Source organism: Heterodontus francisci, unplaced genomic scaffold, assembly GCF_036365525.1.
Source record: "Heterodontus francisci isolate sHetFra1 unplaced genomic scaffold, sHetFra1.hap1 HAP1_SCAFFOLD_570, whole genome shotgun sequence".
Taxonomy (NCBI): Eukaryota; Metazoa; Chordata; class Chondrichthyes; order Heterodontiformes; family Heterodontidae; genus Heterodontus; species Heterodontus francisci.
Window position 1 is genome coordinate 559,863 of NW_027141150.1, and position 72,089 is coordinate 631,951.

Below are 72,089 nucleotides of genomic sequence, written 5' to 3' on the forward strand. Positions count from 1 at the left end.
CTGATACACTCCTCCTCCCGTCACTGTCACACTCCCCTCTTCCCCCACACACTGATACAATCCTCCTCCCGACACTGTCACAATCCCCTCTTCCCGCACACACTGATAAAGTCCTCCTCCCTGACATTGTCACATTCCCCTCTTCAGCCACAGACTGATACACTCCTCCTCCCGACACTGTCACACTCCCCTCTTCACCCACGTACTGATGCACTCCTCCTCCCCGACACTGTCACACTCCCCTCTTCACCCACACACTGATACACACCTCCTCCCTGACACTGTCACACTCCCCTCTTCCCCCACACTGATACACTCCTCCACCCTGACGATGTCACACTCCCCTCTTCCCCCACACTGAAACACTCCTCCACCCCGACACTGTCACACTCCCCTCTTCCCCCACAAACTGATACACTCCTACTCCCCGACACTGTCACACTCCCCTCTTCCCCCACACACTGATACATTCCTCCTCCCTGACACTGTCACACTCCCCTCTTCCCCCACACTGATACACTCCTCCACCCTGACACTGTCACACTCCCCTCTTCCCCCATACACTGATACACTCCTCCTCCCAGACACTGTCACACTCCCCTCTTCCCCCACACTGATACACTCCTCCACCCTGACACTGTCACACTCCCCTCTTCCCCCACACACTGATAGACTCCTCCTCCCTGACACTGTCACAATCCCCTCTTCCCCCACACATTGATACACTCCTCCTCCCTGACACTGTCACACTCCCCTCTTCCCCCACACTGATACACTCCTCCACCCTGACACTGTCACACTCCCCTCTTCCCCCACACATTGATACACTCCTCCACCCTGACACTGTCACACTCCCCTCTTCCCCCACACATTGATACACTACTCCACCCTGACACTGTCACACTCCCCTCTTCCCCCACACACTGATACACTCCTCCCACCTGACACTGTCACACTCCCCTCTCCAACACACACTGATACAATCCTCCTCCCTGACACTGTCACACTCCCCTCTTCCCCCACAAACTGATACACTCCTCCTCCCGACACTTTCACACTCCCCTCTTCTCCACCACACACTGATACACTCCTCCTCACGACACTGTCATACTCCCCTCTTCTCCACCACACTCTGATACACTCCTCCTCACTGACACTGTCACACTCCCCTCTTCTCCACCACACAATGATACACTCCTCCTCCCTGACACTGTCACACTCCCCTCTTCCACCACACACTGATACACTCCTCCTCCCTAACACTGTCACACTCCCCTCTTCCCCCACACACAGATAAACTCCTCCTCCCGACACTGTCACACTCCCCTCTTCTCCACCACACACTGATACACTCCTCCTCCCTGACACTGTCACACTCCCCCCTTCCCCCACACACTAATACACTCCTCCTCCCGACACTGTCGCAGTCCCCTCTTCTCCACCACACACTGATACACTCCTCCTCCCGACAATGTCACACTCCCCTCTTCTCCACCACACACTGATAAAGTCCTCCTCCCAGACACTTTCACACTCCCCTCTTCCCCCCCAAAACATGCTGATACACTCCTCCTCCTAGACACTTTCACAATCCCGTCTTCCCCCCCACACATGCTGATACACGCCTCCTCCCTGACACTGTCACACTCCCCTCTTCTCCACCACACACTGATACACTCCTCCTCGCTGACACTGTCAAACTCCCCTCTTCTCCACCACACACTGATACACTCCTCCTCCCTGACACTGTCACACTCCCCTCTTCCCCCACACACTGATACACTCCTCCTCCCTGACAATGACACACTCCCCTCTTCCCCCACACACTGATACAATCCTCCTCCCGACACTGTCACACTCCCCTCTTCTCCACCACACACTGATACACTCCTCCTCCCTGACAATGTCACACTCCCCTCTTCCCCCACACACTGATGCACTCCTCCTCCCTGAAACTGTCAAACTCCCCTCTTCCCCCAGACTGATACACTGCTCATCCCTGACACTGTCACACTCCCCTCTTCCCACACACTGATCCACTCCTCCTCCCTGACACTGTCACACTCCCCTCTTCTCCCACACTGATACACTGCTCATCCCTGACACTGTCACACTCCCCTCTTCCCACACACTGATACACTCCTCCACCCTGACACTGTCAAACTCCCCTCTTCCCCCACACACTGATACACTCCTCCTCCCTGACACTGTCACACTCCCCTTTTGAGCCACAGACTGATACACTCCTCGTCCCGTCACTGTCACACTCCCCTCTTCCCCCACACACTGATACAATCCTCCTCCCGACACTGTCACAATCCCCTCTTCCCGCACACACTGAGAAACTCCTCCTCCCTGACATTGTCACATTCCCCTCTTCAGCCACAGACTGATACACTCCACCTCCAGACACTGTCACACTCCCCTCTTCCCCCACTCTCTGATACACTCCTCCTCCTTAACACTGTCACTCTCCCCTCTTCCCACACACTGATAGACTCCTCATCCCTGACACTGTCACACTCCCCTTTTCCCCCACACTGATACACTCCTCCTGCCTGACACTGTCACAATCCCCTCTTTAGCCACAGACTGAAACACACCTCCTCCCAGACACTGTCACACTCCCCTCTTCCCCCACACTGATACACACCTCCACACCGACACTGTCACACTCCCCTCTTCCCCAACACACTGATACACTCCTCCTCCCCGACACTGTCACACTCCCCTCTTCCCCCACACACTGATACATTTCTCCTGCCTGACACTGTCACACTCCCCTCTTCCCCCACACTGATACACTCCTCCACCCTGACACTGTCAAACTCCCCTCTTCCCCCACACACTGACACAATCCTCCTCCCTGACAATGTCACACTCCCCTCTTCCCCCACACACTGATACAATCCTCCTCCCGACACTGTCACACTCTCCTCTTCTCCACCACACACTGATACACTCCTCCTCCCTGACAATGTCACACTCCCCTCTTCCCCCACACACTGATGCACTCCTCCTCCCTGAAACTGTCAAACTCCCCTCTTCCCCCACACTGATACACTGCTCATCCCTGACACTGTCACACTCCCCTCTTCCCACACACTGATACACTCCTCCTCCCCGGCCCTGACACAGTCCCCTCTTCCCCCACACACTGATCCACTCCTCCTCCCTGACACTGTCACACTCCCCTCTTCCCCCACACTGATACACTGCTCATCCCTGACACTGTCACACTCCCCTCTTCCCACACACTGATACACTCCTCCCCCCTGACACTGTCAAACTCCCCTCTTCCCCCACACACTGATAAAGTCCTCCTCCCTGACACTGTCACACTCCCCTTTTCAGCCACAGACTGATACACTCCTCCTCCCGTCACTGTCACACTCCCCTCTTCCCCCACACACTGATACAATCCTCCTCCCGACACTGTCACAATCCCCTCTTCCCGCACACACTGATAAAGTCCTCCTCCCTGACATTGTCACATTCCCCTCTTCAGCCACAGACTGATACACTCCTCCTCCCGACACTTTCACACTCCCCTCTTCACCCACGTACTGATGCACTCCTCCTCCCCGACACTGTCACACTCCCCTCTTCACCCACACACTGATACACACCTCCTCCCTGACACTGTCACACTCCCCTCTTCCCCCACACACTGATACACTCCTCCTCCATGACACTGTCACACTCCCCTCTTCCCCCACACTGATACACTCCTCCACCCTGACGCTGTCACACTCCCCTCTTCCCCCACACTGAAACACTGCTCCACCCCGACACTGTCACACTCCCCTCTTCCCCCACACACTGATACATTCCTCCTCCCTGACACTGTCACACTCCCCTCTTCCCCCACAGTGATACACTCCTACACCCCGAAACTGTCACACTCCCCTCTTCCCCCACACACTGATAGACTCCTCCTCCCTGACACTGTCTCACTCCCCCTCTTCCCCCACACATTGATACACTCCTCCTCCCAGACACTGTCACACTCCCCTCTTCCCCCATACACTGATAGACTCCTCCTCCCTGACACTGTCACACTCCCCCTCTTCCCCCACACATTGATACACTCCCGCACCCTGACACTGTCACACTCCCCTCTTCCCCCACACTGATACACTCCTCCACCCTGACACTGTCACACTCCCCTCTTCCCCCACACACTGATAGACTCCTCCTCCCTGACACTGTCACACTCCCCTCTTCCCCAACACATTGATACAATCCTCCTCCCAGACACTGTCACACTCCCCTCTTCCCCCACACTGATACACTCCTCCACCCTGACACTGTCACACTCCCCTCTTCCCCCACACTGATACACTCCTCCACCCTGACACTGTCACACTCCCCTCTTCCCCCACACACTGATAGACTCCTCCTCCCTGACACTGTCACAATCCCCTCTTCCCCCACACATTGATACACTCCTCCTCCCTGACACTGTCACACTCCCCTCTTCCCCCACACTGATACACTCCTCCACCCTGACACTGTCACACTCCCCTCTTCCCCCACACATTGATACACTCCTCCACCCTGACACTGTCACACTCCCCTCTTCCCCCACACATTGATACACTACTCCACCCTGACACTGTCACACTCCCCTCTTCCCCCACACACTGATACACTCCTCCCACCTGACACTGTCACACTCCCCTCTCCACCACACACTGATACAATCCTCCTCCCTGACACTGTCACACTCCCCTCTTCCCCCACAAACTGATACACTCCTCCTCCCGACACTTTCACACTCCCCTCTTCTCCTCCACACACTGATACACTCCTCCTCACGACACTGTCATACTCCCCTCTTCTCCACCACACTCTGATACACTCCTCCTCACTGACACTGTCACACTCCCCTCTTCTCCACCACACAATGATACACTCCTCCTCCCTGACACTGTCACACTCCCCTCTTCCACCACACACTGATACACTCCTCCTCCCTAACACTGTCACACTCCCCTCTTCCCCCACACACAGATAAACTCCTCCTCCCGACACTGTCACACTCCCCTCTTCTCCACCACACACTGATACACTCCTCCTCCCTGACACTGTCACACTCCCCCCTTCCCCCACACACTAATACACTCCTCCTCCCGACACTGTCGCAGTCCCCTCTTCTCCACCACACACTGATACACTCCTCCTCCCGACAATGTCACACTCCCCTCTTCTCCACCACACACTGATAAAGTCCTCCTCCCAGACACTTTCACACTCCCCTCTTCCCCCCCAAAACATGCTGATACACTCCTCCTCCTAGACACTTTCACAATCCCGTCTTCCCCCCCACACATGCTGATACACGCCTCCTCCCTGACACTGTCACACTCCCCTCTTCTCCACCACACACTGATACACTCCTCCTCGCTGACACTGTCAAACTCCCCTCTTCTCCACCACACACTGATACACTCCTCCTCCCTGACACTGTCACACTCCCCTCTTCCCCCACACACTGATACACTGCTCCTCCCTGACAATGACACACTCCCCTCTTCCCCCACACACTGATACAATCCTCCTCCCGACACTGTCACACTCCCCTCTTCTCCACCACACACTGATACACTCCTCCTCCCTGACAATGTCACACTCCCCTCTTCCCCCACACACTGATGCACTCCTCCTCCCTGAAACTGTCAAACTCCCCTCTTCCCCCAGACTGATACACTGCTCATCCCTGACACTGTCACACTCCCCTCTTCCCACACACTGATCCACTCCTCCTCCCTGACACTGTCACACTCCCCTCTTCCCCCACACTGATACACTGCTCATCCCTGACACTGTCACACTCCCCTCTTCCCACACACTGATCCACTCCTCCTCCCTGACACTGTCACACTCCCCTCTTCCCCCACACTGATACACTGCTCATCCCTGACACTGTCACACTCCCCTCTTCCCACACACTGATACACTCCTCCTCCCTGACACTGTCACACTCCCCTTTTGAGCCACAGACTGATACACTCCTCGTCCCGTCACTGTCACACTCCCCTCTTCCCCCACACACTGATACAATCCTCCTCCCGACACTGTCACAATCCCCTCTTCCCGCACACACTGAGAAACTCCTCCTCCCTGACATTGTCACATTCCCCTCTTCAGCCACAGACTGATACACTCCACCTCCAGACACTGTCACACTCCCCTCTTCCCCCACTCTCTGATACACTCCTCCTCCTTAACACTGTCACTCTCCCCTCTTCCCACACACTGATAGACTCCTCATCCCTGACACTGTCACACTCCCCTTTTCCCCCACACTGATACACTCCTCCTGCCTGACACTGACACAATCCCCTCTTTAGCCACAGACTGAAACACACCTCCTCCCAGACACTGTCACACTCCCCTCTTCCCCCACACTGATACACACCTCCACACCGACACTGTCACACTCCCCTCTTCCCCAACACACTGATACACTCCTCCTCCCCGACACTGTCACACTCCCCTCTTCCCCCACACACTGATACATTTCTCCTGCCTGACAATGACACACTCCCCTCTTCCCCCACACTGATACACTCCTCCACCCTGACACTGTCAAACTCCCCTCTTCCCCCACACACTGACACAATCCTCCTCCCTGACAATGTCACACTCCCCTCTTCCCCCACACACTGATACAATCCTCCTCCCGACACTGTCACACTCTCCTCTTCTCCACCACACACTGATACACTCCTCCTCCCTGACAATGTCACACTCCCCTCTTCCCCCACACACTGATGCACTCCTCCTCCCTGAAACTGTCAAACTCCCCTCTTCCCCCACACTGATACACTGCTCATCCCTGACACTGTCACACTCCCCTCTTCCCACACACTGATACACTCCTCCTCCCTGGCCCTGACACAGTCCCCTCTTCCCCCACACACTGATCCACTCCTCCTCCCTGACACTGTCACACTCCCCTCTTCCCCCACACTGATACACTGCTCATCCCTGACACTGTCACACTCCCCTCTTCCCACACACTGATACACTCCTCCCCCCTGACACTGTCAAACTCCCCTCTTCCCCCACACACTGATACACTCCTGCTCCCTGACACTGTCACACTCCCCTTTTCAGCCACAGACTGATACACTCCTCCTCCCGTCACTGTCACACTCCCCTCTTCCACCACACACTGATACAATCCTCCTCCCGACACTGTCACAATCCCCTCTTCCCGCACACACTGATAAAGTCCTCCTCCCTGACATTGTCACATTCCCCTCTTCAGCCACAGACTGATACACTCCTCCTCCCGACACTGTCACACTCCCCTCTTCACCCACGTACTGATGCACTCCTCCTCCCCGACACTGTCACACTCCCCTCTTCACCCACACACTGATACACACCTCCTCCCTGACACTGTCACACTCCCCTCTTCACCCACACACTGATACACACCTCCTCCCTGACGCTGTCACACTCCCCTCTTCCCCCACACTGAAACACTCCTCCACCCCGACACAGTCACACTCCCCTCTTCCCCCACAAACTGATACACTCCTACTCCCCGACACTGTCACACTCCCCTCTTCCCCCACACACTGATACATTCCTCCTCCCTGACACTGTCACACTCCCCTCTTCCCCCACAGTGATACACTCCTACACCCCGAAACTGTCACACTCCCCTCTTCCCCCACACACTGATAGACTCCTCCTCCCTGACACTGTCTCACTCCCCCTCTTCCCCCACACATTGATACACTCCTCCTCCCAGACACTGTCACACTCCCCTCTTCCCCCATACACTGATAGACTCCTCCTCCCTGACACTGTCACACTCCCCCTCTTCCCCCACACATTGATACACTCCCGCACCCTGACACTGTCACACTCCCCTCTTCCCCCACACTGATACACTCCTCCACCCTGACACTGTCACACTCCCCTCTTCCCCCACACACTGATAGACTCCTCCTCCCTGACACTGTCACACTCCCCTCTTCCCCAACACATTGATACACTCCTCCTCCCAGACACTGTCACACTCCCCTCTTCCCCCACACTGATACACTCCTCCACCCTGACACTGTCACACTCCCCTCTTCCCCCACACACTGATAGACTCCTCCTCCCTGACACTGTCTCAATCCCCTCTTCCCCCACACTGATACACTCCTCCACCCTGACACTGTCACACTCCCCTCTTCCCCCACACATTGATACACTCCTCCACCCTGACACTGTCACACTCCCCTCTACCACCACACACTGATACACTCCTCCCACCTGACACTGTCACACTCCCCTCTCCACCACACACTGATACACTCCTCCTCCCTGACACTGTCACACTCCCCTCTTCCCCCACAAACTGATACACTCCTCCTCCCGACACTGTCATACTCCCCTCTTCTCCACCACACTCTGATACACTCCTCCTCACTGACACTGTCACACTCCCCTCTTCTCCACCACACAATGATACACTCCTCCTCCCTGACACTGTCACACTCCCCTCTTCCACCACACACTGATACACTCCTCCTCCCTAACACTGTCACACTCCCCTCTTCCCCACACACAGATAAACTCCTCCTCCCGACACTGTCACACTCCCCTCTTCTCCACCACACACTGATACACTCCTCCTCCCTGACACTGTCACACTCCCCTCTTCCCCCACACACTAATACACTCCTCCTCCCGACACTGTCGCACTCCCCTCTTCTCCACCACACACTGATACACTCCTCCTCCCGACAATGTCACACTCCCCTCTTCTCCACCACACACTGATAAACTCCTCCTCCCAGACACTTTCACACTCCCCTCTTCCCCCCCAAAACATGCTGATACACTCCTCCTCCTAGACACTTTCACAATCCCGTCTTCCCCCCCACACATGCTGATACACGCCTCCTCCCTGACACTGTCACACTCCCCTCTTCTCCACCACACACTGATACACTCCTCCTCGCTGACACTGTCAAACTCCCCTCTTCTCCACCACACACTGATACACTCCTCCTCCCTGACACTGTCACACTCCCCTCTTCCCCCACACACTGATACACTCCTCCTCCCTGACAATGTCACACTCCCCTCTTCCCCCACACACTGATACAATCCTCCTCCCGACACTGTCACACTCCCCTCATCTCCACCACACACTGATACACTCCTCCTCCCTGACAATGTCACACTCCCCTCTTCCCCCACACACTGATGCACTCCTCCTCCCTGAAACTGTCAAACTCCCCTCTTCCCCCAGACTGATACACTGCTCATCCCTGACACTGTCACACTCCCCTCTTCCCACACACTGATCCACTCCTCCTCCCTGACACTGTCACACTCCCCTCTTCCCCCACACTGATACACTGCTCATCCCTGACACTGTCACACTCCCCTCTTCCCACACACTGATACACTCCTCCACCCTGACACTGTCAAACTCCCCTCTTCCCCCACACACTGATACACTCCTCCTCCCTGACACTGTCACACTCCCCTTTTCAGCCACAGACTGATACACTCCTCCTCCCGTCACTGTCACACTCCCCTCTTCCCCCACACACTGATACAATCCTCCTCCCGACACTGTCACAATCCCCTCTTCCCGCACACACTGAGAAACTCCTCCTCCCTGACATTGTCACATTCCCATCTTCAGCCACAGACTGATACACTCCTCCTCCCGACACTGTCACACTCCCCTCTTCCCCCACTCTCAGATACACTCCTCCTCCTTAACACTGTCACTCTCCCCTCTTCCCACACACTGATACACTCCTCCTGCCTGACACTGTCACAATCCTCTCTTTAGCCACAGACTGAAACACACCTCCTCCCAGACACTGTCACACTCCCCTCTTCCCCCACACTGATACACTCCTCCACCCCAACACTGTCACACTCCCCTCTTCCCCCACACACTGATACACTCCTCCTCCCCGACACTGTCACACTCCCCTCTTCCCCCACACACTGATACATTTCTCCTGCCTGACACTGTCACACTCCCCTCTTCCCCCACACTGATACACTCCTCCTGCCTGACACTGTCACAATCCCCTCTTTAGCCACAGACTGAGACACACCTCCTCCCAGACACTGTCACACTCCCCTCTTCCCCCACACTGATACACTCCTCCACCCCGACACTGTCACACTCCCCTCTTCCCCCACACACTGATACACTCCTCCTCCCCGACACTGTCACACTCCCCTCTTCCCCCACACACTGATACACTCCTCCACCCCGACACTGTCACACTCCCCTCTTCCCCCACACACTGACACACTCCTCCACCCTGACACTGTCAAACTCCCCTCTTCCCCCACACACTGACACACTCCTCCTCCCTGACAATGTCACACTCCCCTCTTCCCCCACACACTGATACAATCCTCCTCCCGACAATGTCACACTCCCCTCTTCTCCACCACACACTGATACACTCCTCCTCCCGACAATGTCACACTCCCCTCTTCTCCACCACACACTGATACACTCCACCTCCCAGACACTTTCACACTCCCCTCTTCCCCCCCAAAACATGCTGATACACTCCTCCTCCTAGACACTTTCACAATCCCGTCTTCCCCCCCACACATGCTGATACACGCCCCCTCCCTGACACTGTCACACTCCCCTCTTCTCCACCACACACTGATACACTCCTCCTCGCTGACACTGTCAAACTCCCCTCTTCTCCACCACACACTGATACACTCCTCCTCCCTGACACTGTCACACTCCCCTCTTCCCCCACACACTGATACACTCCTCCTCCCTGACAATGTCACACTCCCCTCTTCCCCCACACACTGATACAATCCTCCTCCCGACACTGTCACACTCCCCTCTTCTCCACCACACACTGATACACTCCTCCTCCCTGACAATGTCACACTCCCCTCTTCCCCCACACACTGAAACACTCCTCCTCCCAGACACTTTCACACTCCCCTCTTACCCCCGACACACTGATACAATCCTCCTCCCGACACTGTCACAATCCCCTCTTCCCGCACACACTGAGAAACTCCTCCTCCCTGACATTGTCACATTCCTATCTTCAGCCACAGACTGATACACTCCTCCTCCCGACACTGTCACACTCCCCTCTTCCCCCACTCTCAGATACACTCCTCCTCCTTAACACTGTCACTCTCCCCTCTTCCCACACACTGATACACTCCTCCTGCCTGACACTGTCACAATCCCCTCTTTAGCCACAGACTGAAACACACCTCCTCCCAGACACTGTCACACTCCCCTCTTCCCCCACACTGATACACTCCTCCACCCCGACACTGTCACACTCCCCTCTTCCCCCACACACTGATACACTCCTCCTCCCGACACTGTCACACTCCCCTCTTCTCCACCACACACTGATACACTCCTCCTCCCTGACAATGTCACACTCCCCTCTTCCCCCACACACTGATGCACTCCTCCTCCCTGAAAATGTCAAACTCCCCTCTTCCCCCACACTGATACACTGCTCATCCCTGACACTGTCACACTCCCCTCTTCCCACACACTGATACACTCCTCCTCCCTGGCCCTGTCACAGTCCCCTCTTCCCCCACACACTGATACATTTCTCCTGCCTGACACTGTCACACTCCCCTCTTCCCCCACACTGATACACTCCTCCTCCCGACACTGTCACACTCCCCTCTTCCCCCACTCTCAGATACACTCCTCCTCCTTAACACTGTCACTCTCCCCTCTTCCCACACACTGATACACTCCTCCTGCCTGACACTGTCACAATCCCCTCTTTAGCCACAGACTGAAACACACCTCCTCCCAGACACTGTCACACTCCCCTCTTCCCCCACACTGATACACTCCTCCACCCCGACACTGTCACACTCCCCTCTTCCCCCACACACTGATACACTCCTCCTCCCCGACACTGTCACACTCCCCTCTTCCCCCACACACTGATACACTCCTCCACCCCGACACTGTCACACTCCCCTCTTCCCCCACACACTGACACACTCCTCCACCCTGACACTGTCAAACTCCCCTCTTCCCCCACACACTGACACACTCCTCCTCCCTGACAATGTCACACTCCCCTCTTCCCCCACACACTGATACAATCCTCCTCCCGACAATGTCACACTCCCCTCTTCTCCACCACACACTGATACACTCCTCCTCCCGACAATGTCACACTCCCCTCTTCTCCACCACACACTGATACACTCCTCCTCCCAGACACTTTCACACTCCCCTCTTCCCCCCCAAAACATGCTGATACACTCCTCCTCCTAGACACTTTCACAATCCCGTCTTCCCCCCCACACATGCTGATACACGCCTCCTCCCTGACACTGTCACACTCCCCTCTTCTCCACCACACACTGATACACTCCTCCTCGCTGACAGTCAAACTCCCCTCTTCTCCACCACACACTGATACACTCCTCCTCCCTGACACTGTCACACTCCCCTCTTCCCCCACACACTGATACACTCCTCCTCCCTGACAATGTCACACTCCCCTCTTCCCCCACACACTGATACAATCCTCCTCCCGACACTGTCACACTCCCCTCTTCTCCACCACACACTGATACACTCCTCCTCCCTGAAACTGTCAAACTCCCCTCTTCCCCCAGACTGATACACTGCTCATCCCTGACACTGTCACAATCCCCTCTTCCCACACACTGATCCACTCCTCCTCCCTGACACTGTCACACTCCCCTCTTCCCCCACACTGATACACTGCTCATCCCTGACACTGTCACACTCCCCTCTTCCCACACACTGATACACTCCTCCACCCTGACACTGTCAAACTCCCCTCTTCCCCCACACACTGATACACTCCTCCTCCCTGACACTGTCACACTCCCCTTTTCAGCCACAGACTGATACACTCCTCCTCCCGTCACTGTCACACTCCCCTCTTCCCCCACACACTGATACAATCCTCCTCCCGACACTGTCACAATCCCCTCTTCCCGCACACACTGAGAAACTGCTCCTCCCTGACATTGTCACATTCCCCTCTTCAGCCACAGACTGATACACTCCTCCTCCCGACACTGTCACACTCCCCTCTTCCACCACTCTCAGATACACTCCTCCTCCTTAACACTGTCACTCTCCCCTCTTCCCACACACTGATACACTCCTCCTGCCTGACACTGTCACAATCCCCTCTTTAGCCACAGACTGAAACACACCTCCTCCCAGACACTGTCACACTCCCCTCTTCCCCCACACTGATACACTCCTCCACCCCGACACTGTCACACTCCCCTCTTCCCCCACACACTGATACACTCCTCCTCCCCGACACTGTCACACTCCCCTCTTCCCCCACACACTGATACATTTCTCCTGCCTGACACTGTCACACTCCCCTCTTCCCCCACACTGATACACTCCTCCTGCCTGACACTGTCACAATCCCCTCTTTAGCCACAGACTGAAACACACCTCCTCCCAGACACTGTCACACTCCCCTCTTCCCCCACACTGATACACTCCTCCACCCCGACACTGTCACACTCCCCTCTTCCCCCACACACTGATACACTCCTCCTCCCCGACACTGTCACACTCCCCTCTTCCCCCACACACTGATACACTCCTCCACCCCGACACTGTCACACTCCCCTCTTCCCCCACACACTGACACACTCCTCCACCCTGACACTGTCAAACTCCCCTCTTCCCCCACACACTGACACACTCCTCCTCCCTGACAATGTCACACTCCCCTCTTCCCCCACACACTGATACAATCCTCCTCCCGACACTGTCACACTCCCCTCTTCTCCACCACACACTGATACACTCCTCCTCCCTGACAATGTCACACTCCCCTCTTCCCCCACACACTGATGCACTCCTCCTCCCTGAAAATGTCAAACTCCCCTCTTCCCCCACACTGATACACTGCTCATCCCTGACACTGTCACACTCCCCTCTTCCCACACACTGATACACTCCTCCTCCCTGGCCCTGTCACAGTCCCCTCTTCCCCCATACTCTGATCCACTCATCCTCCCTGACACTGTCACACTCCCCTCTTCCCCCACACTGATACACTGCTCATCCCTGACACTGTCACACTCCCCTCTTCCCACACACTGATACACTCCTCCACCCTGACACTGTCAAACTCCCCTCTTCCCCCACATACTGATACACTCCTCCTCCCTGACACTGTCACAATCCCCTTTTCAGCCACAGACTGATACACTCCTCCTCCCATCACTGTCACACTCCCCTATTCCCCCACACACTGATACAATCCTCCTCCCGACACTGTCACACTCCCCTCTTCAGCCACAGACTGATACACTCCTCCTCCCGACACTGTCACACTCCCCTCTTCCCCCACGTTCTGATGCACTCCTCCTCCCCGACACTGTCACACTCCCCTCTTCCCCCACACACTGATACACTCCTCCTCCATGACACTGTCACAATCCCCTCTTCCCCCACACTGATACACTCCTCCACCCTGATGCTGTCACACTCCCCTCTTCCCCCACACCGATACACTCCTCCACCCCGACACTGTCACACTCCCCTCTTCCCCCACAAACTGATACACTCCTACTCCCCGACAATGTCACACTCCCCTCTTCTCCACCACACACTGATACACTCCTCCTCCCGACAATGTCACACTCCCCTCTTCTCCACCACACACTGATACACTCCTCCTCCCAGACACTTTCACACTCCCCTCTTCCCCCCCAAAACATGCTGATACACTCCTCCTCCTAGACACTTTCACAATCCCGTCTTCCCCCCCACACATGCTGATACACGCCTCCTCCCTGACACTGTCACACTCCCCTCTTCTCCACCACACACTGATACACTCCTCCTCGCTGACAGTCAAACTCCCCTCTTCTCCACCACACACTGATACACTCCTCCTCCCTGACACTGTCACACTCCCCTCTTCCCCCACACACTGATACACTCCTCCTCCCTGACAATGTCACACTCCCCTCTTCCCCCACACACTGATACAATCCTCCTCCCGACACTGTCACACTCCCCTCTTCTCCACCACACACTGATACACTCCTCCTCCCTGAAACTGTCAAACTCCCCTCTTCCCCCAGACTGATACACTGCTCATCCCTGACACTGTCACAATCCCCTCTTCCCACACACTGATCCACTCCTCCTCCCTGACACTGTCACACTCCCCTCTTCCCCCACACTGATACACTGCTCATCCCTGACACTGTCACACTCCCCTCTTCCCACACACTGATACACTCCTCCACCCTGACACTGTCAAACTCCCCTCTTCCCCCACACACTGATACACTCCTCCTCCCTGACACTGTCACACTCCCCTTTTCAGCCACAGACTGATACACTCCTCCTCCCGTCACTGTCACACTCCCCTCTTCCCCCACACACTGATACAATCCTCCTCCCGACACTGTCACAATCCCCTCTTCCCGCACACACTGAGAAACTGCTCCTCCCTGACATTGTCACATTCCCCTCTTCAGCCACAGACTGATACACTCCTCCTCCCGACACTGTCACACTCCCCTCTTCCACCACTCTCAGATACACTCCTCCTCCTTAACACTGTCACTCTCCCCTCTTCCCACACACTGATACACTCCTCCTGCCTGACACTGTCACAATCCCCTCTTTAGCCACAGACTGAAACACACCTCCTCCCAGACACTGTCACACTCCCCTCTTCCCCCACACTGATACACTCCTCCACCCCGACACTGTCACACTCCCCTCTTCCCCCACACACTGATACACTCCTCCTCCCCGACACTGTCACACTCCCCTCTTCCCCCACACACTGATACATTTCTCCTGCCTGACACTGTCACACTCCCCTCTTCCCCCACACTGATACACTCCTCCTGCCTGACACTGTCACAATCCCCTCTTTAGCCACAGACTGAAACACACCTCCTCCCAGACACTGTCACACTCCCCTCTTCCCCCACACTGATACACTCCTCCACCCCGACACTGTCACACTCCCCTCTTCCCCCACACACTGATACACTCCTCCTCCCCGACACTGTCACACTCCCCTCTTCCCCCACACACTGATACACTCCTCCACCCCGACACTGTCACACTCCCCTCTTCCCCCACACACTGACACACTCCTCCACCCTGACACTGTCAAACTCCCCTCTTCCCCCACACACTGACACACTCCTCCTCCCTGACAATGTCACACTCCCCTCTTCCCCCACACACTGATACAATCCTCCTCCCGACACTGTCACACTCCCCTCTTCTCCACCACACACTGATACACTCCTCCTCCCTGACAATGTCACACTCCCCTCTTCCCCCACACACTGATGCACTCCTCCTCCCTGAAAATGTCAAACTCCCCTCTTCCCCCACACTGATACACTGCTCATCCCTGACACTGTCACACTCCCCTCTTCCCACACACTGATACACTCCTCCTCCCTGGCCCTGTCACAGTCCCCTCTTCCCCCATACTCTGATCCACTCATCCTCCCTGACACTGTCACACTCCCCTCTTCCCCCACACTGATACACTGCTCATCCCTGACACTGTCACACTCCCCTCTTCCCACACACTGATACACTCCTCCACCCTGACACTGTCAAACTCCCCTCTTCCCCCACATACTGATACACTCCTCCTCCCTGACACTGTCACAATCCCCTTTTCAGCCACAGACTGATACACTCCTCCTCCCATCACTGTCACACTCCCCTATTCCCCCACACACTGATACAATCCTCCTCCCGACACTGTCACACTCCCCTCTTCAGCCACAGACTGATACACTCCTCCTCCCGACACTGTCACACTCCCCTCTTCCCCCACGTTCTGATGCACTCCTCCTCCCCGACACTGTCACACTCCCCTCTTCCCCCACACACTGATACACTCCTCCTCCATGACACTGTCACAATCCCCTCTTCCCCCACACTGATACACTCCTCCACCCTGATGCTGTCACACTCCCCTCTTCCCCCACACCGATACACTCCTCCACCCCGACACTGTCACACTCCCCTCTTCCCCCACAAACTGATACACTCCTACTCCCCGACACTGTCACACTCCCCTCTTCCCCCACACACTGATACATTCCCCCTCCCTGACACTGTCACACTCCCCTCTTCCCCCACAAAGATACACTCCTACACCCCGAAACTGTCACACTCCCCTCTTCCCCCACACACTGATAGACTCCTCCTCCCTGACACTGTCACACTCCCCCTCTTCCCCCACACATTGATACACTCCCGCACCCTGACACTGTCACACTCCCCTCTTCCCCCACACTGATACACTCCTCCACCCTGACACTGTCACACTCCCCTCTTCCCCCACACACTGATAGACTCCTCCTCCCTGACACTGTCACACTCCCCTCTTCCCCCACACTGATACACTCCTCCACCCTGACACTGTCACACTCCCCTCTTCCCCCACAAACTGATACACTCCTCCTCCCAGACACTGTCACACTCCCCTCTTCCCCCACACTGATACACTCCTCCACCCTGACAATGTCACACTCCCCTCTTCCCCCACACACTGATAGACTCCTCCTCCCTGACACTGTCACACTCCCCTCTTCCCCCACACATTGATACACTCCTCCTCCCTGACACTGTCACACTCCCCTCTTCCCCCACACTGATACACTCCTCCACCCTGACACTGTCACACTCCCCTCTTCCCCCACACATTGATACACTCCTCCACCCTGACACTGTCACACTCCCCTCTTCCCCCACACATTGATACACTACTCCACCCTGACACTGTCACACTCCCCTCTTCCCCCACACACTGATACACTCCTCCCACCTGACACTGTCACACTCCCCTCTTCCCCCACACACTGATACACTCCTCCTCCCTGACACTGTCACACTCCCCTCTTACCCCACAAACTGATACACTCCTCCTCCCGACACTTTCACACTTCCCTCTTCTCCACCACACACTGATACACTCCTCCTCACTGACACTGTCACACTCCCCTCTTCTCCACCACACAATGATACACTCCTCCTCCCTGACACTGTCACACTCCCCTCTTCCACCACACACTGATACACTCCTCCTCCCTAACACTGTCACACTCCCCTCTTCCCCCACACACAGATAAACTCCTCCTCCCGACACTGTCACTCTCCCCTCTTCTCCACCACACACTGATACACTCCTCCTCCCTGACACTGTCACACTCCCCTCTTCCCCCACACACTAATACACTCCTCCTCCCGACACTGTCGCACTCCCCTCTTCTCCACCACACACTGATACACTCCTCCTCCCGACAATGTCACACTCCCCTCTTCTCCACCACACACTGATAAACTCCTCCTCCCAGACACTTTCACACTCCCCTCTTCCCCCCCCAAAACATGCTGATACACTCCTCCTCCTAGACACTTTCACAATCCCGTCTTCCCCCCCACACATGCTGATACACTCCTCCTCCCTGACACTGTCACACTCCCCTCTTCTCCACCACACACTGATACACTCTTCCTCCCGACAATGTCACACTCCCCTCTTCTCCACCACAAACTGATAAACTCCTCCTCCCAGACACTTTCACACTCCCGTCTTCCCCCCCACACATGCTGATACACTCCTCCTCCCTGACACTGTCAAACTCCCCTCTTCTCCACCACACACTGATAAACTCCTCCTCCCAGACACTTTCACAATCCCGTCTTCCCCCCCACACATGCTGATACACTCCTCCTCCCTGACACTGTCACACTCCCCTCTTCACCACCACACACTGATACACTCCTCCTCCCTGACACTGTCAAACTCCCCTCTTCTCCGCCACACACTGATACACTCCTCCTCCCTGACACTGTCACACTCCCCTCTTCCCCCACACACTGATACACTCCTCCTCCCTGACAATGTCACACTCCCCTCTTCCCCCACACACTGATACAATCCTCCTCCCAACACTGTCACACTCCCCTCTTCTCCCCCACACACTGATACACTCCTCCTCCCTGACAAAGTCACACTCCCCTCTTCCCGCACACACTGATGCACTCCTCCTCCCTGAAACTGTCAAACTCCCCTCTTCCCCCACACTGATACACTGCTCATCCCTGACACTGTCACACTCCCCTCTTCCCACACACTGATACACTCCTCCACCCTGACACTGTCACACTCCCCTCTTCCCCCACACACTGATACACTCCTCCTCCCTGACAATGTCACACTCCCCTCTTCCCCCACACACTGATACAATCCTCCTCCCGACACTGTCACACTCCCCTCTTCTCCACCACACACTGATACACTCCTCCTCCCTGAAACTGTCAAACTCCCCTCTTCCCCCAGACTGATACACTGCTCATCCCTGACACTGTCACAATCCCCTCTTCCCACACACTGATCCACTCCTCCTCCCTGACACTGTCACACTCCCCTCTTCCCCCACACTGATACACTGCTCATCCCTGACACTGTCACACTCCCCTCTTCCCACACACTGATACACTCCTCCACCCTGACACTGTCAAACTCCCCTCTTCCCCCACACACTGATACACTCCTCCTCCCTGACACTGTCATACTCCCCTTTTCAGCCACAGACTGATACACTCCTCCTCCCGTCACTGTCACACTCCCCTCTTCCCCCACACACTGATACAATCCTCCTCCCGACACTGTCACAATCCCCTCTTCCCGCACACACTGAGAAACTGCTCCTCCCTGACATTGTCACATTCCCCTCTTCAGCCACAGACTGATACACTCCTCCTCCCGACACTGTCACACTCCCCTCTTCCACCACTCTCAGATACACTCCTCCTCCTTAACACTGTCACTCTCCCCTCTTCCCACACACTGATACACTCCTCCTGCCTGACACTGTCACAATCCCCTCTTTAGCCACAGACTGAAACACACCTCCTCCCAGACACTGTCACACTCCCCTCTTCCCCCACACTGATACACTCCTCCACCCCGACACTGTCACACTCCCCTCTTACCCCACACACTGATACACTCCTCCTCCCCGACACTGTCACACTCCCCTCTTCCCCCACACACTGATACATTTCTCCTGCCTGACACTGTCACACTCCCTTCTTCCCCCACACTGATACACTCCTCCTGCCTGACACTGTCACAATCCCCTCTTTAGCCACAGACTGAAACACACCCCCTCCCAGACACTGTCACACTCCCCTCTTCCCCCACACTGATACACTCCTCCACCCCGACACTGTCACACTCCCCTCATCCCCCACACACTGATACACTCCTCCTCCCCGACACTGTCACACTCCCCTCTTCCCCCACACACTGATACACTCCTCCACCCCGACACTGTCACACTCCCCTCTTCCCCCACACACTGATACACTCCTCCACCCTGACACTGTCAAACTCCCCTCTTCCCCCACACACTGACACACTCCTCCTCCCTGACAATGTCACACTCCCCTCTTCCCCCACACACTGATACAATCCTCCTCCCGACACTGTCACACTCCCCTCTTCTCCACCACACACTGATACACTCCTCCTCCCTGACAATGTCACACTCCCCTCTTCCCCCACACACTGATGCACTCCTCCTCCCTGAAAATGTCAAACTCCCCTCTTCCCCCACACTGATACACTGCTCATCCCTGACACTGTCACACTCCCCTCTTCCCACACACTGATACACTCCTCCTCCCTGGCCCTGTCACAGTCCCCTCTTCCCCCATACTCTGATCCACTCCTCCTCCCTGACACTGTCACACTCCCCTCTTCCCCCACACTGATACACTGCTCATCCCTGACACTGTCACACTCCCCTCTTCCCACACACTGATACACTCCTCCACCCTGACACTGTCAAACTCCCCTCTTCCCCCACATACTGATACACTCCTCCTCCCTGACACTGTCACAATCCCCTTTTCAGCCACAGACTGATACACTCCTCCTCCCATCACTGTCACACTCCCCTATTCCCCCACACACTGATACAATCCTCCTCCCGACACTGTCACACTCCCCTCTTCAGCCACAGACTGATACACTCCTCCTCCCGACACTGTCACACTCCCCTCTTCACCCACGTACTGATGCACTCCTCCGCCCCGACACTGTCACACTCCCCTCTTCCCCCACACACTGATACACTCCTCCTCCATGACACTGTCACAATCCCCTCTTCCCCCACACTGATACACTCCTCCACCCTGATGCTGTCACACTCCCCTCTTCCCCCACACCGATACACTCCTCCACCCCGACACTGTCACACTCCCCTCTTCCCCCACAAACTGATACACTCCTACTCCCCGACACTGTCACACTCCCCTCTTCCCCCACACACTGATACATTCCCCCTCCCTGACACTGTCACACTCCCCTCTTCCCCCACAAAGATACACTCCTACACCCCGAAACTGTCACACTCCCCTCTTCCCCCACACACTGATAGACTCCTCCTCCCTGACACTGTCACACTCCCCCTCTTCCCCCACACATTGATACACTCCCGCACCCTGACACTGTCACACTCCCCTCTTCCCCCACACTGATACACTCCTCCACCCTGACACTGTCACACTCCCCTCTTCCCCCACACACTGATAGACTCCTCCTCCCTGACACTGTCACACTCCCCTCTTCCCCCACACTGATACACTCCTCCACCCTGACACTGTCACACTCCCCTCTTCCCCCACAAACTGATACACTCCTCCTCCCAGACACTGTCACACTCCCCTCTTCCCCCACAATGATACACTCCTCCACCCTGACAATGTCACACTCCCCTCTTCCCCCACACTGATAGACTCCTCCTCCCTGACACTGTCACACTCCCCTCTTCACCCACACATTGATACACTCCTCCTCCCTGACACTGTCACACTCCCCTCTTCCCCCACACTGATACACTCCTCCACCCTGACACTGTCACACTCCCCTCTTCCCCCACACATTGATACACTCCTCCACCCTGACACTGTCACACTCCCCTCTTCCCCCACACATTGATACACTACTCCACCCTGACACTGTCACACTCCCCTCTTCCCCCACACACTGATACACTCCTCCCACCTGACACTGTCACACTCCCCTCTTCCCCCACACACTGATACACTCCTCCTCCCTGACACTGTCACACTCCCCTCTTACCCCACAAACTGATACACTCCTCCTCCCGACACTTTCACACTTCCCTCTTCTCCACCACACACTGATACACTCCTCCTCACTGACACTGTCACACTCCCCTCTTCTCCACCACACAATGATACACTCCTCCTCCCTGACACTGTCACACTCCCCTCTTCCACCACACACTGATACACTCCTCCTCCCTAACACTGTCACACTCCCCTCTTCCCCCACACACAGATAAACTCCTCCTCCCGACACTGTCACACTCCCCTCTTCTCCACCACACACTGATACACTCCTCCTCCCTGAAACTGTCACACTCCCCTCTTCCCCCACACACTAATACACTCCTCCTCCCGGCACTGTCGCACTCCCCTCTTCTCCACCACACACTGATACACTCCTCCTCCCAGACACTTTCACACTCCCCTCTTCCCCCCCAAAACATGCTGATACACTCCTCCTCCTAGACACTTTCACAATCCCGTCTTCCCCCCCACACATGCTGATACACTCCTCCTCCCTGACACTGTCACACTCCCCTCTTCTCCACCACACACTGATACACTCTTCCTCCCGACAATGTCACACTCCCCTCTTCTCCACCACACACTGATAAACTCCTCCTCCCAGACACTTTCACACTCCCGTCTTCCCCCCCACACATGCTGATACACTCCTCCTCCCTGACACTGTCAAACTCCCCTCTTCTCCACCACACACTGATAAACTCCTCCTCCCAGACACTTTCACAATCCCGTCTTCCCCCCCACACATGCTGATACACTCCTCCTCCCTGACACTGTCACACTCCCCTCTTCACCACCACACACTGATACACTCCTCCTCCCTGACACTGTCAAACTCCCCTCTTCTCCACCACACACTGATACACTCCTCCTCCCTGACACTGTCACACTCCCCTCTTCCCCCACACACTGATACACTCCTCCTCCCTGACAATGTCACACTCCCCTCTTCCCCCACACACTGATACAATCCTCCTCCCAACACTGTCACACTCCCCTCTTCTCCCCCACACACTGATACACTCCTCCTCCCTGACAAAGTCACACTCCCCTCTTCCCGCACACACTGATGCACTCCTCCTCCCTGAAACTGTCAAACTCCCCTCTTCCCCCACACTGATACACTGCTCATCCCTGACACTGTCACACTCCCCTCTTCCCACACACTGATACACTCCTCCACCCTGACACTGTCACACTCCCCTCTTCCCCCACACACTGATCCACTCCTCCTCCCTGACACTGTCACACTCCCCTCTTCCCCCACACTGATACACTGCTCATCCCTGACACTGTCACACACACCTCTTCCCACACACTGATACACTCCTCCTCCCTGGCCCTGTCACAGTCCCCTCTTCCCCCACACACTGATCCACTCCTCCTCCCTGACACTGTCACACTCCCCTCTTCCCACACACTGATACACTCCTCCACCCTGACACTGTCACACTCCCCTTTTCAGCCACAGACTGATACACTCCTCCTCCCGTCACTGTCACACTCCCCTCTTCCCCCACACACTGATACTATCCTCCTCCCGACACTGTCACAATCCCCTCTTCCCGCACACACTGATAAATTCCTCCTCCCTGACATTGTCACATTCCCCTCTTCAGCCACAGACTGATACAGTCCTCCTCCCGACACTGTCACACTCCCCTCTTCCCCCACTCTCTGATACACTCCTCCTCCTTAACACTGTCACTCTCCCCTCTTCCCACACACTGATAGACTCCTCATCCCTGACACTGTCACACTTCCCTTTTCCCCCACACTGATACACTCCTCCTCCCTGACACTGTCACAATCCCCTCTTTAGCCAAAGACTGAAACACACCTCCTCCCAGACACTGTCACACTCCCCTCTTCCCCCACACTGATACACTCCTCCACCCCGACACTGTCACACTCCCCTCTTCCCCCACACACATGCTGATACACTCCTCCTCCCAGACACTGTCACACTCCCCTCTTCCCCCACACACTGATACACTCCTCTTCCCTAACACTGTCACACTCCCCTCTTCACCCAAACTGATACACTCCTCCTCCCAGACACTGTCACACTCCCCTCTTCCCCCACACACTGATACACTCCACTTCCCTAACACTGTCACACTCCCCTCTTCACCCAAACTGATACACTCCTCTTCCCTGACACTGTGACACACCCCTCTTCCCCCAAACTGATACACTCCTCCACCCTGACATTGTCACACTCCCCTCTTCAGCCACAGACTGATACACTCCTCCGCCCAGACACTATCACACTCCCCTCTTCCCCCCCACACATGCTGATGCACTCCTCCTCGCTGACACTGTCACACTCCCCTCTTCTCCACCACACACTGATGCACTCCTCCTCCATGACAATGTCACACTCCCCTCTTCTCCACCACACACTGATCCACTCCTCCACCCTGACACTGTCACACTCCCCTCTTCCCGCACACACTGATACACTCCTCCTCCCTGACACTGTCACACTCCTTTCTTCCCCCACAAACTGATACACTCCTCCTCCCGACACTTTCACACTCCCCTCTTCTCCACCACACACTGATACACTCCTCCTCATGACACTGTCACACTCCCCTCTTCTCCACCACACACTGATACACTCCTCCTCCCTGACACTGTCACACTCCCCTCTTCTCCACCACACACTGATGCACTCCTCCTCCCGACACTGTCACACTCCTCTCTTCTCCACCACACACTGATACACTCCTCCTCCCTGACACTGTCACACTCCCCTCTTCCCCCACACACTGATACACTCCTCCTCCCGACACTGTCGCACTCCCCTCTTCTCCACCACACACTGATACACTCCTCCTCCCGACAATGTCACACTCCCCTCTTCTCCGCCACACACTGATACACTCCTCCTCCCGACACTGTCACACTCCCCTCTTCTCCACCACACACTGATACACTCCTCCTCCCGACACTTTCACACTCCCCTCTTCTGCACCACACACTGATACACTCATCCTCCCGACACTGTCACACACCCCTCTTCTCCACCACACACTGATACACTCCTCCTCCCTGACAATGTCACACTCCCCTCTTGCCCCACACACTGATGCACTCTTCCTCCCTGACACTGTCACACTCCCCTCTTCCCCCACACTGATACACTGCTCATCCCTGACACTGTCACACTCCCCTCTTCCCACACACTGATACACACCTACTCCCTGGCCCTGTCACACTCCCCTCTTCCCCCACACACTGATCCACTCCTCCTCCCTGACACTGTCACACTCCCCTCTTCCCCCACACTGATACACTGCTCATCCCTGACACTGTCACACTCCCCTCTTCCCACACACTGATACACTCCTCCACCCTGACACTGTCACAGTCCCCTCTTCCCCCACACACTGATACACTCCTCCTCCCTGACACTGTCACACTCCCCTCTTCAGCCACAGACTGATACACTCCTCCTCCCGACACTGTCACACTCCCCTCTTCCCCCACACACTGATACAATCCTCCTCCCGACACTGTCACACTCCCCTCTTCCCCCACACACTGATACACTCCTCCTCCCGACACTTTCACACTCCCCTCTTCCCCCACACACTGATACACTCCTCCTCCCGACACTGTCACACTCCCCTCTTCCCCCACACACTGATACACTCCTCTTCCCTAACACTGTCACACTCCCCTCTTCACCCAAACTGATACACTCCTCCTCCCAGACACTGTCACACTCCCCTCTTCCCCCACACACTGATACACTCCTCTTCCCTAACACTGTCACACTCCCCTCTTCACCCAAACTGATACACTCCTCCACCCTGACATTGTCACACTCCCCTCTTCAGCCACAGACTGATACACTCCTCAGCCCAGACACTATCACACTCCCCTTTTCCCCCACACACTGATACTCTCCTCCTCCCAGACACTTTCACACTCCCCTCTTCCCCCCCACACATGCTGATGCACTCCTCCTCGCTGACACTGTCACACTCCCCTCTTCTCCACCACACACTGATACACTCCTCCTCCCTGACAATGTCACACTCCCCTCTTCTCCACCACACACTGATACACTCCTCCACCCTGACACTGTCACACTCCCCTCTTCCCGCACACACTGATACACTCCTCCTCCCTGTCACTGTCACACTCCTTTCTTCCCCCACAAACTGATACACTCCTCCTCCCGACACTTTCACACTCCCCTCTTCTCCACCACACACTGATACACTCCTCCTCACGACACTGTCACACTCCCCTCTTCTCCACCACACACTGATACACTCCTCCTCCCTGACACTGTCACACTCCCCTCTTCTCCACCACACACTGATACACTCCTCCTCCCAACACTGTCACACTCCTCTCTTCTCCACCACACACTGATACACTCCTCCTCCCTGACACTGTCACACTCCCCTCATCCCCCACACACTGATACACTCCTCCTCCCGACACTGTCGCACTCCCCTCTTCTCCACCACACACTGATGCACTCCTCCTCCCGACAATGTCACACTCCCCTCTTCTCCGCCACACACTGATACACTCCTCCTCCCGACACTGTCACACTCCCCTCTTCTCCACCACACACTGATACACTCCTCCTCCCGACACTGTCACACTCCCCTCTTCTCCACCACACACTGATACACTCCTCCTCCCGACACTTTCACACTCCCCTCTTCTGCACCACACACTGATACACTCATCCTCCCGACACTGTCACACACCCCTCTTCTCCACCACACACTGATACACTCCTCCTCCCTGACAATGTCACACTCCCCTCTTGCCCCACACACTGATGCACTCTTCCTCCCTGACACTGTCACACTCCCCTCTTCCCCCACACTGATACACTGCTCATCCCTGACACTGTCACACTCCCCTCTTCCCACACACTGATACACACCTACTCCCTGGCCCTGTCACACTCCCCTCTTCCCCCACACACTGATCCACTCCTCCTCCCTGACACTGTCACACTCCCCTCTTCCCCCACACTGATACACTGCTCATCCCTGACACTGTCACACTCCCCTCTTCCCACACACTGATACACTCCTCCACCCTGACACTGTCACAGTCCCCTCTTCCCCCACACACTGATACACTCCTCCTCCCTGACACTGTCACACTCCCCTCTTCAGCCACAGACTGATACACTCCTCCTCCCGACACTGTCACACTCCCCTCTTCCCCCACACACTGATACAATCCTCCTCCCGACACTGTCACACTCCCCTCTTCCCCCACACACTGATACACTCCTCCTCCCGACACTTTCACACTCCCCTCTTCCCCCACACACTGATACACTCCTCCTCCCGACACTGTCACACTCCCCTCTTCCCACACACACTGATACACTCCTCTTCCCTAACACTGTCACACTCCCCTCTTCACCCAAACTGATACACTCCTCCTCCCAGACACTGTCACACTCCCCTCTTCCCCCACACACTGATACACTCCTCTTCCCCAACACTGTCACACTCCCCTCTTCACCCAAACTGATACACTCCTCCACCCTGACATTGTCACACTCCCCTCTTCAGCCACAGACTGATACACTCCTCAGCCCAGACACTATCACACTCCCCTTTTCCCCCACACACTGATACACTCCTCCTCCCAGACACTTTCACACTCCCCTCTTCCCCCCCACACATGCTGATGCACTCCTCCTCGCTGACACTGTCACACTCCCCTCTTCTCCACCACACACTGATACACTCCTCCTCCCTGACAATGTCACACTCCCCTCTTCTCCACCACACACTGATACACTCCTCCACCCTGACACTGTCACACTCCCCTCTTCCCGCACACACTGATACACTCCTCCTCCCTGTCACTGTCACACTCCTTTCTTCCCCCACAAACTGATACACTCCTCCTCCCGACACTTTCACACTCCCCTCTTCTCCACCACACACTGATACACTCCTCCTCACGACACTGTCACACTCCCCTCATCTCCACCACACACTGATACACTCCTCCTCCCTGACACTGTCACACTCCCCTCTTCTCCACCACACACTGATACACTCCTCCTCCCAACACTGTCACACTCCTCTCTTCTCCACCACACACTGATACACTCCTCCTCCCTGACACTGTCACACTCCCCTCTTCCCCCACACACTGATACACTCCTCCTCCCGACACTGTCGCACTCCCCTCTTCTCCACCACACACTGATGCACTCCTCCTCCCGACAATGTCACACTCCCCTCTTCTCCGCCACACACTGATACACTCCTCCTCCCGACACTGTCACACTCCCCTCTTCTCCACCACACACTGATACACTCCTCCTCCCGACACTTTCACACTCCCTCTTCTCCACCACACACTGATACACTCCTCCTCCCGACACTGTCACACACCCCTCTTCTCCACCACACACTGATACACTCCTCCTCCCTGACAATGTCACACTCCCCTCTTCCCCCACACACTGATCCACTCCTCCTCCCTGACATTGTCACACTCCCCTCTTCCCCCACACTGATACACTGCTCATCCCTGACACTGTCACACTCCCCTCTTCCCACACACTGATACACACCTACTCCCTGGCCCTGTCACACTCCCCTCTTCCCCCACACACTGATCCACTCCTCCTCCCTGACACTGTCACACTCCCCTCTTCCCCCACACTGATACACTGCTCATCCCTGACACTGTCACACTCCCCTCTTCCCACACACTGATACACTCCTCCACCCTGACACTGTCACAGTCCCCTCTTCCCCCACACACTGATACACTCCTCATCCCTGACACTGTCACACTCCCCTCTTCAGCCACAGACTGATATACTCCTCCTCCCGACACTGTCGCACTCCCCTCTTCCCCCACACACTGATACAATCCTCCTCCCGACACTGTCACAATCCCCGCTTCCCGCACACACTGATACACTCCTCCTCCCGACACTGTCACACTCCCCTCTTCCCCCACACACTGATACACTCCTCCTCCCGACACTTTCACACTCCCCTCTTCCCCCACACACTGATACACTCCTCCTCCCGACACTGTCACACTCCCCTCTTCCCCCACACACTGATACACTCCTCTTCCCTAACACTGTCACACTCCCCTTTTCACCCAAACTGATACACTCCTCCTCCCAGACACTGTCACACTCCCCTCTTCCCCCACACACTGATACACTCCTCTTCCCTAACACTGTCACACTCCCCTCTTCACCCAAACTGATACACTCCTCCACCCTGAAATTGTCACACTCCCCTCTTCAGCCACAGACTGATAAACTCCTCCGCCCAGACACTATGACACTCCCCTTTTCCCCCACACACTGATACACTCCTCCTCCCAGACACTTTCACACTCCCCTCTTCCCCCCCACACATGCTGATGCACTCCTCCTCGCTGACACTGTCACACTCCCCTCTTCTCCACCACACACTGATACACTCCTCCACCCTGACACTGTCACACTCCCCTCTTCCCGCACATACTGATACACTCCTCCTCCCTGACACTGTCACACTCCTTTCTTCCCCCACAAACTGATACACTCCTCCTCCCGACACTTTCACACTCCCCTCTTCTCCACCACACACTGATACACTCCTCCTCACGACACTGTCACACTCCCCTCTTCTCCACCACACACTGATACACTCCTCCTCCCTGACACTGTCACACTCCCCTCTTCTCCACCACACACTGATACACTCCTCCTCCCGACACTGTCACACTCCTCTCTTATCCACCACACACTGATACACTCCTCCTCCCTGACACTGTCACACTCCCCTCTTCCCCCACACACTGATACACTCCTCCTCCCGACACTGTCGCACTCCCCTCTTCTCCACCACACACTGATACACTCCTCCTCCCGACAATGTCACACTCCCCTCTTCTCCGCCACACACTGATACACTCCTCCTCCCGACACTGTCACACTCCCCTCTTCTCCACCACACACTGATACACTCCTCCTCCCGACACTTTCACACTCCCTCTTCTCCACCACACACTGATACACTCCTCCTCCCGACACTGTCACACACCCCTCTTCTCCACCACACACTGATACACTCCTCCTCCCTGACAATGTCACACTCCCCTCTTCCCCCACACACTGATGCACTCCTCCTCCCTGACACTGTCACACTCCCCTCTTCCCCCACACTGATACACTGCTCATCCCTGACACTGTCACACTCCCCTCTTCCCACACACTGATACACACCTACTCCCTGGCCCTGTCACACTCCCCTCTTCCCCCACACACTGATCCACTCCTCCTCCCTGACACTGTCACACTCCCCTCTTCCCCCACACTGATACACTGCTCATCCCTGACACTGTCACACTCCCCTCTTCCCACACACTGATACACTCCTCCACCCTGACACTGTCACAGTCCCCTCTTCCCACACACACTGATACACTCCTCCTCCCTGACACTGTCACACTCCCCTCTTCAGCCACAGACTGATACACTCCTCCTCCCGACACTGTCACACTCCCCTCTTCCCCCACACACTGATACAATCCTCCTCCCGACACTGTCACAATCCCCGCTTCCCGCACACACTGATACACTCCTCCTCCCGACACTGTCACACTCCCCTCTTCCCCCACACACTGATACACTCCTCCTCCCGACACTTTCACACTCCCCTCTTCCCCCACACACTGATACACTCCTCCTCCCGACACTGTCACACTCCCCTCTTCCCCCACACACTGATACACTCCTCCTCCCGACACTGTCACAATCCCCGCTTCCCCCACACACTGATACACTCCTCCTACCTGACACTGTCACACTCCCCACTCCACCACACACTGATACACTCCTCCACCCTGACACTGTCACACTCCCCTCGTCCCCCACACACTGATACACTCCTCCTCCCTGACACTGTCACACTCCCCTCTTCCCCCACAAACTGATACACTCCTCCTCCCGACACTGTCACACTCCCCTCTTCCCCCACACACTGATACAATCCTCCTCCCGACACTGTCACACTCCCCTCTTCCCCCACACTTATACACTGCTCATCCCTGACACTGTCACACTCCCCTCTTCGCACACACTGATGCACACCTCCTCCCTTGCTCTGTCGCACTCCCCTCTTCCTCCACACACTGATCCACTCCTCCTCCCTGACACTGTCACACTCCCCTCTTCCCACACACTGATACACTGCTCATCCCTGACACTGTCACACTCCCCTCTTCCGACACACTGATACACTCCTCCACCCTGACACTGTCACAGTCCCCTCTTCCCCCACACACTGATACACTCCACCTCCCTGACACTGTCACACTCCCCTCTTCAGCCACAGACTGATACACTCCTCCTCCCGACACTGTCACACTCCCCTCTTCCCCCACAATGATACACTCCTCCACCCTGACACTGTCACACTCCCCTCTTCCCCCACACACATGCTGATACACTCCTCCTCCCAGACACTGTCACACTCCCCTCTTCCCCCACACACTGATGCACTCCTCTTCCCTCACACTGTCACACTCCCCTCTTCACCCAAACTGATACACTCCTCCTCCCAGACACTGTCACACTCCCCTCTTCCCCCACACACTGATACACTCCTCTTCCCCAACACTGTCACACTCCCCTCTTCACCCAAACTGATACACTCCTCTTCCCTGACACTGTGACACTCCCCTCTTCACCCAAACTGATACACTCCTCCACCCTGAAATTGTCACACTCCCCTCTTCAGCCACAGACTGATAAACTCCTCCGCCCAGACACTATGACACTCCCCTTTTCCCCCACACACTGATACACTCCTCCTCCCAGACACTTTCACACTCCCCTCTTCCCCCCCACACATGCTGATGCACTCCTCCTCGCTGACACTGTCACACTCCCCTCTTCTCCACCACACACTGATACACTCCTCCACCCTGACACTGTCACACTCCCCTCTTCCCGCACATACTGATACACTCCTCCTCCCTGACACTGTCACACTCCTTTCTTCCCCCACAAACTGATACACTCCTCCTCCCGACACTTTCACACTCCCCTCTTCTCCACCACACACTGATACACTCCTCCTCACGACACTGTCACACTCCCCTCTTCTCCACCACACACTGATACACTCCTCCTCCCTGACACTGTCACACTCCCCTCTTCTCCACCACACACTGATACACTCCTCCTCCCGACACTGTCACACTCCTCTCTTATCCACCACACACTGATACACTCCTCCTCCCTGACACTGTCACACTCCCCTCTTCCCCCACACACTGATACACTCCTCCTCCCGACACTGTCGCACTCCCCTCTTCTCCACCACACACTGATATACTCCTCCTCCCGACAATGTCACACTCCCCTCTTCTCCGCCACACACTGATACACTCCTCCTCCCGACACTGTCACACTCCCCTCTTCTCCACCACACACTGATACACTCCTCCTCCCGACACTTTCACACTCCCTCTTCTCCACCACACACTGATACACTCCTCCTCCCGACACTGTCACACACCCCTCTTCTCCACCACACACTGATACACTCCTCCTCCCTGACAATGTCACACTCCCCTCTTCCCCCACACACTGATGCACTCCTCCTCCCTGACACTGTCACACTCCCCTCTTCCCCCACACTGATACACTGCTCATCCCTGACACTGTCACACTCCCCTCTTCCCACACACTGATACACACCTACTCCCTGGCCCTGTCACACTCCCCTCTTCCCCCACACACTGATCCACTCCTCCTCCCTGACACTGTCACACTCCCCTCTTCCCCCACACTGATACACTGCTCATCCCTGACACTGTCACACTCCCCTCTTCCCACACACTGATACACTCCTCCACCCTGACACTGTCACAGTCCCCTCTTCCCACACACACTGATACACTCCTCCTCCCTGACACTGTCACACTCCCCTCTTCAGCCACAGACTGATACACTCCTCCTCCCGACACTGTCACACTCCCCTCTTCCCCCACACACTGATACAATCCTCCTCCCGACACTGTCACAATCCCCGCTTCCCGCACACACTGATACACTCCTCCTCCCGACACTGTCACACTCCCCTCTTCCCCCACACACTGATACACTCCTCCTCCCGACACTTTCACACTCCCCTCTTCCCCCACACACTGATACACTCCTCCTCCCGACACTGTCACACTCCCCTCTTCCCCCACACACTGATACACTCCTCCTCCCGACACTGTCACAATCCCCGCTTCCCCCACACACTGATACACTCCTCCTACCTGACACTGTCACACTCCCCACTCCACCACACACTGATACACTCCTCCACCCTGACACTGTCACACTCCCCTCGTCCCCCACACACTGATACACTCCTCCTCCCTGACACTGTCACACTCCCCTCTTCCCCCACAAACTGATGCACTCCTCCTCCCGACACTGTCACACTCCCCTCTTCCCCCACACACTGATACAATCCTCCTCCCGACACTGTCACACTCCCCTCTTCCCCCACACTGATACACTGCTCATCCCTGACACTGTCACACTCCCCTCTTCGCACACACTGATGCACACCTCCTCCCTTGCTCTGTCGCACTCCCCTCTTCCTCCACACACTGATCCACTCCTCCTCCCTGACACTGTCACACTCCCCTCTTCCCACACACTGATACACTGCTCATCCCTGACACTGTCACACTCCCCTCTTCCGACACACTGATACACTCCTCCACCCTGACACTGTCACAGTCCCCTCTTCCCCCACACACTGATACACTCCACCTCCCTGACACTGTCACACTCCCCTCTTCAGCCACAGACTGATACACTCCTCCTCCCGACACTGTCACACTCCCCTCTTCCCCCACAATGATACACTCCTCCACCCTGACACTGTCACACTCCCCTCTTCCCCCACACACATGCTGATACACTCCTCCTCCCAGACACTGTCACACTCCCCTCTTCCCCCACACACTGATGCACTCCTCTTCCCTCACACTGTCACACTCCCCTCTTCACCCAAACTGATACACTCCTCCTCCCAGACACTGTCACACACCCCTCTTCCCCCACACACTGATACACTCCTCTTCCCCAACACTGTCACACTCCCCTCTTCACCCAAACTGATACACTCCTCTTCCCTGACACTGTGACACACCCCTCTTCCCCCAAACTGATACGCTCCTCCACCCTGACATTGTCACACTCCCCTCTTCAGCCACAGACTGATACACTCCTCCGCCCAGACACTATCACACTCCCCTTTTCCCCCACACACTGATACACTCCTCCTCCCAGACACTTTCACACTCCCCTCTTCCCCCCCACACATGCTGATGCACTCCTCCTCGCTGACACTGTCACACTCCCCTCTTCTCCACCACACACTGATACACTCCTCCTCCCTGACAATGTCACACTCCCCTCTTCTCCACCACACACTGATACACTCCTCCACCCTGACACTGTCACACTCCACTCTCCACCACACACTGATACACTCCTCCACCCTGACACTGTCACACTCCCCTCTTCCCGCACACAATGATACACTCCTCCTCCCTGACACTGTCACACTCCTTTCTTACCCCACAAACTGATACACTCCTCCTCCCGACACTTTCACACTCCCCTCTTCTCCACCACACACTGATACACTCCTCCTCACGACACTGTCACACTCCCCTCTTCTCCACCACACACTGATACACTCCTCCTCCCTGACACTGTCACACTCCCCTCTTCTCCACCACACACTGATACACTCCTCCTCCCGACACTGTCACACTCCTCTCTTCTCCACCACACACTGATACACTCCTCCTCCCTGACACTGTCACACTCCCCTCTTCCCCCACACACTGATACACTCCTCCTCCCGACACTGTCGCACTCCCCTCTTCTCCACCACACACTGATACACTCCTCCTCCCGACAATGTCACACTCCCCTCTTCTCCGCCACACACTGATACACTCCTCCTCCCGACACTGTCACACTCCCCTCTTCTCCACCACACACTGATACACTCCTCCTCCCGACACTTTCACACTCCCCTCTTCTTCACCACACACTGATACACTCCTCCTCCCGACACTGTCACACACCCCTCTTCTCCACCACACACTGATACACTCCTCCTCCCTGACAATGTCACACTCCCCTCTTCCCCCACACACTGATGCACTCCTCCTCCCTGACACTGTCACACTCCCCTCTTCCCCCACACACTGATGCACTCCTCCTCCCTGACACTGTCACACTCCCCTCTTCCCACACACTGATACACACCTACTCCCTGGCCCTGTCACACTCCCCTCTTCCCCCACACACTGATCCACTCCTCCTCCCTGACACTGTCACACTCCCCTCTTCCCCCACACTGATACACTGCTCATCCCTGACACTGTCACACTCCCCTCTTCCCACACACTGATACACTCCTCCACCCTGACACTGTCACAGTCCCCTCTTCCCCCACACACTGATACACTCCTCCTCCCTGACACTGTCACACTCCCCTCTTCAGCCACAGACTGATACACTCCTCCTCCCGACACTGTCACACTCCCCTCTTCCCCCACACACTGATACAATCCTCCTCCCGACACTGTCACAATCCCCGCTTCCCGCACACACTGATACACTCCTCCTCCCGACACTTTCACACTCCCCTCTTCCCCCACACACTGATACACTCCTCCTCCCGACACTTTCACACTCCCCTCTTCCCCCACACACTGATACACTCCTCCTCCCGACACTGTCACAATCCCCGCTTCCCCCAAACACTGAAACACTCCTCCTACCTGACACTGTCACACTCCCCACTCCACCACACACTGATACACTCCTCCACCCTGACACTGTCACACTCCCCTCTTCCCCCACACACTGATACACTCCTCCTCCCTGACACTGTCACACTACCCTCTTCCCCAACAAACTGATACACTCCTCCTCCCGACACTTTCACACTCCCCTCTTCTCCACCACACACTGATACACTCCTCCTCACGACACTGTCACACTCCCCTCTTCTCCACCACACACTGATACACTCCTCCTCCATGACACTGTCACACTCCCCTCTTCTCCACCACACACTGATACACTCCAGCTCCCTGACACTGTCCACACTCCCCTCTTCCCCCACACACTGATACACTCCTCCTCCCTGACACTGTCACACTCCCCTCTTCTCCATCACACACTGATACACTCCTCCTCCCTGACACTGTCACACTCCCCTCTTCTCCACCACACACTGATACACTCCTCCTCCCGACACTGTCACACTCCTCTCTTCTCCACCACACACTGATACACTCCTCCTCCCTGACACTGTCACACTCCCCTCTTCCCCCACACACTGATACACTCTACCTCCCGACACTGTCGCACTCCCCTCTTCTCCACCACACACTGATACACTCCTCCTCCCGACAATGACGCACTCCCCTCTTCTCCGCCACACAATGATACACTCCTCCTCCCGACACTGTCACACTCCCCTCTTCTCCACCACACACTGATACACTCCTCCTCCCAGACACTTTCACACTCCCCTCTTCCCCCCCAAAACATGCTGATACACTCCTCCTCCTAGACACTTTCACAATCCCGTCTTCCCCCCCACACAAGCTGATACACTCCTCCTCCCTGACACTGTCACAATCCGCACTTCTCCACCACACACTGATACTCTCCTCCTCCCTGACACTGTCACACTCCCCTCTTCTCCACCACACACTGATACACTCCTCCTCCCTGACACTGTCACACTCCCCTCTTCCCCCACACACTGATACACTCCTCCTCCCTGACAATGTCACACTCCCCTCTTCCCCCACACACTGATGCACTCCTCCTCCCCGACACTGTCACACTCCCCTCTTCCCCCACACTGATACACTGCTCATCCCTGACACTGTCACACTCCCCTCTTCCCACACACTGATGCACATCTCCTCTCTGGCTCTGTCACATTCCCCTCCTCCTCCACACACTGATCCACTCCTCCTCCCTGACACTGTCACACTCCCCTCTTCCCACACACTGATACACTGCTCATCCCTGACACTGTCACACTCCCCTCTTCCCACACACTGATACACTCCTCCACCCGGACACTGTCACAGTCCCCTCTTCCCCCACACACTGATACACTCCACCTCCCTGACACTGTCACACTCCCCTCTTCAGCCACAGAATGATACACTCCTCCTCCCGACACTGTCACACTACCCTCTTCCCCCACACACTGATACAATCCTCCTCCCGACACTGTCACAATCCCCGCTTCCCGCACACACTGATAAACTCCTCCTCCCTGACATTGTCACATTCCCCTCTTCAGCCACAGACTGATACTCTCCTCCACCCTGACACTGTCACACTCAACTCTTCCCCCACACACTGATACACTCCTCCTCCCTGACACTGTCACAGTCCCCTCTTCCCCCACAAACTGATACACTCCTCCTCCCGACACTTTCACACTCCCCTCTTCTCCACCACACACTGATACACTCCTCCTCACGACACTGTCACACTCCCCTCTTCTCCACCACACACTGATACACTCCTCCTCCCTGACACTGTCACACTCCCCTCTTCTCCACCACACACTGACACACTCCACCTCCCTGACACTGTCACACTTCCCTCTTCCCCCACACACTGATACACTCCTCCTCCCTGACACTGTCACACTCCCCTCTTCCCCCACACACTGATACACTCCTCCTCCCGACACTGTCACTCTCCCCTCTTCTCCACCACACACTGATACGCTCCTCCTCCCGACACTGTCACACTCCCCTCTTCTCCACCACACACTGATACACTCCTCCTCCCTGACACTGTCACACTCCCCTCTTCCCCCACACACTGATACACTCTTCCTCCCGACACTGTCGCACTCCCCTCTTCTCCACCACACACTGATACACTCCTCCTCCCGACAATGACACACTCCCCTCTTCTCCGCCACACACTGGTACACTCCTCCTCCCGACACTGTAACACTCCCCTCTTCTCCACCACACACTGATACACTCCTCCCAGACACTTTCACACTCCCCTCTTCCCCCCGAAAACATGCTGATACACCCCTCCTCCTAGACACTTTCACAATCCCGTCTTCCCCCCCACACAAGCTGATACACTCCTCCTCCCTGACACTGTCACAATCCGCACTTCTCCGCCACACACTGATACACTCCTCCTCCCTGACACTGTCACACTCCCCTCTTCTCCACCACACACTGATACACTCCTCCTCCCTGACACTGTCACACTCCCCTCTTCCCCCACACACTGAAACACTCCTCCTCCCTGACAATGTCACACTCCCCTCTTCCCCCACACACTGATGCACTTCTCCTCCCTGACACTGTCACACTCCCCTCTTCCCCCACACTGATACACTGCTCATCCCTGACACTGTCACACTCCCCTCTTCCCACACACTGATACACACCTCCTCCCTGGCTCTGTCAAACTCCCCTCTTCCTCCACACACTGATACACTCCACCTCCCTGACACTGTCACACTCCCCTCTTCAGCCACAGACTGATACACTCCTCCTCCCGACACTGTCACACTCCCCTCTTCCCCCACACACTGATACAATCCTCCTCCCGACACTGTCACAATCCCCGCTTCCCGCACACACTGATAAACTCCTCCTCCCTGACATTGTCACATTCCCCTCTTCAGCCACAGACTGATACTCTCCTCCTCCCGACACTGTCACACTCCCCTCTTCACCCACTCTCTGATACACTCCTCCTCCTTAACACTCACTCTCCCCTCTTCCCACACACTGATAGACTCCTCATCCCTGACACTGTCACACTCCCCTCTTCCCCCACACTGATACACTCCTCCTCCCTGACACTGTCACAATCCCCTCTTCAGCCACAGACTGATACACACCTCCTCCCAGACACTGTCACACTCCCCTCTTCCCCCACACTGATACACTCCTCCACCCCGACACTGTGACACTCCCCTCTTCCCCCACACACTGATACACTTCTCCTCCCTGACACTGTCACACTCCCCTCTTCCCCCACACTGATACACTCCTCCACCCTGACACTGTCACACTCCCCTCTTCCCCCACACTGATACACTCCTCCTCCCTGACACTGTCACACTCCACACTTCCTCCACACTGATTCACTCCTCCACCCTGACACTGTCACACTCCCCTGTTCCCCCACACGCTGATACACTCCTCCACCCAGACACTGTCACACACACCTCTTCCCCCACACACTGATGCACTCCTCCTCCCAGACACTGTCACACTCCCCTCTTCCCTCACCCTGATACACTCCTCCACTTTGACACTGTCACACTCCCCTCTTCCCGCCCAAACACTGATACACTCCTCCTCCCAGACACTGTCACACTCCCCTCTTCCCCCACACACTGATACACTCCTCTTCCCTGACAATGTCACACTCCCCTCTTCACCCAAACTGAAACACTCCTCCACCGTGACACTGTCAAACTCCCCTCTTCCCGCACACACTGATACACTCCTCTTCCCTGACACTGTCACACTCACCTCTTCCCCCAAACTGATACACTCCTCCACCCTGACATTGTCACACTCCCCTCTTCAGCCACAGACTGATACACTCCTCCGCCCAGACACTATCACACTCCCCTTTTCCCCCACACACTGATACACTCCTCCTCCCAGACACTTTCACACTCGCCTCTTCCCCCCCACACATGCAGATACACTCCTCCTCCCAGACACTTTCACACTCCCCTCTTGCCCCCCACACATGCTGATACACTCCTCCTCCTTGACACTGTCACACTCCCCTCTTCTCCACCACACACTGATACACTCCTCCTCCCTGACACTGTCACACTCCCCTCTTATCCACCACACACTGATACACTCCTCCACCCTGACACTGTCACACTACCCTCTTCCCCCACACACTGATACACTCCTCCTTCTGAAACTGTCACACTCCCCTCTTCCCCCACACACTGATACACTAATCCTCCCGACACTGTCACACGCCCCTCTTCTCCACCACACACTGATACACTCCTCCTCCCGACACTGTCACACTCCCCTCTTCTCCACCACACACTGATACACTCCACCTCCCTGACACTGTCACACTCCCCTCTTCCCCCACACACTGATACACTCCTCCTCCCTGACACTGTCACACTCCCCTCTTCTCCACCACACACTGATACACTCTTTCTCCCTGACACTGTCACACTCCCCTCTTCTCCACCACACACTGATGCACTCCTCCTCCCGACACTGTCACACTCCCCTCTTCTCCACCACACACTGATACACTCCTCCTCCCTGACACTGTCACACTCCCCTCTTCCCCCACACACTGATACACTCTTCCTCCCGACACTGTCGCACTCCCCTCTTCTCCACCACACACTGATACACTCCTCCTCCCGACAATGACACACTCCCCTCTTCTCCGCCACACAATGATACACTCCTCCTCCCGACACTGTCACACTCCCCTCTTCTCCACCACACACTGATACACTCCTCCTCCCAGACACTTTCACACTCCCCTCTTCCCCCCCAAAACATGCTGATACACTCCTCCTCCGAGACACTTTCACAATCCCGTCTTCCCCCCCACACAAGCTGATACACTCCTCCTCCCTGACACTGTCACAATCCGCACTTCTCCACCACACACTGATACACTCCTCCTCCCTGACACTGTCACACTCCCCTCTTCTCAACCACACACTGATACACTCCTCCTCCCTGACACTGTCACACTCCCCTCTTCCCCCACACACTGATACACTCCTCCTCCCTGACAATGTCACACTCCCCTCTTCCCCCACACACTGATGCACTCCTCCTCCCTGACACTGTCACACTCCCCTCTTCCCCCACACTGATACACTGCTCATCCCTGACACTGTCACACTCCCCTCTTCCCACACACTGATGCACATCTCCTCCCTGGCTCTGTCACACTCCCCTCTTCCTCCACACACTGATCCACTCCTCCTCCCTGACACTGTCACACTCCCCTCTTCCCACACACTGATACACTGCTCATCCCTGACACTGTCACACTCCCCTCTTCCCACACACTGATACACTCCTCCACCCTGACACTGTCACAGTCCCCTCTTCCCCCACACACTGATACACTCCACCTCCCTGACACTGTCACACTCCCCTCTTCAGCCACAGAATGATAGACTCCTCCTCCCGACACTGTCACACTATCTCTTCCCGCACACACTGATAAACTCCTCCTCCCTGACATTGTCACATTCCCCTCTTCAGCCACAGACTGATACTCTCCTCCACCCTGACACTGTCACACTCCCCTCTTCCCCCACACAGTGATACACTCCTCCTCCCTGACACTGTCACAGTCCCCTCTTCCCCCACAAACTGTAACACTCCTCCTCCCGACACTTTCACACTCCCCTTTTCTCCACCACACACTGATACACTCCTCCTCACGACACTGTCACACTCCCCTCTTCTCCACCACACACTGATACACTCCTCCTCCCTGACACTGTCACACTCCCCTCTTCTCCACCACACACTGATACACTCCACCTCCCTGACACTGTCACACTTCCCTCTTCCCCCACACACTGATACACTCCTCCTCCCTGACACTGTCACACTCCCCTCTTCCCCCACACACTGATACACTCCTCCTCCCGACACTGTCACTCTCCCCTCTTCTCCACCACACACTGATACGCTCCTCCTCCCGACACTGTCACACTCCCCTCTTCTCCACCACACACTGATACACTCCTCCTCCCTGACACTGTCACACTCCCCTCTTCCCCCACACACTGATACACTCTTCCTCCCGACACTGTCGCACTCCCCTCTTCTCCACCACACACTGATACACTCCTCCTCCCGACAATGACACACTCCCCTCTTCTCCGCCACACACTGATACACTCCTCCTCCCGACACTGTAACACTCCCCTCTTCTCCACCACACACTGATACACTCCTCCCAGACACTTTCACACTCCCCTCTTCCCCCCCAAAACATGCTGATACACTCCTCCTCCTAGACACTTTCACAATCCCGTCTTCCCCCCCACACAAGCTGATACACTCCTCCTCCCTGACACTGTCACAATCCGCACTTCTCCGCCACACACTGATACACTCCTCCTCCCTGACACTGTCACACTCCCCTCTTCTCCACCACACACTGATACACTCCTCCTCCCTGACACTGTCACACTCCCCTCTTCCCCCACACACTGATACACTCCTCCTCCCTGACAATGTCACACTCCCCTCTTCCCCCACACACTGATGCACTCCTCCTCCCTGACACTGTCACACTCCCCTCTTCCCCCACACTGATACACTGCTCATCCCTGACACTGTCACACTCCCCTCTTCCCACACAATGATACACACCTCCTCCCTGGCTCTGTCACACTCCCCTCTTCCTCCACACACTGATACACTCCACCACCCTGACACGGTCACACTCCCCTCTTCCCCCACACTGATACACTGCTCATCCCTGACACTGTCACACTCCCCTCTTCCCACACACTGATACACACCTCCTCCCTGGCTCTGTCACACTCCCCTCTTCCCCCACACGCTGATACTCTCCTCCACCCAGACAATGTCACACTCCCCTCTTCCCCCACACACTGATGCACTCCTCCTCCCAGACACTGTCACACTCCCCTCTTCCCTCACCCTGATACACTCCTCCACTTTGACACTGTCACACTCCCCTCTTCCCGCCCAAACACTGATACACTCCTCCTCCCAGACACTGTCACACTCCCCTCTTCCCCCACACACTGATACACTCCTCTTCCCTGACAATGTCACACTCCCCTCTTCACCCAAACTGAAACACTCCTCCACCGTGACACTGTCAAACTCCCCTCTTCCCGCACACACTGATACACTCCTCTTCCCTGACACTGTCACACTCACCTCTTCCCCCAAACTGATACACTCCTCCACCCTGACATTGTCACACTCCCCTCTTCAGCCACAGACTGATACACTCCTCCGCCCAGACACTATCACACTCCCCTTTTCCCCCACACACTGATACACTCCTCCTCCCAGACACTTTCACACTCCCCTCTTCCCCCCCACACATGCTGATACACTCCTCCTCCCAGACACTTTCACACTCCCCTCTTGCCCCCCACACATGCTGATACACTCCTCCTCCTTGACACTGTCACACTCCCCTCTTCTCCACCACACACTGATACACTCCTCCTCCCTGACACTGTCACACTCCCCTCTTATCCACCACACACTGATACACTCCTCCACCCTGACACTGTCACACTCCCCTCTTCCCCCACACACTGATACACTCCTCCTTCTGAAACTGTCACACTCCCCTCTTCCCCCACACACTGATACACTAATCCTCCCGACACTGTCACACTCCCCTCTTCTCCACCACACACTGATACACTCCTCCTCCCGACACTGTCACACTCCCCTCTTCTCCACCACACACTCATACTCTCCTCCTCCCTAACACTGTCACACTCCCCTCTTCACCACCACACAATGATACACTCCTCCTCCCTGACACTGTAACACTCCCCTCTTCCCCCACACCCTGATCCACTCCTCCTCCCTGACACTGTCACACTCCCCTCTTCCTCCACACTCTATACACTGCTCATCCCTGACACTGTCACACTCCCCTCTTCCCACACACACTGATACACTCCTCCTCCCTGACACTGTCACACTCCCCTCTTCAGCCACAGACTGATACACTCCTCCTCCCGACATTGTCACACTCCCCTCTTCCCCCACACACTGATACACTCCTCCTCACGACACTGTCACACTCCCCTCTTCTCCACCACACACTGATACTCTCCTCCTCCCTAACACTGTCACACTCCTCTCTTCTACACCACACACTGATACACCCCTCCTCCCTGACACTGTCACACTCCCCTCTTCCCCCACACACTGATACACTCCTCCTCCCTGACACTGTCGCACTCCCCTCTTATCCACTACACACTGATACACTCCTCCACCCTGACACTGTCACACTCCCCTCTTCCCCCACACACTGATACACTCCTCCTTCTGAAACTGTCACACTCCCCTCTTCCCCCACACACTGATACACTAATCTTCCCGACACTGTCACACTCCCCTCTTCTCCACCACACACTCATACTCTCCTCCTCCCTAACACTGTCACACTCCCCTCTTCACCACCACACAATGATACACTCCTCCTCCCTGACACTGTAACACTCCCCTCTTCCCCCACACCCTGATCCACTCCTCCTCCCTGACACTGTCACACTCCCCTCTTCCTCCACACTCTATACACTGCTCATCCCTGACACTGTCACACTCCCCTCTTCCCACACACACTGATACACTCCTCCTTCCTGACACTGTCACACTCCCCTCTTCAGCCACAGACTGATACACTCCTCCTCCCGACATTGTCACACTCCCCTCTTCCCCCACACACTGATACACTCCTCCTCACGACACTGTCAAACTCCCCTCTTCTCCACCACACACTGATACTCTCCTCCTCCCTAACACTGTCACACTCCTCTCTTCTACACCACACACTGATACACCCCTCCTCCCTGACACTGTCACACTCCCCTCTTCCCCCACACACTGATACACTCCTCCTCCCTGACACTGTCGCACTCCCCTCTTCCCCCACACACTGATATACTCCTCCTCCCGACACTGTCACACTCCCCTCTTCTTCACCACACACTGATACACTCCTCCTCCCTGACACTGTCACACTCCCCTCTTCTCCACCACACACTGATACACTCCTCCTCCCGACACGGTCACACTCCCCTCTTCTTCACCACACACTGATTCACTCCTCCTCCCAGACACTGTCACACTCATCTCTTCCCCCCACACATGCTGATACACTCCTCCTCCCAGACACTTTCACACTCCCCTCTTCCCCCCCACACATGCTGATACACTCCTCCTCCCTGACACTGTCACACTCCCCTCTTCTCCAATATGGACTGATACACTCCTCCTCCCTGACACTGTCACACTCCCCTCTTCTCCACCACACATTGATACACTCCTCCTCCCTGGCACTGTCACACTCCCCTCTTCATCACCACACACTGATACACTCCTCCTCGCTGACACTGTAACACTCCCCTCTTCCCCCACACCCTGATCCACTCCTCCTCCCTGACACTGTCACACTCCCCTCTTCCTCCACACTCTATACACTGCTCATCCCTGACACTGTCACACTCCCCTCTTCCCACACACTGATAAACTCCTCCTCCCTGACACGGTCACACTCCCCTCTTCCCACACACTGATACTCTCCTCCTCCCTAACACTGTCACACTCCTCTCTTCTACACCACACACTGATACACCCCTCCTCCCTGACACTGTCACACTCCCCTCTTCCCCCACACACTGATACACTCCTCCTCCCTGACACTGTCACACTCCCCTCTTCTCCGCCACACACTGATACACTCCTCCTCCCTGACACTGTCACACTCCCCTCTTCCCACACACTGATACACTCCTCCTCCCTGACACTGTCACACTCCCCTCTTCCCCCACACACCGATACACTCCTCCTCCCTGACACTGTCACACTCCCCTCTTCAGCCACAGACTGATACACGCCTCCTCCCGACATTGTCACACTCCCCTCTTCCCCCACACACTGATACACTCCTCCTCACGACACTGTCACACTCCCCTCTTCTCCACCACACACTGATACACTCCTCCTCCCTGACACTGTCACACTCCCCTCTTCTCCACCACACACTGATACACTCCTCCTCCCTGGCACTGTCACACTCCCCTCTTCATCACCACACACTGATACACTCCTCCTCGCTGATACTGTCACACTCCCCTCTTCTTCACCACACACTGATTCACTCCTCCTCCCAGACACATTCACAATCCCCTCTTCCCCCCCAAACATGCTGATACACTCCTCCTCCCAGACACTTTCACACTCCCCTCTTCCCCCCCACACATGCTGATACACTCCTCCTCCCTGACACTGTCACACTCCCCTCTTCTCCACCATGCACTGATACACTCCTCCTCCCTGACACTGTCACACTCCCCTCTTCTCCACCACACATTGATACACTCCTCCTCCCTGGCACTGTCACACTCCCCTCTTCATCACCACACACTGATACACTCCTCCTCGCTGATACTGTAACACTCCCCTCTTCCCCCACACCCTGATCCACTCCTCCTCCCTGACACTGTCACACTCCCCTCTTCCTCCACACTCTATACACTGCTCATCCCTGACACTGTCACACTCCCCTCTTCCCACACACTGATACACTCCTCCTCCCTGACACTGTCACACTCCCCTCTTCCCCCACACACTGATACACGCCTCCTCCCGACATTGTCACACTCCCCTCTTCCCCCACACACTGATACACTCCTCCTCACGACACTGTCACACTCCCCTCTTCTCCACCACACACTGATACACTCCTCCTCCCTGACACTGTCACACTCCCCTCTTCTCCACCACACACTGATACACTCCACCTCCCTGACACTGTCACACTCCCCTCTTGCCCCACACACTGATACACTCCTCCTCCCTGACACTGTCACACTCCCCTCTTCCCCCACACACTGATACACTCCTCCTCCCGACACTGTCACACTCCCCTCTTCTCCACCACACACTGATACACTCCTCCTCCCGACACTGTCACACTCCCCTCTTCTCCACCACACACTGATACACTCCTCCTCCCTGACACTGTCACACTCCCCTCTTCCCCCACACACTGATACACTCTTCCTCCCGACACTGTCGCACTCCCCTCTTCTTCACCACACACTGATACACTCCTCCTCCCGACAACGTCACACTCCCCTCTTCTCCGCCACACACTGATACACTGCTCCTCCCGACAATGTCACACTCCCCTCTTCTCCACCACACACTGATACACTCCTCGCCCCAGACACTTTCACACTCCCCTCTTCCCCCCCAAAACATGCTGATACACTCCTCCTCCGAGACACTTTCACACTCCAGTCTTCCCCCTCACACAAGCTGATACACTCCTCCTCCCTGACACTGTCACACTCCCCTCTTCTCCACCACACACTGATACACTCCTCCTCCCTGACACTGTCACACTCCCCTCTTCTCCACCACACACTGATACACTCCTCCTCCCTGACACTGTCACATTCCCCTCTTCCCCCACACACTGATACACTCCTCCTCCCTGACACTGTCACACTCCCCTCTTCTCCACCACACACTGATACACTCCTCCACGCTGACACTGTCACACTCCCCTCTTCTCCCACACACTGATACACTCTTCCTTCTGTCACTGTCACACTCCCCTCTTCCCCCACACACTGATACACTACTCCTCCCGACACTGTCACACTCCCCTCTTCTCCACCACACACTCATACACTCCTCCTCCCGACACTGTCACACTCCCCTCTTCTCCACCACACACTCATACTCTCCTCCTCCCTAACACTGTCACACTCCTCTTTTCGACACCACACACTGATACACTCCTCCTCCCTGACACTGTCACACTCCCCTCTTCCCCCACACACTGATACACTCCTCCTCCCTGACACTGTCACACTCCCCTCTTCCCCCACACACTGATATACTCCTCCTCCCGACACTGTCACACCCCTCTTCTTCACCACACACTGATACACTCCTCCTCCCGACACTGTCACACTCCCCTCTTCTTCACCACACACTGATTCACTCCTCCTCCCAGACACTTTCACACTCCCCTCGTCCCCCCCACACATGCTGATACACTCCTCCTCCCTGACAATGTCACACTCCCCTCTTCCCCCACACTGATACACTGCTCATCCCTGACACTGTCACACTCCCCTCTTCCCACACACTGATACACACCTCCTCCCTGGCCCTGTCACACTCCCCTCTTCCCCCACACACTGATCCACTCCTCCTCCCTGACACTGTCACACTCCCCTCTTCCCCCACACTGATACACTGCTCATCCCTGACACTGTCACACTCCCCTCTTCCCACACACTGATAAACTCCTCCACCCTGACACTGTCACAGTCCCCTCTTCCCCCACACACTGATACACTTCTCCTCCCTGACACTGTCACACTCCCCTCTTCAGCCACAGACTGATACACTCCTCCTCCCGACACTGTGACATTCCCCTCTTTTCCCACACACTGATACAATCCTCCTCCCGACACTGTCACAATCCCCGCTTCCCGCACACACTGATACACTCCTCCGCCCGACACTGTCACACTCCCCTCTTCCCCCACACACTGATACACTCCTCCTCCCGACACTGTCACACTCCCCTCTTCCCTCACACACTGAAACACTCCTCCTCCCGACACTGTCACACTCCCCTCTTCCCCCACACACTGATACACTCCTCCTCCCGACACTGTCACAATCCCCGCTTCCCGCACACACTGATACACTCCTCCTACCTGACACTGTCACACTCCCCTCTCCACCACAAACTGATACACTCCTCCACCCTGACACTGTCACACTCCCCTCTTCCCCCACACACTGATACACTCCTCCTCCCTGACACTGTCACACTCCCCTCTCCACCACAAACTGATACACTCCTCCACCCTGACACTGTCACACTCCCCTCTTCCCCCACACACTGATACACTCCTCCTCCCTGACGCTGTCACACTCCCCTCTTCCCACACAAACTGATATACTCCTCCTCCCGACACTTTCACACTCCCCTCTTCTCCACCACTCACTGATACACTCCTCCTCACGACACTGTCACACTCCCCTCTTCTCCACCACACACTGATACACTCCTCCTCCCGACACTGTCACACTCCCCTCTTCGCCCACACACTGATACAATCCTGCTCCCGACACTGTCACAATCCCCGCTTCCCGCACACACTGATACACTCCTCCTCCCGACACTGTCACACTCCCCTCTCCACCACACACTGATACACTCCTCCTACCTGACACTGTCACACTCCCCTCTCCACCACACACTGATACACTCCTCCACCCTGACACTGTCACACTCCCCTCTTCCCGCACACACTGATACACTCCTCCTCCCTGACACTGTCACACTCCCCTCTTCCCCCACAAACTGATACACTCCTCCTCCCGACACTTTCACACTCCCCTCTTCTCCACCACACACTGATACACTCCTCCTCCCTGACACTGTCACACTCCCCTCTTCTCCGCCACACACTGATACACTCCACCTCCCTGACACTGTCACACTCCCCTCTTCTCCGCCACACACTGATACACTCCTCCTACCTGACACTGTCACACTCCCCTCTCCACCACACACTGATACACTCCTCCACCCTGACACTGTCACACTCCCCTCTTCCCCCACACACTGATCCACTCCTCCTCCCTGACACTGTCAAACTCCCCTCTTCCCCCACAAACTGATACACTCCTCCTACCGACACTTTCACACTCCCCTCTTCTCCACCACACACTGATACACTCCTCCTCCCTGACACTGTCACACTCCCCTCTTCTCCGCCACACACTGATACACTCCACCTCCCTGACACTGTCACACTCCCCTCTTCCCCCACACACTGATACACTCCTCCTCCCGACACTGTCACACTCCCCTCTTCTCCACCACACACTGATACACTCCTCCTCCCGACACTGTCACACTCCCCTCTTCTCCACCACACACTGATACACTCCTCCTCCCTGACACTGTCACACTCCCCTCTTCCCCCACACACTGATACACTCTTCCTCCCGACACTGTCGCACTCCCCTCTTCTTCACCACACACTGATACACTCCTCCTCCCGACAACGTCACACTCCCCTCTTCTCCGCCACACACTGATACACTGCTCCTCCCGACACTGTCACACTCCCCTCTTCTCCACCACACACTGATACACTCCTCCTCCCAGACACTTGCACACTCCCCTCTTCCCCCTCAAAACATGCTGATAGACTCCTCCTCCTAGACACTTTCACACTCCAGTCTTCCCCCTCACACAAGCTGATACACTCCTCCTCCCTGACACTGTCACACTCCCCTCTTCTCCGCCACACACTGATACACTCCTCCTCCCTGACACTGTCACACTCCCCTCTTCTCCACCACACACTGATACACTCCTCCTCCCTGACACTGTCACACTCCCCTCTTCCCCCACACACTGATACACTCCTCCTCCCTGACACTGTCACACTCCCCTCTTCTCCACCACACACTGATACACTCCACCTCCCTGACACTGTCACACTCCCCTCTTGCCCCACACAGTGATACACTCCTCCTCCCTGACACTGTCACACTCCCCTCTTCCCCCACACACTGATACACTCCTCCTCCCGACACTGTCACACTCCCCTCTTCTCCACCACACACTGATACACTCCTCCTCCCGACACTGTCACACTCCCCTCTTCTCCACCACACACTGATACACTCCTCCTCCCTGACACTGTCACACTCCCCTCTTCCCCCACACACTGATACACTCTTCCTCCCGACACTGTCGCACTCCCCTCTTCTTCACCACACACTGATACACTCCTCCTCCCGACAACGTCACACTCCCCTCTTCTCCGCCACACACTGATACACTGCTCCTCCCGACACTGTCACACTCCCCTCTTCTCCACCACACACTGATACACTCCTCCTCCCAGACACTTGCACATTCCCCTCTTCCCCCCCAAAACATGCTGATACACTCCTCCTCCTAGACACTTTCACACTCCAGTCTTCCCCCTCACACAAGCTGATACACTCCTCCTCCCTGACACTGTCACACTCCCCTCTTCTCCACCACACACTGATACACTCCTCCTCCCTGACACTGTCACACTCCCCTCTTCTCCACCACACACTGATACACTCCTCCTCCCTGACACTGTCACCCTCCCCTCTTCCCCCACACACTGATACACTCCTCCTCCCTGACACTTTCACACTCCCCTCTTCTCCGCCACACACTGATACACTCCACCTCCCTGACACTGTCACACTCCCCTCTTCTCCGCCACACACTGATACACTCCTCCTACCTGACACTGTCACACTCCCCTCTCCACCACACACTGATACACTCCTCCACCCTGACACTGTCACACTCCCCTCTTCCCCCACACACTGATACACTCCTCCTCCCTGACACTGTCAAACTCCCCTCTTCCCCCACAAACTGATACACTCCTCCTCCCGACACTTTCACACTCCCCTCTTCTCCACCACACACTGATACACTCCTCCTCCCTGACACTGTCACACTCCCCTCTTCTCCGCCACACACTGATACACTCCACCTCCCTGACACTGTCACACTCCCCTCTTCCCCCACACACTGATACACTCCTCCTCCCTGACACTGTCACACTCCCCTCTTCCCCCACACACTGATACACTCCTCCTCCCGACACTGTCACACTCCCCTCTTCTCCACCACACACTGATACACTCCTCCTCCCGACACTGTCACACTCCCATCTTCTCCACCACACACTGATACACTCCTCCTCCCTGACACTGTCACACTCCCCTCTTCCCCCACACACTGATACACTCTTCCTCCCGACACTGTCGCACTCCCCTCTTCTCCACCACACACTGATACACTCCTCCTCCCGACAATGTCACACTCCCCTCTTCTCCACCATGCACTGATACACTCCTCCTCCCTGACACTGTCACACTCCCCTCTTCTCCACCACACATTGATCCACTCCTCCTCCCTGGCACTGTCACACTCCCCTCTTCATCACCACACACTGATACACTCCTCCTGGCTGACACTGTAACACTCCCCTCTTCCCCCACAACCTGATCCACTCCTCCTCCCTGACACTGTCACACTCCCCTCTTCCTCCACACTCTATACACTGCTCATCCCTGACACTGTCACACTCCCCTCTTCCCACACACTGATACACTCCTCCTCCCTGACTCTGTCACACTCCCCTCTTCCCCCACACACTGATACACTCCTCCTCCCTGACACTGTCACACTCCCCTCTTCAGCCACAGACTGATACACACCTCCTCCCGACATTGTCACACTCCCCTCTTCCCCCACACACTGATACACTCCTCCTCACGACACTGTCACACTCCCCTCTTCTCCACCACACACTGATACACTCCTCCTCCCTGACACTGTCACACTCCCCTCTTCTCCACCACACACTGATACACTCCACCTCCCTGACACTGTCACACTCCCCTCTTGCCCCACACACTGATACACTCCTCCTCCCTGACACTGTCACACTCCCCTCTTCCCCCACACACTGATACACTCCTCCTCCCGACACTGTCACACTCCCCTCTTCTCAACCACACACTGATACACTCCTCCTCCCGACACTGTCACACTCCCCTCTTCTCCACCACACACTGATACACTCCTCCTCCCTGACACTGTCACACTCCCCTCTTCCCCCACACACTGATACACTCTTCCTCCCGACACTGTCGCACTCCCCTCTTCTTCACCACACACTGATACACTCCTCCTCCCGACAACGTCACACTCCCCTCTTCTCCGCCACACACTGATACACTGCTCCTCCCGACACTGTCACACTCCCCTCTTCTCCACCACACACTGATACACTCCTCCTCCCAGACACTTGCACACTCCCCTCTTCCCCCCCAAAACATGCTGATAGACTCCTCCTCCTAGACACTTTCACACTCCAGTCTTCCCCCTCACACAAGCTGATACACTCCTCCTCCCTGACACTGTCACACTCCCCTCTTCTCCGCCACACACTGATACACTCCTCCTCCCTGACACTGTCACACTCCCCTCTTCTCCACCACACACTGATACACTCCTCCTCCCTGACACTGTCACACTCCCCTCTTCCCCCACACACTGATACACTCCTCCTCCCTGACACTGTCACACTCCCCTCTTCTCCACCACACACTGATACACTCCTCCACGCTGACACTGTCACACTCCCCTCTTCCCCTACACACTGATACACTCTTCCTTCTGTCACTGTCACACTCCCCTGTTCCCCCACACACTGATACACTACTCCTCCCGACACTGTCACACTCCCCTCTTCTCCACCACACACTGATACACTCCTCCTCCCGACACTGTCACACTCCCCTCTTCTCCACCACACACTCATACTCTCCTCCTCCCTAACACTGTCACACTCCTCTTTTCGACACCACACACTGATACACTCCTCCTCCCTGACACTGTCACACTCCCCTCTTCCCCCACACACTGATACACTCTTCCTCCCTGACACTGTCACACTCCCCTCTTCCCCCACACACTGATATACTCCTCCTCCCGACACTGTCACACACCCCTCTTCTTCACCACACACTGATACACTCCTCCTCCCGACACTGTCACACTCCCCTCTTCTCCACCACACACTGATACACTCCTCCTCCCGACACTGTCACACTCCCCTCTTCTTCACCACACACTGATTCACTCCTCCTCCCAGACACTTTCACACTCCCCTCTTCCCCCCCACACATGCTGATACACTCCTCCTCCCAGACACTTTCACACTCCCCTCGTCGCCCCCACACATGCTGATACACTCCTCCTCCCTGACAATGTCACACTCCCCTCTTCCCCCACACTGATACACTGCTCATCCCTGACACTGTCACACTCCCCTCTTCCCACACACTGATACACACCTCCTCCCTGGCCCTGTCACACTCCCCTCTTCCCCCACACACTGATCCACTCCTCCTCCCTGACACTGTCACACTCCCCTCTTCCCCCACACTGATACACTGCTCATCCCTGACACTGTCACACTTCCCTCTTCCCACACACTGATACACTCCTCCACCCTGACACTGTCACAGTCCCCTCTTCCCCCACACACTGATACACTTCTCCTCCCTGACACTGTCACACTCCCCTCTTCAGCCACAGACTGATACACTCCTCCTCCCGACACTGTGACATTCCCCTCTTTTCCCACACACTGACACAATCCTCCTCCCGACACTGTCACAATCCCCGCTTCCCGCACACACTGATACACTCCTCCGCCCGACACTGTCACACTCCCCTCTTCCCCCACACACTGATACACTCCTCCTCCCGACACTGTCACACTCCCCTCTTCCCTCACACACTGAAACTCTCCTCCTCCCGACACTGTCACACTCCCCTCTTCCCCCACACACTGATACACTCCTCCTCCCGACACTGTCACAATCCCCGCTTCCCCCACACACTGATACACTCCTCCTACCTGACACTGTCACACTCCCCTCTCCACCACAAACTGATACACTCCTCCACCCTGACACTGTCACACTCCCCTCTTCCCCCACACACTGATACACTCCTCCTCCCTGACACTGTCACACTCCCCTCTCCACCACAAACTGATACACTCCTCCACCCTGACACTGTCACACTCCCCTCTTCCCCCACACTGATACACTGCTCATCCCTGACACTGTCACACTTCCCTCTTCCCACACACTGATACACTCCTCCACCCTGACACTGTCACAGTCCCCTCTTCCCCCACACACTGATACACTTCTCCTCCCTGACACTGTCACACTCCCCTCTTCAGCCACAGACTGATACACTCCTCCTCCCGACACTGTGACATTCCCCTCTTTTCCCACACACTGATACAATCCTCCTCCCGACACTGTCACAATCCCCGCTTCCCGCACACACTGATACACTCCTCCGCCCGACACTGTCACACTCCCCTCTTCCCCCACACACTGATACACTCCTCCTCCCGACACTGTCACACTCCCCTCTTCCCTCACACACTGAAACTCTCCTCCTCCCGACACTGTCACACTCCCCTCTTCCCCCACACACTGATACACTCCTCCTCCCGACACTGTCACAATCCCCGCTTCCCCCACACACTGATACACTCCTCCTACCTGACACTGTCACACTCCCCTCTCCACCACAAACTGATACACTCCTCCACCCTGACACTGTCACACTCCCCTCTTCCCCCACACACTGATACACTCCTCCTCCCTGACACTGTCACACTCCCCTCTCCACCACAAACTGATACACTCCTCCACCCTGACACTGTCACACTCCCCTCTTCCCCCACACACTGATACACTCCTCCTCCCTGACACTGTCACACTCCCCTCTTCCCACACAAACTGATACACTCCTCCTCCCGACACTTTCACACTCCCCTCTTCTCCACCACTCACTGATACACTCCTCCTCACGACACTGTCACACTCCCCTCTTCTCCACCACACACTGATACTCTCCTCCTCCCGACACTGTCACACTCCCCTCTTCGCCCACACACTGATACAATCCTGCTCCCGACACTGTCACAATCCCCGCTTCCCGCACACACTGATACACTCCTCCGCCCGACACTGTCACACTCCCCTCTCCACCACACACTGATACACTCCTTCTACCTGACACTGTCACACTCCCCTCTCCACCACACACTGATACACTCCTCCACCCTGACACTGTCACACTCCCCTCTTCCCGCACACACTGATACACTCCTCCTCCCTGACACTGTCACACTCCCCTCTTCCCCCACAAACTGATACACTCCTCCTCCCGACACTTTCACACTCCCCTCTTCTCCACCACACACTGATACACTCCTCCTCCCTGACACTGTCACACTCCCCTCTTCTCCGCCACACACTGATACACTCCACCTCCCTGACACTGTCACACTCCCCTCTTCCCCCACACACTGATACACTCCTCCTCCCAGACACTGTCACACTCCCCTCTTCTCCACCACACACTGATACACTCCTCCTCCCTGACACTGTCACACTCCCCTCTTCTCCGCCACACACTGATACACTCCACCTCCCTGACACTGTCACACTCCCCTCTTCTCCACCACACACTGATACACTCCTCCACCCTGACACTGTCACACTCCCCTCTTCCCCCACACACTGATACACTCCTCCTCCTTGACACTGTCACACTCCCCTCTTCCCCCACAAACTGATACACTCCTCCTCCCGACACTTTCACACTCCCCTCTTCTCCACCACACACTGATACACTCCTCCTCCCTGACACTGTCACACTCCCCTCTTCTCCGCCACACACTGATACACTCCACCTCCCTGACACTGTCACACTCCCCTCTTCCCCCACACACTGATACACTCCTCCTCCCTGACACTGTCACACTCCCCTCTTCCCCCACACACTGATACACTCCTCCTCCCGACACTGTCACACTCCCCTCTTCTCCACCACACACTGATACACTCCTCCTCCCGACACTGTCACACTCCCATCTTCTCTACCACACACTGATACACTCCTCCTCCCTGACACTGTCACACTCCCCTCTTCCCCCACACACTGATACACTCTTCCTCCCGACACTGTCGCACTCCCCTCTTCTCCACCACTCACTGATACACTCCTCCTCCCGACAATGTCACACTCCCCTCTTCTCCGCCACACACTGATACACTCCTCCTCCCGACACTGTCACACTCCCCTCTTCTCCACCATGCACTGATACACTCCTCCTCCCTGACACTGTCACACTCCCCTCTTCTCCACCACACATTGATCCACTCCTCCTCCCTGGCACTGTCACACTCCCCTCTTCATCACCACACACTGATACACTCCTCCTCGCTGACACTGTAACACTCCCCTCTTCCCCCACACCCTGATCCACTCCTCCTGCCTGACACTGTCACACTCCCCTCTTCCTCCACACTCTATACACTGCTCATCCCTGACACTGTCACACTCCCCTCTTCCGACACACTGATACACTCCTCCTCCCTGACTCTGTCACACTCCCCTCTTCCCCCACACACTGATACACTCCTCCTCCCTGACACTGTCACACTCCCCTCTTCAGCCACAGACTGATACACGCCTCCTCCCGACATTGTCACACTCCCCTCTTCCCCCACACACTGATACACTCCTCCTCACGACACTGTCACACTCCCCTCTTCTCCACCACACACTGATACACTCCTCCTCCCTGACACTGTCACACTCCCCTCTTCTCCACCACACACTGATACACTCCACCTCCCTGACACTGTCACACTCCCCTCTTGCCCCACACACTGATACACTCCTCCTCCCTGACACTGTCACACTCCCCTCTTCCCCCACACACTGATACACTCCTCCTCCCGACACTGTCACACTCCCCTCTTCTCCACCACACACTGATACACTCCTCCTCCCGACACTGTCACACTCCCCTCTTCTCCACCACACACTGATACACTCCTCCTCCCTGACACTGTCACACTCCCCTCTTCCCCCACACACTGATACAATCTTCCTCCCGACACTGTCGCACTCCCCTCTTCTTCACCACACACTGATACACTCCTCCTCCCGACAACGTCACACTCCCCTCTTCTCCGCCACACACTGATACACTGCTCCTCCCGACACTGTCACACTCCCCTCTTCTCCACCACACACTGATACACTCCTCCTCCCAGACACTATCACACTCCCCTCATCCCCCCCAAAACATGCTGATACACTCCTCCTCCTAGACACTTTCACACTCCAGTCTTCCCCCTCACACAAGCTGATACACTCCTCCTCCCTGACACTGTCACACTCCCCTCTTCTCCACCACACACTGATACACTCCTCCTCCCTGACACTGTCACACTCCCCTCTTCTCCACCACACACTGATACACTCCTCCTCCCTGACACTGTCACACTCCCCTCTTCTCCACCACACACTGATACACTCCTCCTCCCTGACACTGTCACACTCCCCTCTTCCCCCACACAGTGATACATTCCTCCTCCCTGACACTGTCACACTCCCCTCTTCTCCACCACACACTGATACACTCCTCCACGCTGACACTGTCACACTCCCCTCTTCCCCTACACACTGATACACTCTTCCTTCTGTCACTGTCACACTCCCCTCTTCCCCCACACACTGATACACTACTCCTCCCGACACTGTCACACTCCCCTCTTCTGCACCACACACTGATACACTCCTCCTCCCGACACTGTCACACTCCCCTCTTCTCCACCACACACTCATACTCTCCTCCTCCCTAACACTGTCACACTCCTCTTTTCGACACCACACACTGATACACTCCTCCTCCCTGACACTGTCACACTCCCCTCTTCCCCCACACACTGATACACTCTTCCTCCCTGACACTGTCACACTCCCCTTTTCCCCCACACACTGATATACTCCTCCTCCCGACACTGTCACACACCCCTCTTCGTCACCACACACTGATACACTCCTCCTCCCGACACTGTCACACTCCCCTCTTCTCCACCACACACTGATACACTCCTCCTCCCGACACTGTCACACTCCCCTCTTCTTCACCACACACTGATTCACTCCTCCTCCCAGACACTTTCACACTCCCCTCTTCCCCCCCACACATGCTGATACACTCCCCCTCCCTGACACTTTCACACTCCCCTCGTCGCCCCCACACATGCTGATACACTCCTCCTCCCTGACAATGTCACACTCCCCTCTTCCCCCACACTGATACACTGCTCATCCCTGACACTGTCACACTCCCCTCTTCCCACACACTGATACACACCTCCTCCCTGGCCCTGTCACACTCCCCTCTTCCCCCACACACTGATCCACTCCTCCTCCCTGACACTGTCACACTCCCCTCTTCCCCCACACTGATACACTGCTCATCCCTGACACTGTCACACTCCCCTCTTCCCACACACTGATACACTCCTCCACCCTGACACTGTCACAGTCCCCTCTTCCCCCACACACTGATACACTTCTCCTCCCTGACACTGTCAAACTCCCCTCTTCAGCCACAGACTGATACACACCTCCTCCCGACACTGTGACATTCCCCTCTTTTCCCACACACTGATACAATCCTCCTCCCGACACTGTCACAATCCCCGCTTCCCGCACACACTGATACACTCCCCTCCCGACACTGTCACAGTCCCCTCTTCCCGCACACACTGATATACTCCTCCTCCCGACACTGTCACACTCCCCTCTTCCCCCACACACTGATACACTCCTCCTCCCGACACTGTCACACTCCCCTCTTCCCTCACACACTGAAACACTCCTCCTCCCGACACTGTCACACTCCCCTCTTCCCCCACACACTGATACACTCCTCCTCCCGACAATGTCACAATCCCGGCTTCCCCCACACACTGATACACTCCTCCTACCTGACACTGTCACACTCCCCTCTCCACCACAAACTGATACACTCCTCCACCCTGACACTGTCACACTCCCCTCTTCCCCCACACACTGATACACTCCTCCTCCCTGACACTGTCACACTCCCCTCTTCCCCCACAAACTGATACACTCCTCCTCCCGACACTTTCACACTCCCCTCTTCTCCACCACTCACTGATACACTCCTCCTCACGACACTGTCACACTCCCCTCTTCTCCACCACACACTGATACACTCCTCCTCCCGACACTGTCACACTCCCCTCTTCGCCCACACACTGATACAATCCTGCTCCCCACACTGTCACAATCCCCGCTTCCCGCACACACTGATACACTCCTCCTCCCGACACTGTCACACTCCCCTCTTCCCGCACACACTGATACACTCCTCCTCCCGACACTGTCACACTCCCCTCTTCCCCCACACGCTGATACGCTCCTCCTCCCGACACTGTCACACTCCCCTCTTCCCCCACACACTGATACACTCCTCCTCCCGACACTGTCACAATCCCCGCTTCCCCCACACACTGATACACTCCTCCTACCTGACACTGTCACACTCCCCTCTCCACCACACACTGATACACTCCTCCACCCTGACACTGTCACACTCCCCTCTTCCCCCACACACTGATACACTCCTCCTCCCTGACACTGTCACACTCCCCTCTTCCCCCACAAACTGATACACTCCTCCTCCCGACACTTTCACACTCCCCTCTTCTCCACCACACACTGATACACTCCTCCTCCCTGACACTGTCACACTCCCCTCTTCTCCGCCACACACTGATACACTCCACCTCCCTGACACTGTCACACTCCCCCCTTCCCCCACACACTGATACACTCTTCCTCCCGACACTGTCGCACTCCCCTCTTCCCCCCAAAACATGCTGATACACTCCTCCTCCTAGACACTTTCACACTCCCGTCTTCCCCCTCACACAAGCTGATACACTCCTCCTCCCTGACACTGTCACACTCCGCACTTCTCCACCACACACTGATACACTCCTCCTCCCTGACACTGTCACACTCCCCTCTTCTCCACCACACACTGATACACTCCTCCTCCCTGACACTGTCACACTCCCCTCTTCCCCCACAAACTGATACACTCCTCCTCCCTGACAATGTCACACTCCCCTCTTCCCCCACACACAGATGCACTCCTCCTCCCTGACACTGTCACACTCCCCTCTTCCCCCACACTGATACACACCTCCTCCCTGGCTCTGTCACACCCCCCTCTTCCCCCACACACTGATCCACTCCTCCTCCCTGACACTGTCACACTCCCCTCTACCCACACACTGATACACTGCTCATCCCTGACACTGTCACACTCCCCTCTTCCCGCACACTGATACACTCCTCCACCCTGACACTTTCACACTCCCCTCTTCCCCCACACACTGATATACTCCTCCTCCCGACACTGTCACACTCCCCTCTTCTTCATAACACACTGATACACTCCTCCTCCCGACACTGTCACACTCCCCTCTTCTCCACCGCACACTGATGCACTCCTCCTCCCGACACTGTCACACTCCCCTCTTCTTCACCACACACTGATTCACTCCTCCTCCCAGACACTTTCACACTCCCCTCTTCCCCCCCACACTTGCTGATACACTCCTCCTCCCAGACACTTTCACACTCCCCTCTTCCCCCCCACACATGCTGATACACTCCTCCTCCCTGACACTGTCACACTCCCCTCTTCTCCACCACACACTGATACACTCCTCCTCCCTGACACTGTCACACTCCCCTCTTCTCCACCACACACTGATACACTCCTCCACCCTGACACTGTCACACTCCCCTCTTCCCCCACACACTGATATACACCTCATTCTGACACTGTCACACTCCCCTCTTCCCCCACACACTGATACACTAATCCTCCCGACACTGTCACACTCCCCTCATCTCCACCACACACTGATACACTCCCCTCCTCCCGACACTGTCACACTCCCCTCTTCTCCACCACACACTCATACTCTGCTCCTCCCTAACACTGTCACACTCCTCTCTTCTACACCACAAACTGATACACTCCTCCTCCCTGACACTGTCACACTCCCCTCTTCCCCCACACACTGATACACTCCTCCTCCCTGACACTGTCAAACTCCCCTATTCCCCCACACACTGATATACTCCTCCTCCCTGACACTGTCACACTCCCCTCTTCCCCCACACACTGATACACTCCTCCTCCCAGAAACTTTCACACTCCCCTCTTCCCCCCCACACATGCTGATACACTCCTCCTCCCAGATACTTTCACACTCCCCTCTTCCCCCCCACACATGCTGATACACTCCTCCTCCCTGACACTGTCACACTCCCCTCTTCTTCACCACACACTGATACACTCCTCCTCCCGACACTGTCACACTCCCATCTTCTCCACCACGCACTGATACACTCCTCCTCCCGACACTGTCACACTCCCCTCTTCTTCACCACACACTGATACACTCCTCCTCCTGACACTGTCACACTCCCCTATTCTCCACCACACATTGATACAATCCTCCTCCCTGACACTGTCACACTCCCCTCTTCAGCCACAAACTGAAACACTCCTCCACCGTGACACTGTCACTCTCCCCTCTTCCTTCACACACTGATACACTCCTCTTCCCTGACACTGTCACACTCACCTCTTCCCCCAAACTGATACACTCCTCCACCCTGACATTGTCACACTCCCCTCTTCAGCCACAGACTGATACACTCCTCCGCCCAGACACTATCACACTCCCCTTTTCCCCCACACACTGATACACTCCTCCTCCCAGACACTTTCACACTCCCCTCTTCCCCCCCACACATGCTGATACACTCCTCCTCCCAGACACTTTCACACTCCCCTCTTCCCCCCCACACATGCTGATACACTCCTCCTCCCTGACACTGTCACACTCCCCTCTTCTCCACCACACACTGATACACTCCTCCTCCCTGACAATGTCACACTCCCCTCTTCTCCACCACACACTGATACACTCCTCCACCCTGACACTGTCACACTCCCCTCTTCCCCCACACACTGATACACTAATCCTCCCGACACTGTCACACTCCCCTCTTCTCCACCACACACTGATACACTCCTCCTCCCGACACTGTCACACTCCCCTCTTCTCCACCACACACTCATACTCTCCTCCTCCCTAACACTGTCACACTCCTCTCTTCCACACCACAAACTGATACACTCCTCCTCCCTGACACTGTCACACTCCCCTCTTCCCCCACACACTGATACACTCCTCCTCCCTGACACTGTCACACTCCCCTATTCCCCCACACACTGATATACTCCTCCTCCCGACACTGTCACACTCCCCTCTTCTCCACCACACACTGATACACTCCTCCTCCCGACACTGTCACACTCCCCTCTTCTCCACCACACACTGATACACTCCTCCTCCCAGACACTTTCACACTCCCCTCTTCCCCCCAAAACATGCTGATACACTCCTCCTCCTAGACACTTTCACACTCCCGTCTTCCCCCTCACACAAGCTGATACACTCCTCCTCCCTGACACTGTCACACTCCGCACTTCTCCACCACACACTGATACATTCCTCCTCCCTGACACTGTCACACTCCCCTCTTCTCCACCACACACTGATACACTCCTCCTCCCTGACACTGTCACACTCCCCTCTTCCCCCACAAACTGATACACTCCTCCTCCCTGACAATGTCACACTCCCCTCTTCCCCCACACACTGATGCACTCCTCCTCCCTGACACTGTCACACTCCCCTCTTCCCCCACACTGATACACACCTCCTCCCTGGCTCTGTCACACCCCCCTCTTCCCCCACACACTGATCCACTCCTCCTCCCTGACACTGTCACACTCCCCTCTTCCCACACACTGATACACTGCTCATCCCTGACTCTGTCACACTCCCCTCTTCCCGCACACTGATACACTCCTCCACCCTGACACTGTCACACTCCCCTCTTCCCCCACACACTGATATACTCCTCCTCCCGACACTGTCACACTCCCCTCTTCTTCACCACACACTGATACACTCCTCCTCCCGACACTGTCACACTCCCCTCTTCTCCACCGCACACTGATACACTCCTCCTCCCGACACTGTCACACTCCCCTCTTCTTCACCACTCACTGATTCACTCCTCCTCCCAGACACTTTCACACTCCCCTCTTCCCCCCCACACTTGCTGATACACTCCTCCTCCCAGACACTTTCACACTCCCCTCTTCCCCCCCACACATGCTGTTACCCTCCTCCTCCCTGACACTGTCACACTCCCCTCTTCTCCACCACACACTGATACACTCCTCCTCCCTGACACTGTCACACTCCCCTCTTCTCCACCACAAACTGATACACTCCTCCACCCTGACACTGTCACACTCCCCTCTTCCCCCACACACTGATACACACCTCATTCTGACACTGTCACACTCCCCTCTTCCCCCACACACTGATACACTAATCCTCCTGACACTGTCACACTCCCCTCATCTCCACCACACACTGATACACTCCCCTCCTCCCGACACTGTCACACTCCCCTCTTCTCCACCACACACTCATACTCTCCTCCTCCCTAACACTGTCACACTCCTCTCTTCTACACCACAAACTGATACACTCCTCCTCCCTGACACTGTCACACTCCCCTCTTCCCCCACACACTGATACACTCCTCCTCCCTGACACTGTCAAACTCCCCTATTCCCCCACACACTGATATACTCCTCCTCCCTGACACTGTCACACTCCCCTCTTCCCCCACACACTGATACACTCCTCCTCCCAGAAACTTTCGCACTCCCCTCTTCCCCCCCACACATGCTGATACACTCCTCCTCCCAGATACTTTCACACTCCCCTCTTCCCCCCCACACATGCTGATACACTCCTCCTCCCTGACACTGTCACACTCCCCTCTTCTCCACCACACACTGATACACTCCTCCACCCTGACACTGTCACACTCCCCTCTTCCCCCACACACTGATACACTAATCCTCCCGACACTGTCACACTCCCCTCTTCTCCACCACACACTGATACACTCCTCCTCCCGACACTGTCACACTCCCCTCTTCTCCACCACACACTCATACTCTCCTCCTCCCTAACACTGTCACACTCCTCTCTTCCACACCACAAACTGATACACTCCTCCTCCCTGACACTGTCACACTCCCCTCTTCCCCCACACACTGATACACTCCTCCTCCCTGACACTGTCACACTCCCCTATTCCCCCACACACTGATATACTCCTCCTCCCGACACTGTCACACTCCCCTCTTCTCCACCACACACTGATACACTCCTCCTCCCGACACTGTCACACTCCCCTCTTCTCCACCACACACTGATACACTCCTCCTCCCAGACACTTTCACACTCCCCTCTTCCCCCAAAACATGCTGATACACTCCTCCTCCTAGACACTTTCACACTCCCGTCTTCCCCCTCACACAAGCTGATACACTCCTCCTCCCTGACACTGTCACACTCCGCACTTCTCCACCACACACTGATACACTCCTCCTCCCTGACACTGTCACACTCCCCTCTTCTCCACCACACACTGATACACTCCTCCTCCCTGACACTGTCACACTCCCCTCTTCCCCCACAAACTGATACACTCCTCCTCCCTGACAATGTCACACTCCCCTCTTCCCCCACACACTGATGCACTCCTCCTCCCTGACACTGTCACACTCCCCTCTTCCCCCACACTGATACACACCTCCTCCCTGGCTCTGTCACACCCCCCTCTTCCCCCACACACTGATCCACTCCTCCTCCCTGACACTGTCACACTCCCCTCTTCCCACACACTGATACACTGCTCATCCCTGACTCTGTCACACTCCCCTCTTCCCGCACACTGATACACTCCTCCACCCTGACACTGTCACACTCCCCTCTTCCCCCACACACTGATATACTCCTCCTCCCGACACTGTCACACTCCCCTCTTCTTCACCACACACTGATACACTCCTCTTCCCGAAACTGTCACACTCCCCTCTTCTCCACCGCACACTGATACACTCCTCCTCCCGACACTGTCACACTCCCCTCTTCTTCACCACACACTGATTCACTCCTCCTCCCAGACACTTTCACACTCCCCTCTTCCCCCCCACACTTGCTGATACACTCCTCCTCCCAGACACTTTCACACTCCCCTCTTCCCCCCCACACATGCTGATACACTCCTCCTCCCTGACACTGTCACACTCCCCTCTTCTCCACCACACACTGATACACTCCTCCTCCCTGACACTGTCACACTCCCCTCTTCTCCACCACACACTGATACACTCCTCCACCCTGACACTGTCACACTCCCCTCTTCCCCCACACACTGATACACACCTCATTCTGACACTGTCACACTCCCCTCTTCCCCCACACACTGATACACTAATCCTCCTGACACTGTCACACTCCCCTCATCTCCACCACACACTGATACACTCCCCTCCTCCCGACACTGTCACACTCCCCTCTTCTCCACCACACACTCATACTCTCCTCCTCCCTAACACTGTCACACTCCTCTCTTCTACACCACAAACTGATACACTCCTCCTCCCTGACACTGTCACACTCCCCTCTTCCCCCACACACTGATACACTCCTCCTCCCTGACACTGTCAAACTCCCCTATTCCCCCACACACTGATATACTCCTCCTCCCTGACACTGTCACACTCCCCTCTTCCCCCACACACTGATACACTCCTCCTCCCAGAAACTTTCGCACTCCCCTCTTCCCCCCCACACATGCTGATACACTCCTCCTCCCAGATACTTTCACACTCCCCTCTTCCCCCCCACACATGCTGATACACTCCTCCTCCCTGACACTGTCACACTCCCCTCTTCTTCACCACACACTGATACACTCCTCCTCCCGACACTGTCACACTCCCATCTTCTCCACCACGCACTGATACACTCCTCCTCCCGACACTATCACACTCCCCTCTTCTTCACCACACATTGATACAATCCTCCTCCCTGACACTGTCACACTCCCCTCTTCAGCCACAAACTGAAACACTCCTCCACCGTGACACTGTCACTCTCCCCTCTTCCCGCACACACTGATACACTCCTCTTCCCTGACACTGTCACACTCACCTCTTCCCCCAAACTGATACACTCCTCCACCCTGACATTGTCACACTCCCCTCTTCAGCCACAGACTGATACACTCCTCCGCCCAGACACTATCACACTCCCCTTTTCCCCCACACACTGATACACTCCTCCTCCCAGACACTTTCACACTCCCCTCTTCCCCCCCACACATGCTGATACACTCCTCCTCCCAGACACTTTCACACTCCCCTCTTCCCCCCCACACATGCTGATACACTCCTCCTCCCTGACACTGTCACACTCCCCTCTTCTCCACCACACACTGATACACTCCTCCTCCCTGACAATGTCACACTCCCCTCTTCTCCACCACACACTGATACACTCCTCCACCCTGACACTGTCACACTCCCCTCTTCCCCCACACACTGATACACTAATCCTCCCGACACTGTCACACTCCCCTCTTCTCCACCACACACTGATACACTCCTCCTCCCGACACTGTCACACTCCCCTCTTCTCCACCACACACTCATACTCTCCTCCTCCCTAACACTGTCACACTCCTCTCTTCCACACCACAAACTGATACACTCCTCCTCCCTGACACTGTCACACTCCCCTCTTCCCCCACACACTGATACACTCCTCCTCCCTGACACTGTCACACACCCCTAATCCCCCACACACTGATATACTCCTCCTCCCAACACTGTCACACTCCCCTCTTCTCCACCACACACTGATACACTCCTCCTCCCGACACTGTCACACTCCCCTCTTCTTCACCACACACTGATACACTCCTCCTCCCGACACTGTCACACTCCCCTCTTCTCCACCACACACTGATACACTCCTCCTCCCGACACTGTCACACTCCCCTCTTCTTCACCACACACTGATTCACTCCTCCTCCCAGAAACTTTCACACTCCCCTCTTCCCCCCCACACATGCTGATACACTCATCCTCCCAGACACTTTCACACTCCCCTATTCTCCACCACACATTGATACACTCCTCCTCCCTGGCACTGTCACACTCCCCTCTTCCCCCACACACTGATACACTCCTCCTCCCTGACACTGTCACACTCCCCTCTTCCCACACACTGATACACTCCTCCTCCCTGACAGTGTCACACTCCCCTCTTCCCCCACACAGTGATACACTCCTCCTCCCTGACACTGTCACAATCCCCTCTTCAGCCACAGACTGATACACTCCTCCTCCCGACATTGTCACACTGCCCTCTTCCCCCACACACTGAGATACTCCTCCTCACAACACTGTCACACTCCCCTCTTCACCACCACACACTGATACACTCCTCCTCCCTGACACTGTCACACTCCCCTCTTCTCCACCACACACTGATACACTCCTCCACGCTGACACTGTCACACACCCCTCTTCCCCCACACACTGATACACTCCTACTCCCTGACACTGTCACACTCCCCTCTTCCCCCACACACTGATACACTCCTCCTCCCGACACTGTCACACTCCCCTCTTCTCCACCACACACTGATACACTCCTCCTCCCAACACTGTCACACTCCCCTCTTCTCCACCACACACTGATACACTCCTCCTCCCGACACTGTCACACTCCCCTCTTCTCCACCACACACTGATACACTCCTCCTCCCTGACACTGTCACACTCCCCTCTTCCCCCACACACAGATACACTCTTCCTCCCGACAATGTCGCACTCCCCTCTTCTTCACCACACACTGATACACTCCTCCTCCCGACAATGTCACGCTCCCCTCCTCTCCGCCACACACTGATACACTCCTCCTCCCGACACTGTCACACTCCCCTCTTCTCCACCACACACTGATACACTCCTCCTCCCAGACACTTTCACACTCCCCTCTTCCCCCAAAACATGCTGATACACTCCTCCTCCTAGACACTTACACTCTCCCGTCTTCCCCCTCACACAAGCTGATACACTCCTCCTCCCTGACACTGTCACACTCCCCTCTTCTCCACCACACACTGATACACTCCTCCTCCCTGACACTGTCACACTCCCCTCTTCTCCACCACACACTGATACACTCCTCCTCCCTGACACTGTCACACTCCCCTCTTCCCCCACACACTGATACACTCCTCCTCCCTGACACTGTCACACTCCCCTCTTCCCCCACACACTGATACACTCTTTTTTCTGACACTGTCACACTCCCCTCTTCCCCCACACACTGATACACTACTCCTCCCGACACTGTCACACTCCCCTCTTCTCCACCACACACTGATACACTCCTCCTCCCCGACACTGTCACACTCCCCTCTTCCCCCACACACTGATACACTCCTCCTCCCGACACTGTCACACACCCCTCTTCTCCACCACACACTCATACTCTCCTCCTCCCTGACACTGTCACACTCCCCTCTTCCCCCACAAACTGATACACTCCTCCTCCCTGACACTGTCACGCTCCCCTCTTCCCCCACACACTGATATACTCCTCCTCCCGACACTGTCACACTCCCCTCTTCTTCACCACACACTGATACACTCCTCCTCCCGACACTGTCACACTCCCCTCTTCTTCACCACACACTGATTCACTCCTCCTCCCTGACACTGTCACACTCCCCTCTTCCCCCACACACTGATGCACTCCTCCTCCCTGACACTGTCACACTCCCCTCTTCACCACACACTGATACACTCCTCCACGCTGACACTGTCACACTCCCCACTTCCCCTACACACTGATACACTCTTCCTCCCTGACACTGTCACACTCCCCTCTTCCCCCACACACTGATACACTACTCCTCCCGACACTGTCACACTCCCCTCTTCTCCACCACACACTGATACACTCCTCCTCCCGACACTGTCACACTCCCCTCTTCTCCACCACACACTCATACTCTCCTCCTCCCTAACACTGTCACACTCCTCTTTTCGACACCACACACTGATACACTCCTCCTCCCTGACACTGTCACACTCCCCTCTTCCCCCACACACTGATACACTCCTCCTCCCTGACACTGTCACACTCCCCTCTTCCCCCACACACTGATATACTCCTCCTCCCGACACTGTCACACACCCCTCTTCTTCACCACACACTGATACACTCCTCCTCCCGACACTGTCACACTCCCCTCTGCTCCACCACACACTGATACACTCCTCCTCCCGACACTGTCACACTCCCCTCTTCTTCACCACACACTGATTCACTCCTCCTCCCAGACACTTTCACACTCCCCTCTTCCCCCCCACACATGCTGATACACTCCTCCTCCCAGACACTTTCACACTCCCCTCGTCCCCCCCACACATGCTGATACACTCCTCCTCCCTGACAATGTCACACTCCCCTCTTCCCCCACACTGATACACTGCTCATCCCTGACACTGTCACACTCCCCTCTTCCCACACACTGATATACACCTCCTCCCTGGCCCTGTCACACTCCCCTCTTCCCCCACACACTGATCCACTCCTCCTCCCTGACACTGTCACACTCCCCTCTTCCCCCACACTGATACACTGCTCATCCCTGACACTATCACACTCCCCTCTTCCCACACACTGATACACTCCTCCACCCTGACACTGTCACAGTCCCCTCTTCCCCCACACACTGATACACTCCTCCTCCCTGACACTGTCACACTCCCCTCTTCAGCCACAGACTGATACACTCCTCCTCCCGACACTGTGACATTCCCCTCTTTTCCCACACACTGATACAATCCTCCTCCCGACACTGTCACAATCCCCGCTTCCCGCACACACTGATACACTCCTCCTCCCGACACTGTCACAGTCCCCTCTTCCCGCACACACTGATACACTCCTCCTCCCGACACTGTCACACTCCCCTCTTCCCCCACACACTGATACACTCCTCCTCCCTGACACTGTCACACTCCCCTCTTCCCCCACAAACTGATACACTCCTCCTCCCTGACACTGTCACGCTCCCCTCTTCCCCCACACACTGATATACTCCTCCTCCCGACACTGTCACACTCCCCTCTTCTTCACCACACACTGATACACTCCTCCTCCCGACACTGTCACACTCCCCTCTTCTTCACCACACACTGATTCACTCCTCCTCCCTGACACTGTCACACTCCCCTCTTCCCCCACACACTGATGCACTCCTCCTCCCTGACACTGTCACACTCCCCTCTTCACCACACACTGATACACTCCTCCACGCTGACACTGTCACACTCCCCACTTCCCCTACACACTGATACACTCTTCCTCCCTGACACTGTCACACTCCCCTCTTCCCCCACACACTGATACACTACTCCTCCCGACACTGTCACACTCCCCTCTTCTCCACCACACACTGATACACTCCTCCTCCCGACACTGTCACACTCCCCTCTTCTCCACCACACACTCATACTCTCCTCCTCCCTAACACTGTCACACTCCTCTTTTCGACACCACACACTGATACACTCCTCCTCCCTGACACTGTCACACTCCCCTCTTCCCCCACACACTGATACACTCCTCCTCCCTGACACTGTCACACTCCCCTCTTCCCCCACACACTGATATACTCCTCCTCCCGACACTGTCACACACCCCTCTTCTTCACCACACACTGATACACTCCTCCTCCCGACACTGTCACACTCCCCTCTTCTCCACCACACACTGATACACTCCTCCTCCCGACACTGTCACACTCCCCTCTTCTTCACCACACACTGATTCACTCCTCCTCCCAGACACTTTCACACTCCCCTCTTCCCCCCCACACATGCTGATACACTCCTCCTCCCAGACACTTTCACACTCCCCTCGTCCCCCCCACACATGCTGATACACTCCTCCTCCCTGACAATGTCACACTCCCCTCTTCCCCCACACTGATACACTGCTCATCCCTGACACTGTCACACTCCCCTCTTCCCACACACTGATATACACCTCCTCCCTGGCCCTGTCACACTCCCCTCTTCCCCCACACACTGATCCACTCCTCCTCCCTGACACTGTCACACTCCCCTCTTCCCCCACACTGATACACTGCTCATCCCTGACACTATCACACTCCCCTCTTCCCACACACTGATACACTCCTCCACCCTGACACTGTCACAGTCCCCTCTTCCCCCACACACTGATACACTCCTCCTCCCTGACACTGTCACACTCCCCTCTTCAGCCACAGACTGATACACTCCTCCTCCCGACACTGTGACATTCCCCTCTTTTCCCACACACTGATACAATCCTCCTCCCGACACTGTCACAATCCCCGCTTCCCGCACACACTGATACACTCCTCCTCCCGACACTGTCACAGTCCCCTCTTCCCGCACACACTGATACACTCCTC